Source organism: Nicotiana tabacum, chromosome 17 (genome assembly GCF_000715075.1).
Source record: "Nicotiana tabacum cultivar K326 chromosome 17, ASM71507v2, whole genome shotgun sequence".
Lineage (NCBI taxonomy): Eukaryota > Viridiplantae > Streptophyta > Magnoliopsida > Solanales > Solanaceae > Nicotiana > Nicotiana tabacum.
In genome coordinates this window covers 133,626,230-133,698,318 of record NC_134096.1, presented here as the reverse complement: position 1 = coordinate 133,698,318, position 72,089 = coordinate 133,626,230, and the positions used below count along the sequence as shown (strand labels likewise).

Below are 72,089 nucleotides of genomic sequence, written 5' to 3'. Positions count from 1 at the left end.
CCTTTAATGCCAATTATAAGGGTCATTGATGAAGATGTAACGGTGAACATAAATGCCAAATTTACGGTAACGGACCGCCGCTCTTAATGCTGCAGAATATTTCCTATTAAATGCTACCGGGCACAAAGCATTTAATACACATTTATGAACGTTATCCCTTCAGGTGACAAGTGGAATGGTTGCGTTCGGCCTTCGGCCATCCCCGTCTTGGGCTCCACGTGTCTTTTCTTTAGACAACTACGTGTCATATCATATTTCACCCTATACAGATAGCCCCCCTGCTTTCCGGTGACATAACTTTGTGTTATCGGAAAGTTGGTAGAAATACTTTTTTGGCGGGAATTATTATAATTCCCTCTAAAGGCTTCTGATAGTTGATTAGACGCACGTCTCCGTATTTAATGCCCCGAACACGCGTCATCCTATGATTCAGCACAACTTTTGACGATTATCGAGGTAATCATGGCCATGAATTTCGCCGCCAAAATTTTACTTATATGCATCATTCTTTTCCTTTGCGCTTCATAATTTCTCGAGCTTCCGATTTGCATCTTTGTTTTCCATCCTTTCTCTAATTCTCTTCAAACACGAAACATTTTCTTCTTCTTATTCGATGGCTTCTTCCTCCAAGCGTGCTGGTTCTTCAAAGAACAAGAACAAAGTCGAGGACTCTGCTCCTCCAACGGTGGGTTCCATCATTCCAAAAAAACTCAGTACCACTATCACGATCCAAAATCCTAACCTGTCGTGATAACGCCTATCTCAATACTAGGCAAGCCGACAACCTCAACAAACCGCATTTTCTTTGAAGTTTGAAAACATAAGATTTGAATTTCATAGAAAATCTCACAAATTACTGACATAAAAATACATTCCCAAAACTCGGTGTCACTGAGTACATGAGCATCTAAATGATAACAAAGTTTGGCTGATATAAACACTGTCTAAAAATATAGAACAGTACAATAAATGAAAGGAAGAGAGTCAAGGTCAGCGGACGCCAAGCAGCTACCTTGATAGTATCCAACTGATAACACTCTGAGATCTAACAGTCACCGTATCCGGAAGTACCTGGATCTTCACACGAGGTGCAGGGTGTAGTATGAGTACAACCAACTTAGCAAGTAACAATACTAAATAAAGAGCTGAAAGTAGTGACGAGCTTCACAACTAAGTCCAGTTACAGTAATTTCCAACATAAGAAGATAGACATGCTTTCAAGTTCAACATTTAAGGCCAAAATAGTAATTTCATGTCAAGTTCAACTGAAACATAGATAATATCTCTTAGAATTTCCAAAACAATGATATATGACAACTATAGTACAATAATAATGAAATCAATGCATCCTCTCAGAGCAACAGTCACTCAGTCTTTCCACTCGCTCAGCAATCGGCACTCGCACTCAGTAGGTACCTGCGCTCACTGGGGTGTGTACAGACTCTAGAGGGACTCCTTCAGCCCAAGCGTTATAATCCGCAGGGACAACTCACGTGTTGTACGGACAACTCACGTACTATAGTATCAATATCTGGATCTGCACGGACAACTCACGTGTTGCACGTACAACTCACGTGCTATAGTATAATATCTCACAATCAGGCCTTCGACCTCACTCTGTCATAAATCTCTCCAGTCTCTCGAGCTCTCAGTAATCATGAAAAATCAGCCCCAACAAAAATTATATAATGTATCAACAAGGAACAATAGAGACTGAGATAAAATAAACAAGTAAACTGTGACTGAGTACAAAATAACAATTTAGTAGATAATTCAACATGTACACGACCTCTGTGGGTACCTACAGTGCCAACACATAATCTAAACATGATTCGTGGTTCAATTTCTCTACTACATGGAGAATATACAGATAACAACAGATTATTCAACTACACAGTTCCATAGAATTTGACCAAGTCATAATTCCTACGGTGCACGCCCACGCGCCCGTCATCTAGCATGTGCGTCACCTCAAAACCGATCATGTAACACAAAATTCAGGGTTTCATACCCTCACAGCCAAATCTAATACTGTTACTTACCTCAAACCACATAATTCTTTATTATGCTATGACTTTGCCTCGCGAATCGGTCTCCAAACGCCTCGAATTTAGTCATAAATAATCCGATTCAGTCAATACAAATTATAGGAATTGATTCCATATAAAAATATTAATTTTCCAACAAAATCCGAAATTGCACCCAAAAATTGCCCGCGGGGCCCACGTCTCGAAACCGACAAAAGTTACAAAATATGAACGCCCATTTAACCACGAGTCCAACCATACCAATTTTACCAAATTCCGACATCAATTCGACCTCCAAATCTTAAATTCTTATTTTGAAATCCCTAAGCCCAAATCCTCTAATTTCACCTCACAAATACGTAATCTAGTCGAAATACTCAATGATAATCCAATATTATTGACTAACAATGATCACAAGTGACTTACCTCAAGTTTCCTCGTGCATTCTATTGAAAAATCGCCCAAAACCGTGTTGGAAATGTCCAAAATGACAAAAATGTCGGAACCCCTCTGTTTTTGTAATCTGTCCAGGGGTTCCGCTTCTGGGGAAAACTAACCGCATCTGCGGTCCTGCTTTTGCGGACATGCTGTCGCTTCTGCGCCTGCTTCGCTTCTGCGAAGGAGTTGTCCGCTTCTGCGGTCTTGTCCAGCTCCCCTTGCCTCCGCTTTTGCGACCTTGGAGTCGCTTATGCGGACCGCACGCATCTGCGATGCCCATCCCGCTTCTGCGAGCTCGCACCTGCGAGCCAAATTCCACAAGTGCGATTGCACCAGAAGGCAGAAATTTCCAGATTTCTTCTAAGTCCGAATTTGATCCGTTAACCATCCGAAACTTACCCGAGATCCTCAGGACCTCAACCAAACATACCAACAAGTCCTAAAACATCATACGAACTTAGTCGACACCTCAAATCATATCAAACAACGCTAAAACACTAATCATACCCCAATTCAAGCTTAATGAAACTAAGAAATTCCAACTTATACATTCAATGCCGAAACATATCAATTCAAGTCCGATTGACCTCAAATTTTGCACACAAGTCATAAATGAGATAACAGACCTATTTCAATTTCCAGAATCAGATTCCGACCCCGATATCAAAAAGTCAACTCCCCGGTCAAACTTCCAAGCTTAAATTTCTATTTTAGCCATTTCAAGCCTAATTTAACTACGGACTTCCAAATAATTTTTCGGACAGGCTTCTAAGTCCAAAATTACCAAACTGAGCTATTAGAATTATCATAACTCCATTCCCGGGTTGTTTACATAAAAGTCGACATCTGGTCAACTATTTCAACTTAAGCTTTCATCTTGGAGACTAAGTGTCTCAATTTATTTCAAAACCTCATCGGACCCAAATCAATTACCTCGGCCAGTCATATAACAACTGTAAAGCATAAATTGAGCAGTTAATGGGGGGAATGGGGCTGTAATACTCAAAATGACCGGCCGAGTCATTACATTCTCCCCCTCTTAAACAAACGTTCGTCCTCGAACGGGTTTAGAATCATACATGGAGCCTCAAATATGTGTGGATATTTGCTCTGCATCTCCCGCTCAATCTCCCAGGTAGCTTCTGCCACTGGCTGGCCTCTCCACTATACTTTCACTGAAGTTATGTTCTTCGATCTCAACTTTCGAATATGTCGGTCTAATATAGCCACCGGCTCCACATCATAAGTCAAATTACCATCCAGCTGCACTGTGCTAAAATCCAAAACATGAGACGGATCCCCGGCATACTTTCGGAGCATTGATACATGAAACACTGGATGAACACCCGATAAACTAGGTGGCAAAGCAAGTTCATAAGCCACATTTCCAATCTTCTTAAGTATTTCAAAAGGCCCAGTATACCGAGGGCTCAACTTGCCTTTCTTCTCGAACCTCAGCACACCCTTCATGGGTGAAATCTTGAGCAGAACCTTCTCTCCAACCATGTAAGAAACATCGCGGACCTTCCTGTCGGCATAACTCTTCTGTCTAGACTGCGCCGTGCAAAATCGCTCCTAAATCAATTTAACCTTCTCCAAAGCATCCTGAACCAAATCAGTACCCAATAGCCTAGCCTCACCCGACTCAAACTAATCCACCGGAGATCGACACCGTCTCCCATATAAAGCATCATAAGGAGTTATCTGAATGCTCGACTGGTAACTGTTGTTGTAGGCAAACTCCTTGAGTGGCAGAAACTAATCCCAAGAACCTCCAAAATCAATGACACAAGCGTGTAGCATATCCTCTAATGTCTGAATAGTGTGCTCAGACTGTCCGTCCGTGTGAGGGTGAAATATTGTACTCAACTGAACTTGTGTACCTAATTCTCGCTGCACTGCTCTCCAAAACTGTAATGTAAACTGCGTGCCCCAATCCGAAATGATGGACACTGGCATACCGTGCAGGCAAATAATCTCGCGGATATAAATCTCAGCCAACCGATCTGAAGAATAAGTAGTACCAACTGGAATAAAATGCGTGGACTTGGTCAACCGATCTACAATTACCCAAACAACATCAAACTTCCTCAAAGTCCGTGGGAGTCCAACTACGAAGTCCATGGTAATACGCTCCCACTTCTACTCCGGAATTTCAAGTCTCTAAAGTCATTCTCCAGGTCTTTGATTCTCATACTTCACGTGTTGACAATTTAAACACCAAGCTACAAACCCAACTATATCTTTCTTCATTTTTCTCCACCAATAGTGCTGCCTCAAGTCCTGGTACATCTTAGCGGCACTCGGATGAATGGAATACCGTGAACTATGGGCTTCTTCAAGAATCAATTCACACAGCCCATCTACATTTGGCACACAAATACGACCATGCATCCTCAATACCTTTTCATCTCCAATAGTAACATCTCTGGCATCATCGTGCTGAATTGTGTCCTTGAGGACAAACAAATGGGGATCATCATACTGGCGCTCTCTGGTGCGATCATATAAAGAAGGCCGAGAAACCACACAAGCTAGAACGTGACTGGGCTCCGAAACATCTAATCTCACGAACTGATTGGCCAGGGTCTGAACATCAACTCCAAAAGGCCTTTCACCAACATGAATGAATGTGAGGCTACCCATACTCACCGACTTTCTACTCAAGGCATCGACCACCATATTGGCCTTCCCGGGATGATACAGAATAGTGATATCACAGTCTTTTAGCAGCTCCAACCATCTCTGTTGCCTCAAATTTAGATCATTCTGTTTGAACAAGTGCTAGAGACTCCGGTGATATGTAAACACCTCACAAGATACACCGTAGAGATAATGCCTCTAAATCTTCAATGCATGAACAATAGTTGCCACTTCTAAATCATGAACATGGTAGTTCTTTTCATGGGAATTCAACTGACGCAAAGTATAAGCAATCACTCTACCCTATTGCATCAAGACACACCCAATACCAATACGAAAAGCATCACAATACACTGTATAAGACCCTGAACCTGTAGGCAACACCAATACTGGGGTTGTAGTCAGAGATGTCTTGAGCTTCTGAAAGTTCTCTTCATACTCATTCGACCACCTGAATGGAGCACCTTTCTAGGTCAATTTAGTCAAAGGCGATGTAATAGATGAGAAACCCTCCACAAAGTGACGATAATAACCGGCCAAGCCGAGAAAACTCTGAATCTCAATTTGAAGATGGCCTAGGCCAACTCTGAACTGCCTCTATTTTCTTTGGATCCACCTTAATCCCTTCACTAGAAACTATGTGTCCCAAGAATGCCACCGAACTAAGCCAGAACTCACACTTAGAGAATTTGGCATAAAGTCTCTCCTCTCTCAGCCTCTGTAATACAATACCCAAATGTTGTGCATGCCCCTCCTGGCTATGTGAGTACACCCGGATATCATCAATAAATACTACGACAAATGAATCAAGATATGGCTGGAATATACTATTCATCAAGTGCATAAATGTTGCTGGGGCGTTGGTTAGCCAAAAAGACATCACGAGAAATTCATAGTGACCATAACGAGTCCTGAATGTCGTCTTTAGAATATCCGAATCCTGAATTTTCAACTGGTGATACCCAGATCTCAAATCAATTTTGGAAAATACCCTCGCTCCCTGAAACTGGTCAAATAAATCATCAATACGCAGAAAAGGATACTTATTCTTGATTGTAACTTTGTTAAATTGCCTGTAGTCGATGAACATCCGCATAGTACCATCTTTCTTTTTCACAAACAGAACCGGTGCACCCCAAGGCAACACACTAGGCCTAATAAACCCCTTATCAAGAAGTTCCTAGAGTTGCTCCTTTAATTCTTTCAATTCAGCTGGTGTCATACGATACGAAGGAAAATAAATGGGCTGAGTGCCTGGCACCAAGTCAACACCGAAATCAATATCCCTGTCGGGTGGCATACCCGACAGGTCTACAAGAAATACATCCAGAAAATCTCGCACTACCGGTACCGAATCAATAGTAGGAGTGTCTGCATCAACATCTCTCACAAAGGCAAAATATGACAAACACCCCTTCCCAACCATACGTTGGGCCTTCAAATAAGAAATTACCCTGATGGGAACATAATCTAGAGAACATCTCCATTCGACCTTCAGCAACCCCGGTATCGCCAACGTCACGATTTTTGTGTGACAGTCCAGAATAGCATGACATGGAGACAACCAATCCATACCCAAGATTACATCGAAATCAACCATACTGAGCAAGAAAATATCAACTCTAGTCTTCAGACCCCCAATAGTTACCACACACGACCAATACACACGGTCCACAGTAACATTATCGCCCACCGACATAAATACATGAACCATTGAAACTAAGGACTCACGGGGCATATCCAGATAATGAGTAAAGTACGATGATACATACGAATAAGTGGAACCAGGGTCAAATAATATAGAAGCCTCCCTGTGGCACACTGAGACAATACCTTTGATCACTGCATCCAAAGCAACAACATCTAGCTTGGCAGGAAAAGTATAGAATCGGGCCTGACCGCCACTTGATCGGCCTCCCCCTCTTGGGCAACCCCTAGCTGACTGAGCCCCACCGCGAGCTGGCTGGGCGGGTGGTGTAATTGCTGGTGCTGGTGCCGTCAACCGAGAACTCTGCTGTGGAGCCCCACTCAACAACCTAGGACAATCTCTCTTGATATGACCAAATTCTCCACACTCGAAACAACCCCTCCTCTGACGGAACTGCTGCTCCTGATAACCTGAGGAATTACCTGTAGAAGCTTGAGCGGACGAGGCATGGTGAGAACTCTGCGCTCGTAGTGCACTGAATGAAGACTGGCCTCAGTGAGCACTGTAAGAACTATGGCTAGCTGATGCACCACGATGAGCTGGACGATTCATCTGAGCGGGCATATAAGGGCAACCCCTGCTGTGGTAGGACTGCCCCTACAGGGTACCCCACCAAAACCGCCCGAACCTCGAGGCCTCTTGGCCTCCCTCTCACCACGCTCCTGGCTATGGACTACCTTTATCTGCCGAGCAATGTCAACCACCTCGTCAAAAGTGGCACCAGTTACCCCTCCCTAGTCATAAGTAACCGCAACTGATATGTGAGGCCATCAATTAATCTCTTAATCCTCTCCCTATCAGTAGGAACCAACCAAACTGTGTGAAGAGCTAACTCAAAAACTCTCATCTCGTACTAGGTCACAGACATGCCATCCTACCAAACCTGCTCGAACTGTGTGCGCAGCTCCTCCCTACGAGACTGCGGCACGAACTTCTCCAAAAAGAGAACGGAGAAATCCTGCCATGTAAGTGGTACTGCACTGACCTACTTGCGCCTCTCATAAGCCTCCCACCATCTGAAGGCAGCCCCAGAAAACTGAAAAATATTGAACGAGACCCCACTGGTCTCCAGAATATCTGTTGTCCGAAGCATCCGCTGGCACTTATCTAGAAAACCCCGATCATCTTCTGACTCATCACCGCTAAGTGATGGAGATCGAAGCCTCCCAAATCTCTCAAGTCTCCTCTACTTATCATGTGCCATAACGGGGACTACCGGGGACTGAGCAGCTGCAACCGGCTGGGCTGGTAGTGCTCCCGATATCTGAAGTCCCTGCACTACCTGCTATGGAGTACGGGCAATAGGGTATGAGTACCTCCCCCAGCCTGAGAAGTGGTTGGTGCGGCCTGAGCTGAAACCACCTGAGCAAGGCCAGTGCAAGTTGTCAATATCTGGGCCAAAGCCTCCTGAAGGCCTAGAATCACAATGGGCACAGCTGGTGCCTCAGATGGTCCCGCCGGCTCAACTATATCTGGAATCTGCTCCTAAGCTGGAGCAACTGGTGGTGCTACAGGTGTTGCTCTAACTGTTATATGAGCTACACCTTGACCACGGCCCCAGCCTCGCGCGGCCCTAACAGGTGGCACTAGTGACAGACCATCTGATCTGGTAGTACGTGTCCTCACCATCTGTGAGAGAATAGAATAACAGATATTTAGTTTCCAGAATCAACAAATTCGCATGACAGAGTACAAGAAAGTGAAATTTTCCTAAGGGTTCGACAGCCTCTCGAAAATAAGTACAGACGTCTTTATACCAATCCGCAAGACTCTACTAAACCTGCCCATGACTCGTGAGACCTATGTAACCTAGGCTATGATACCAACTTGTCATGACCCAAAATCCTAACCTGTCATGATGGCGCCTATCTCAATACTAGGCAAGCCGACAACCTCAACAAACCGCAATTTCTTTTAAGTGTGAAAACATAATATTTGAGTTTCATAGAAAATCTCACAAATTACTAACATAAAAATACATTCCCAAAATCCGGTGTCACCGAGTACATGAGCATGTAAATGATAACAAAGTCCAGCTAATATAAACACTGTCTAAAAAAATAGAACAATACAATAAATGAAAGGAAGAGAGTCAAGGTCAGCGGACGCCAAGCAGCTACCTTGATAGTATCCAACTGATAACACTCTGAGATCTAACAGTCGCCGTATCCGGAAGTACCTAGATCTTCACACGAGGTGCATGGTGTAGTAATAGTACAACCAACTTAGCAAGTAACAATACTATATAAAGAGCTAAAAGTAGTGACGAGCTTCACAGCTAAGTCCAATTACAGTAATTTCCAACATAAGAAGGTAGGCATGCTTTCAAGTTCAATATTTAAGGCCAAAACAGTAATTTCATGTCAAGTTCAACTGAAAGATAGATAATATCTCTCAGAATTTCCAAAACAATGATATATGACAACTATAGTACAACAAAAATGAAATCAATGCATCCTCTTAGAGCAACAGTCACTCAGTCTTTCCACTCGCTCAACAATCGGCACTCGCACTCAGTAGGTACTTGCGCTTACTAGGGTGTGTACAGACTCCAGAGGGACTCCTTCAGCCCAAGCGTTATAATTCACAGGGAGAACTCACGTGTTGCACGGATAACTTATGTACTATAGTATCAATATCTGGATCTGCATGGACAACTCATGTGTTACACGTACAACTCACGTGCTATAGTATAATATCTCACAATCAGGCCTTCGACCTCACTCTGTCATAAATCTCTCCAGTCTCTCGAGCTCTCAGTAATCATGAAAAATCAGCCCCAACAAAAATTATATAATGTATCAACAAGGAACAATAGAGACTGAGATAAAATAAATAAGTAAACTGTGACTGAGTACAAAATAACAATTTAGTAGATAATTCAACATGTACACGACCTTTATGGGTCCCTACAGTGCCAACACATAATCTAAACATGATTCGTGGTTCAATTTCTCTACTACATGGAGAATGTACAGATAACAACAGATTATTCAACTACACAGTTCCATAGAATTTGACCAAGTCATAATTCCTACGGTGCACGCTCACGCGCCCGTCATCTAGCATGTGCGTCACCTCAAAACCGATCACGTAACACAAAATCCAGGGTTTCATACCCTCACAGCCAAATCTAATATTGTTACTTACCTCAAACCACATAATTCTTTATTCTACTATGACTTTGCCTCGCGAATCGGTCTCCAAACGCCTCGAATCTAGTCACAAATAATCCGATTCAGTCAATACAAATTATAGGAATTGATTTCATATGAAAATATTAATTTTTCAACAAAATCCGAAATTGCACCCAAAAATCGCCTGTGGGGTCCACATCTCGGAACTCGACAAAATTTACAAAATATGAACTCTCATTTAATCATGAGTCCAACTATACCAATTTTACCAAATTATGACATCAACTCGACCTCCAAATCTTAAATTCTTATTTTGAAATTCCTAAGCCCAAATCTTCTAATTTCACCTAAAAATATAATCTAGTCGAAATACTTAATGATAATCCAATATTATTGACTAATAATGATCACAAGTGACTTACCTCAAGTTTCCCCATGAATTCTCTCGAAAAATCACCCAAAAACGTGTTGGAAATGTCCAAATTGATAAAAATGTCGGAACCCCTCTGTTTTGTAATCTATCGAGTGGTTCCGCTTTTGCGGAAAACTAACCGCATCTGCGGTCCCACTTTTGCGGACATGCTATCGCTTATGCGCCTGCTTCGCTTCTGTGGACTTGCTTCTGCGAAGGAGCTGTCCGCTTCTGCTGTCTTGCCCAGCTCCCCTTGCATCCGCTTCTGCGACCTTGGAGTCGCTTATGCGGACTCGCTTCTGCGGACCTCACGCATCTGCGATTCCCATCTCGCTTCTGCAAACACGCACCTGCGAGTCAAATTCCAAAGGTGCAATTACACTATAAGGCGAAAATTTTAAGATTTCTTCTAAGTCCAAATTTGATCTGTTAACTATCCGAAACTCACCCGAGACCTTCGGGACCTCAACCAAACATACCAACAAGTTCTGAAACATCATACGAACTTAGTCGACACCTCAAATCACAACAAACAACGCTAAAAACATAAATCATACCCCAATTCAAGTTTAATGAAACTAAGAAATTCCAACTTCTACATTCAATGCCGAAACCTATCAATTCAAGTCCGATTGACCTCAAATTTTGCACACAAGACATAAATGACATAATAGATCTATTTCAATTTCTAGAATCGGATTCCGACCCCTATATAAAAAAGTCAACTCCCTGGTCAAATTTTCAAGCTTAGATTTTTGTTTTAGGCATTTCAAGTCTAATTTAATTACGGACTTCCAAATAATTTGTCGGACACGCTCCCAAGTCTAAAATCACCATACGGAGCTGTTGGAATCATCAAAACTTCATTCCGGGGTCGTTTACACTTATGTTGACATTCGATCAACTATTTCAACTTAAGTTTTCATCTTGGAGACTAAGTATCTCAATTCATTTCAAAACCTCATAGGACCCAAATCAATTACCTCGGCCAGTCATATAACAACTGTAAAGCATAAATTGAATAGTAAATTGGGGAAGGGGCTGTAATACTCAAAATGACCAGTCGGGTCGTTACATTCTCCCCCTCTTAAACAAACATTCGTCATCAAACAGGTTTAGAATCATACATGGAGCCTCAAATAGGTGTGGAAATTTGCTCCGCATCTCCCGCTCAATCTCCCAGGTAGCTTCTGCGACTGGCTGGCCTCTCCATTATACTTTCACTAAAGCTATGTTTTTCGATCTCAACTTTCGAACTTGTCGGTCTAATATAGCCACCAGCTCCACATCATAAGTCAAATTACCATCCAACTGAGTGTTGAAATCCAAAACATGAGACGGATCCCCGACATACATCTGGAGCATAGATACATGAAATACTGGATGAACACTGATAGACTATGTGGAAAAGCAAGTTCATAAGCCTCATTTCCAATCTTCTTAAGTATTTCAAAAGGCCCAATATACCGAAGGCTCAACTTGCCCTTCTTCCCGAACCTCAACACACCCTTCATGGGTGAAATCTTGAGCAGAACCTTCTCCCCAACTATGTAAGCAACATCGCGAACCTTCCTGTCGGCACAACTCTTCTGTCTAGACTGCGCCGTGCGAAACCGCTCCTGAATCAATTTAACCTTCTCCAAAGCATCCTAAACAAAATCAGTACCCAATAGCCTAGCCTCACTCGGCTCAAACCAACCCACCGGAGACCGATACCATATCCCATATAAAGCCTCATACGGAGCCATCTGAATGCTCGACTGGTAACTGTTGTTGTAGGCAAACTCCGCGAGTGGCAGAAACTGATCCCAAAACCTCCAAAATCAATGACACAAGCGCGTAGCATATCCTCTAATATCTGAATAGTGCGCTCTGACTGTCCGTCCGTGTGAGGGTAAAATGTTGTACTCAACGGAACCTGTATACCTAATTCTCGCTGCACTGCTCTCCTAAACTGTGATGTAAACTGCGTGCCCCGATTCGAAATGATGTACACTGGCACACCGTGCAGGCGAACAATCTCGCGGATGTAAATCTCAGCCAACCACTCCGAAGTATAAGTAGTACCAATTGGAATAAAATGTGCGGACTTGGTCAATCGATCTACAATCACCCAAACAACATCAAACTTCCTCAAAGTTCGTGGGATTCCAACTACGAAGTCCATGGTAATACGCTCCCACTTCCACTCCGAAATTTCAAGTCTTTGAAGTAATTCGCCCGGTCTTTGATGCGAGTTTTTGTCCGCTTCTGCGGAGCTCATGCATCTGCGATGCCCATCCCGCTTCTGCGAGCTCGCACCTGCGAGCCAATTTTCGTAGGTGCGATTGCACGAGAAAGCAGAAATTTCCAGATTTCTTCTAAGTCCAAATTTGATCCGTTAACCATCCAAAACTCATCTGAGACTCTCGGGACCTCAACCAAATATACCAACAAGTCCTAAAACATCATATGAACTTAGTAGACTCCTCAAATCACATCAAAAAATGCTAAAACATGAATCATACCCCAAATCAAGCTTAATGAAACTAAGAAATTTCAATTTCTACATTCAATGCCGAAACCTATCAATTTAAGTGTGATTGACCTCAAATTTTGCACACACGTCATAAATGACATAACGGACCTATTCCAATTTCTAGAATTGGATTACGACCCCGATATCAAAAAGTCAACTCTCCGGTAAAACTTCCAAGCTTTAATTTCTGTTTTAGCCATTTCATGCCTAATTTAACTACAGACTTTCAAATAATTTTTCGGACACGCTCCTAAGTACAAAATCACCATACAAAACTATTGGAATCATCAAAACTCCATTCCGGGGTCATTTACACAAAAGTCAACATCCGATCAACTATTTCAACTTAAGCTTTCATCTCGGAGACTAAGTGTCTCAATTCATTTCAAAACCTCATCGGACCCGAATCAATTACTCCGACCAGTTATATAACAACTGTAAAGCATAAATTGAGCTGTAAATGGGGGAACGAGGTTGTAATACTCAAAATGACCGGCCGAGTCGTTACAACCACAGAAGACCTTGAAGAGAAATTCCCTACTGCTAACCCTCGTACTTGGGATGTTAGTAGGTACCCTTCTTCTATTCGTCCTTCCAGTATTCCTGTTGTGAAGGAAGACTACCGCTGCCATGAGTTAGATGTCATTGCTCCTGATCTATCGGAGCGAGTGACCCTTCCCAAGGAAGGTTTTGCATACTTTTACACATCTCCCTTTACTTTGGGTGCATTTTCTTTGAGTGGAGAGCTTGATTCCATGATTGTGGAGTTTTGCCTTCGCTACCAAGTGTGTTTGGCACAGGTAAGTCCTTCAGTGTGGAGGATGGTCACCTGTCTTCAACGTTTGTGCCAGGAGACTGCAGAAGAGCTAACCTTAGCTCATATAATGAATCTCTATTTTCCCTAAATCTTCCGCGGGGGAATGATAAACCTCTGCAAGCATGGCCACTATGCTTTGCTGTCTAGCATGGATGATGACAACGACCGTGGGTGGATGGAACGGTTCATTGCAGTCACCACCAACGGCATCATTCCGACAACTGCTTCATCCTTTTCGGCCGTTTGGAACCGCACTCGCAAGCTCTTTGTTTAGTATTTCTTTTTACTAGATATTCCTTTATGGCCATATCAACTCTTCACCCTTTGCATGTTTCAGCAAGTCGATGGATCCCACAGGTGGTGGAAGGTTTGGACCAGTGGGTTCAGAAGATCTTGGATGTCACGACACCTGAAACTCGTTTGTGGAAAGAACTGGCCCTTAAATATGGGTGGAAGGCCAAAAACCATGGTAATTTTAATTTACCCCGCTTCCATTTGTTTTTTGTATATAGAGAACTTGGTTGAACCTTTCTGACTTGTTCACAAAATTAGGCTACCTGTGGGCTCTGTTGCTATCCCCGAGGAGGACGTTTTGGCTTATCCTGCTGATGTAGCGAGGCTGCTTCAGAAAGCACTTACTCGAACAGGTATATCCGAGCCTGTTTCAGGCGCAAACAATTCTTTATGGAGTCCCTGGCCGTAGGATAAGCAACTAAATAGAAGACGTTCCTCCGCGGCTGATAAGTAGGGATTTTGACTATATATTAGAGCCATTTAGCTTTCGTTTTAGTCCAAAAGCGTTTAATTATGTTCCCGAAAACTGATGAAATGTGCTTCATTGTAGAAATATTGGAAGATGATCTCCTAAGATGAAATCTAACTCAAGAAGGAGTAATCTAAACTCAAGGACAAAAAAGGCACAAAATCTCAGAAGTGCGGATCGCAGAATATCATCTGCGGCCGCATGTTGTGAAGAAAAAACCCATCATAAATTGGTGCATAGTGCGGTCCTTACATTAATTGTGCGTCCGCAAAAGCTGGGTCAGAGCAAAGTTTAGAGAACCTGTATTTCAAGTCTACTAAAAGTACGGACCGCACAATTATAGTGCGGCCGCAAAAGAAGAGTTGTGCGGCCGCAGTTACAATTGTGCGGACCACAGAAGAGCAAGGTGTGGCCGCAGTTACTATTCTGCGGACCGCAGAAAGAATACAGTGCTGCCGCAATTCAGAATTATGCGGCCGCAGACTTCCTATCCTGTCAAGCTGAAGAAAAGTGCGGACCGCACATGGAATTGTGCGGCCGCAGAACCTCCGAAAGGGCATTTTTGTTCGAAATTTCCAGCCTTGTATAAATAGAAGAGTTTTACTTTTTTAGGTTAACTTTTGACATCAGCTGCTACAGTAGACGATTCTTTTTACTCTTTTTAGTAGTTTTTGCTATTTTGAGCTTTTGAACATAGACTTTATCAATTTAATTAGCAATATGGGTTTAATTATCATTTCTTCTCCTATTTCTTCCATTTTAAGTATGAGTAGCTAGATTTTCACTAGGGTTGTGACCCAACCCTAGTGTGTAAACTTAATGGGTATTTGATTTATTGCTTGTTTATGGTTGGGTGTTTATTATTTAGCCTTGTTCTTGCTTTGATTTGAAGAATTAATGGTTGCAAACATTAGTTAATGCCTGACTTGGTCTCTACTTGAGAAAGAGAAACTTAGTCTAGGAAAACTTGGCAAGCAAGAAATTGGGTCAATCGAGAGATTGATAAACCCAATTAAAGGTTGAACCTAGAGATAATAAAACCCGACTTGAGCTTTTTATCAATCGTTTTGTTCAATACCTATTTGGACTTGAGAAAGTTAAATTGGGAAAAATCACTCTGTGACCGAGAGGTATTAAGTAGGTAACCGAGTGTTGATGGCTATAATACACCCCGACCAATAAAATAAGTTTTAAAGTTTATAACCCGTTAGGCAAACACCTAGGCGAAGGTCATAGTCCTAAGCCTTTTATAACATTTGAAAAACAACAAAAACAATTTTTTAGTTGTATTTCTTATATTGCAATTGTAGTTTAGATTAAACTTTAAAACAATCAATTTTTGCGGAAGTGCAAATTTAGATATACAAACTCACACGCTAAGATATATACTACTAACTCCCATACATATAGCTTCGTACGGAATTCGACCCCGACTCTTGTTGGGTATTACTATTGCATCGACCATTTTCATAACCTCGAATAGAGGAGTGAAATTGGACTAGATCAATTTTTGGGGTCGTTGTTAGGGAGCTAAAAACGGCGTTAGCTATATATTTAGGTGTGTTTTTGGGATATCTTTTTTTTCTTCCTTGTTACTAACATGTGAGTATTGTAGGTGCAATCATGGCTAACAACGAGCTCGGAAATGTAGATTTGGGGGATGTGCACGTGGAGGGTGATCAAATGGATGAGGTCCCTCTTGAACCTCAAGCCAACAGACGAGGCCGAGCGCCTCAAGACAATGTTTCCATTCCACCCCACCTCCACCACGAGCGTCTTCACACTGGGTGTTGCCGAATGAAGGGTATGCAAGTGCTATAGTCCCTCCCCTAATTAGGGCGGGCAACTTCCAAATAACCAATGTGATACTCACTTTGCTCGAGCAACGAGGGTTCTTTTCTGGTACACCAGGTCAAAATGCATATAAACACTTGAAGGGGTTCGTCGATACGTGTTGGGGGAGCAAACAAACAAATGTCTCCGAGGATGCTTTGAGGCTAAGGCTTTTTCCCTTCTATATACGGGGGAAATCTTTAGATTGGTTGGAATGTTTGCTAAATCATTCCATTCATACTTGGGATGAACTAGCGGAGAAATTTATCCCTAAGTACTTCTCTCTCAGGCACATGGCTATTCTTCGGGATGAAATTCTAACATTCAAGCAAGAGCCTAATGAGCCACTACACGAGATATGGGAAAGGTATATAACAATGGTGAAAGAGTGCCCTAACAACGATATGACGGAGAACATGATTCAACAAACTTTCTATCGGGGGATCAATACCACCAACCAATGTAGAGTGAACCAACTTGCCAGTGGGAACTTCATGACTACGCTTTATGCGGAGGCATGCGATATATTGGATGAGATGGCGGATACTTCTTCGGCGTGGAAATCTCGAGCTAATGTTCCACAAGGTGACCCTAATGTGATTCACCTTCACAAAGAGTTGCATGATCATGGACAAGCCATAGCCGAGTTGACTACCACCATGAACCAATTGGCAAGGGCTCAACTTCAACAAGTGCAAAACCTGAGGCAAGTCAATGCAATGGAGGGAGTAAATATGATGGTGAACAAGCGAAGAAAAAAAAGTGAACAAGTGCAACAAAGAGTGAATAATTTTGTGCAAGATGATAGTGGATTTGATTAAGATAATCTTACAATGACCAAGAATAGGAGGTCCAATATGTGAATAACTTTCAAGGGCAAAGAAACAACTACCAAGGCCCTAGCCAACAATAATGGAGACCTCAAAATAATCAAGGCAATTGAAATTCTCACAACCAAGGTAATTGGAGTGGTGGAAATAATCAAAGCAATTGGAATAACAACAACAATCAAGGCAATTGGAGTGGAAGTAATAATCAAGGGAATTGGCATAACAACAATAACTAAGGCAATGTGGAAGGCAATAATCAAGGCGGGTGGAATAAGAATCAAGGAAATCGGGGGTCGGGTTTTCAAAGGCCCCTGATGTATCAACAACCGAGAAAACCACCCCCTTATCCTTCCCATGGTCCTAGTTCTTCCAACAATGAAATAGGCCGTATTGAGAACATGTTCAAACAAATGATGGAGAAGAATGCCGATTCTGATGCCCAACTTGCTTCACACAACACATCTAGAGGTGAAAATGGGTCAAATCTCTCAAGCTTTAAATTCCTGTCCTAAGGGGGCACTACCAAGTGACACGGTAGTGAACCCGAAGGGTGGGAACAATACGGGGCATGCTATGGCCGTTACTACAAGAAGTGAAAGAGGTGGGAATGTACCCACCTCAAGTCAAAGGCAACTTGTGGATGAAGAGCAAGTGGTAGAAGAAGAGGAGATCCCAACCAATGTAGTGCAAGCTAATGATGAAGTGCGGATTGATATTGATGACACGACGGACGAGACTCAAGAGTAAGTGAACCCGTCTAGGGAGCATGTGATTGACATACCGAAACCGGTAATGCAAAAGGCTAAGGCACCATTGCCTAAGCCACCTCCTCCATATCCTCAAAGGCTCGCCAAGAAAAATGGCGAGAATCAATTTAAAAAGTTCATTGATATGATGAAGATTCTCTCAATAAATGTGCCATTAATTGAATCCTTGGAGCAAATGCCCGGATATGTAAAGTTTATGAAGGACTTGGTGACAAAGAAGCGGTCGATGAATTTTGAAACTATCAAAGTCACTTACCAAGTGAGTGAAATTGTGCATTCGATGGCTCCTAAGTTGGAAGATCCCGGTGCTTTCACAATCCCTTGCACCATTGGAAGTGCCGAGTTTGCCAAAGCTCTTTGTGATCTTGGGGCGAGTATCAATTTGATGCCCTATTTGATTTTCAAGAACTTGGGAATTTAGCAACCAAGACCCACATCTATGAGATTACAAATGGCTGATCGTATAATGAAGAGACCGTTGGGGGTGATTGAAGATGTATTGGTTCGTGTTAATAAGTTCATTCTCCCGGAAGACTTTGTTATTCTTGATTGTGAAGTGAACTATGAGGTGCCAATTATTCTTGGAAGAGCTTTCCTTGCTACATGGAAGGTTCTTATTGATGTGGAAGTCGGAGAACTCACTTTCCGTGTAGGTGATGAAAAGGCGGTGTTCCATATGTGTAAATCTATGAGGCAACCGAATAGCAATGAAATGTGTTCATTCGTGGACTTGGTGACCGATGTGATTACTGATGATACAATTCCACGATTAATGTGGGTGATATGTTGGAGCCCGTCTTGCTCAATTTTGATGATGACGAGATGGTTGGCTTCATGAAATGTGTTAATTCATTACAAGGAATGGGGTCGTACAACTATGCACCCCGGAAACTTTCCTCGGATCTTGAGAATAGGAAAACTCCTCCTACAAAGCCTTCAATTGAAGAGCCTCCGATCTTGGAGTTGAAGCCATTGCCTCCACATCTCAGGTATGAATTCCTTGGCCCTTGTTCTACTTTACCAGTTATTTTTTCCTCTTGTTTGACTAACGTGCAAGTTGACTCTACATTGGCGGTGCTCCATAAGAGGAAGAAAGCTATTGGGTGGACTTTGGCGGATATTCGGGGAATAAGCCCTGCATTTTGCATGCACAAGATTAACTTGGAAGAAGATGCCAAACTCTCCATTGAACATCAAAGGAGACTCAATGAAGCCATGCAAGACGTGGTCAAAAAGGATATCATCAAGTGGTTAGATGGCGGGGTTGTCTACCCCATTTCTGACAGTTCGTGGACTTCTCCAGTGCAATGTGTTCCGAAGAAGGGGGGAATAACTGTGGTCACCAATGATAAGAACGAGTTGATTCCAACAAGAATGGTGACTGGATGGAGAGTGTGTATGGACTATCGGAAGCTAAACAAAGTCTGTTGGTCGGCCGTGCTTTCTATTGCATTCTAGATAGATATTCGGGCTACAACCAAATCCTTATTGCCCCGGAAGATCAAGAGAAAATAACTTTCACTTGTCCCTATGGCACTTTCGCTTTCAAGCGGATGCCATTTAGCTTATGCAATGCACCGACAACTTTTCAACGGTGTATCATGGCAATCTTTACGGATATGGTAGAGGACTACCTTGAAGTCTTCATGGATGACTTTTCGGTAGTCGGGGATTCCTTTGATGATTGCTTGGCAAATTTGGATAAGTATTGGCAAGGTGTGAAGAAACGAACTTGGTGTTGAATTGGGAGAAATGTCATTTCATGGTCGAGGAGGGCATTGTCCTAGGCCACAAAATTTCAAAGAAGGTCATTGAGGTCGACAAGGCAAAGATAGAGGTGATTTCTAAACTTCCACCTCTAACATCAGTGAAAGGCACGAGAAGTTTCTTGGGTCACGCGGGGTTCTACCGGCGCTTCATAAAGGATTTTTCCAAAGTGGTGAGCCCCTTGTCCAATCTTGTAGAGAAAGATGCTAAATTTCACTTTAATGATGATTGCATGAGAGCCTTTGAATTACTAAAGTTCAAGTTGACTACTACTCCCATTATCACCGCTTCTAATTGGAGTATTCCTTTTGAGCTCATGTGCGATGCTAGTATGTAGCGGTTGGAGCAGTTTTGGGGCAATGTATCAACAAGATTTTTCATCAGGTCTACTATTCTAGTAAGACCATGAATGATGCCCAAGTCAATTACACCGTTACAGAGAAAGATCTCATTGTCATTGTATTTGCTATTGAGAAATTTTGCCCGTACTTGATGAGTGCAAAGGTTATTGTTCATAGGATCATGCATCACTTCGTTATCTTATGAGAAAGAAAGATTCAAAAGCTAGGTTGATGAGATGTGTGCTATTGTTGCAAGAGTTTGATATTGACATTCAAGATCGGAAAGGGAGTGAAAATCAAATGGCGGACCACTTATCTCGTTTGAAGGAGGAGGGAGGCCACATGATGGCCTTGAAATCAATGATTCCTTCCCCGATGAGAAACTCTTGGCCATTTCAATGAAGGAGGTGCCATGGTTCGCCGATATAGCAAACATCCTTGTGTGTGGAATCATCCTGGATGAGTTCTCTTCAAATCAAAGGAAGAAACTCAAACGGAATTGTCAATATTATTATTGGGACGAGCCTTACCTCTTCCATATTTGCACGGATGGGGTAATTAGAAGATGTGTACCGGATGAAGAGCAAAATGTTATTCTTGAGGCTTTCCATTCTTCGCCTTATGGTGGTCACCATGGTGGAGCAAGAACGACAACTAAAGTGTTAAGTTGTGATTTCTATTGGCCCACTCTCTACAAAGATGCAAGTGATATATTGAAAAGATGTGATGAATGCCAACGGGCCGATGGAATCTCGAAGAAGAATGAAATGCTTCTCACTATCATTTTGGAGATCGATATCTTTGATGTGTACGGTATTGACTTCATGGGTCCTTTTGTGAGTTCTTGTGGAAACACCTACATCTTGGTCACGGTTGATTATGTGACTAAATGAGTTGAGGTTGTTGCTCTACCCAACATTGAAGCGAGGAGTGTGGTGGCGTTCTTGAAGAATAATATTTTCACAAGATTTGGTACTCCGCGGGCTATCATAAGCGATGGGGGTTCGCATTTTTGCAACAAGGCTTTTGACACTTTGCTTAGCAAGTATGGTGTCACTCATAAAGTTATGACTCCCTATCATCCTCAAGCTAGCGGTCAAGTGGAAGTCTCTAACTGGGAGATAAAGAGTATTTTGTCCTAAACAGTGAATACTCTCCGGAAGGATTGGTCAAAGAAGCTTGATGATGCACTATGGGCTTATCGGACTGCTTTCAAAACTCCTATCGGGGTGTCTCCATACCGGTTGGTGTTTGGAAAAGCTTGTCATATTCCGGTGGAACTTGAGCACAAAGCCATGCGGGCTTTAAAGAAGTTGAATCTTGATTGAGATGCAACCGCTAACTTGCAGGTTGCATATTTGAATGAATTGGATGAGTTCCGGTACCATGCATATGCAAGTTCGTCCTTGTACAAAGAGAGAATGAAGTACCTTTATGACAAATACATCCAAAACAAGGAGTTCAAGGTGGGCGATCTTTTTTTGTTGTTCAACTCACGATTGAAGATATTTCTAGGAAAGCTGAAATCCAAATGGAGTGGTCCCTTAGAAATTGTGTGAGTGGCACCTTTTGGTGAATTGGACTTGAAGAACAAAAATGATGAGGTATTCCAAGTCAATGGTCACTGGGTGAAGCATTATTTGGGACAAGCTGATGATGGCCACGCGGTGGCAGTTATTCATTTGAAGTGATGGTAATCTGCGTCGTGCCGCGACGTTAAATCACGCACTTCTTGGGAGGCAACCCATGTTTTCTTTTTCTTTTTCTTTCCTTCTTTTGTAGATAGGTTTTATTTTGTGCTAATTGAATTTGAAGTGTGTTGCAGGAATGAGTGTGCTTTTACAGGAACTATGCTCAGAAAATTAGCTAAGTATGGAAAAAGTGCGGACCGCACATGTATTGTGCGGACCGCACAATTATGAATGCTACAGCAGAAGGAACTGCGGCCGCACAACTTGAAAAGGTAAAATGCAGACTCTCTTAAGTTTGGTCTGTCAGAGAAATGGCCAATCTGTAGCCGCACATCAAATTCTGCGGTCCGCAGCCAAAATCTGCGGTCACACCACAAATTGTGCGGATCGTAGATCAACATAGGTTATTGAGCCTCCAGGTAACAGAGTGCGGAACGAAGAAGGAATTCTGCTGTCGCACTCCTCCTTTGTTCCCCAAGTCTGCCCGCAACTATAAATAGTAACCTAAGGCTACTATATTAAGTTTTTCCCTCTCTGAGCACTCTAAATTCTAAAACTTGGAAATCATCTGTTCAATTATCTGCCACACTCCATCCACATCTGTGATCATTTAGATGTACTCCTTCATATCTGGTATGCTTCAATTACACCTAGAATTTTTCCATTTTTTTAGTTTAATTTGCAATTTTTTCAGGTAGTTTAGGCCATTTGTCAATAGATTTCAATTTTACTACCATGTGGGTTTAATCTATAATGGGTCAATTGCTAATTGCTTTATGGGGACTGGATAAATTGATTGGCATGATTAATTGTTAATACCAGATTTAATCTGTGCAAAACTTTAAAACCCTAGAGCTCTAATCGATTTGGTTTTGAAATCTCTGGCCGCACAAGAAATTGTGCGGTCCGCAGAAGTAGAGAATATGGTTCTTTGTTAAAGCATGATTCTGCGGCCACACTTGAAAATGTGCAGACCGCAGAAATTCCACCGCGGCTGCAGAAAACTGTGTGCGGCCGCAGAACAGACCAATCTATGTCATCAGAGAGTTGGCACTTTTGGGAAATCTAATATGCGGCCGCACACATAATTGTGCGGACCGCACTTCAATCCCGCGGTCGCACTAAAAATTATGCGGACTACAGTTCCATTTCTACGACCGCAAGTTCAAATTGTGCGGTCTGCACAACCCAGTCTGCGGCTGCACTTGTAACTATGCGGACCACACTTCCCCACCCGCACTCATGTTCTAAACTGTGTTATATTGTCTGTTTGAAATTGAACCACAACTAACTGCTGCTATTGCTTGTTACAGAAAATGGTTAGATCTCGTGGTCGCGGTGACACTTCAAAGGAGAGGGGTGAACCTTCCAGAGGTCGAGGCAAAAGCACTTTACCCCTCGCCCTCCAGAAGATAATCACCAAGAAAGCTACAACAGGCCGAGGAAGACAGCCCGAGCCCTCCGAATATAGTTCATAAGTCCCATATCGGGAAGCATCGGAGGGCGACTCAGTGCAAGAGCAGTCTACTGTCCAATCACAGCCACAATAGCCATAGGGAAGATATCAACTCCGGGACGAGCCTTCCTCCTCACATAGCACTTACGAGGGCTCGGAGAGTGCCAGTCACGCTTCAGAGCCCTCTTCTACATCTGTCCCTGAGGCACCAGCAGTTACAGTTGATGATATTCCGGATGATGGCCGAGCGAGTGATACTACAATTGCCGGCATTGAGAGGTCAGAAAAGAAAGAGGTCTTGGAGGATTGTTTTGTGAGTCTAAATGCCTTAACCAACTTTCGTGGGTGGTGGCCGGTGAGATCACTCACTCTTGAGTGACAGTTCCAGCTTAAAGATCTTGACAAGTATAATCCAGCCGTGTTGAGACAGTTCCGAGAGAGGAAGGGGTGGATGTGGTTCACCCAGTTAGTTGTGGACGCCAAGGAGTATTTGGTCCGGGAGTTCTATGCCAATGTAGCACGCATAAAGAAAGGGACCAAAGTTACAAAAGTGAGAAATCTGAAGGTGCGGTTCGACCAGCAAACACTAAACTCCTACTTGGGGTTTGAGGACGTTGAGCTGGCACAATATTTAGAGAAGTTGGCGATGGGTGATGCAGCTCGCCCATGGCTAGATGAGCTTCTTGCAGCCCCAGGGCCACCACCACCATGGATCACTGCAGGGGTTCCTATTCAGCGGAACACCCTAAATTTCGAGGCGAAGGGATGGCAGACCTTCGTATGCAGCAGACTAGACCCGTGCCTGAACGAGACAAACTTACCTATTCCACGGGCAGTTCTACTCGCCTCTATTATGGCCGGGTACCCGATCAATGTGAGTGCAGTGATGTCGGCCAACATGTCAGTGGTCGCCAGGCAAGCTGATACTTCCTACCCGTATCCCAACACCATCACTGAATACCTTACGGATGCACGGGTGGAGCCTAGAGATTATGACACGAAGGTTCAGGTGAAGAAGCCCTTCTCTTGGTATTCTCTGATGGATGCACACAACCCAAAGAGAAAGGGTCAGCCGACTACCACCATAGGCCAGTCTGATGAGCCATCAATGGTGGGTACAGAGACAACTGATATGCCATCCACTTTAGCAAAGCTTTCTACCAGTGCAGCTACCATGCCTCTGCCTTCATCCTCAGTGACTCCCACCTCGGCTTTGAAGCCAGTACCTATGCCATTTTCTCCACTCTCTGCGCTGCGAGTCTCCTAGACACTAGCGAGCCTCAACAACTGGACAACCTCTCCGTCATCCCAGATTTCCCCCACAGTTGAAGAATCCTTGAAGAGGATCTTGGACAACCAGAATACAATTATGGCCACTCTAATACAACATGGGTCAGTCATAGAGGAGTTGGGAAAAGAAGTGAAGAAGATGCAGAAGTCACAGGCCTCCAAGAAGTCAATGGACAAGCTCCGGCGACAGGTTACCAAGATTGCAGCAGCCGGAGACATTCCATTTTATATGTTGATAGACCCGCACCACCCAGGCCCAGATCCTATAGCACCTACAACACCAGCTGGCCAGTCTGAGGAGCCATACACTACTACTGACACTGTCGAGGTAGTACGTCATATATTCACCAACTCAGCCACTCCCGGACTTGAGGATGATGAGATCCAATTGGATGAGGCTGAGGTCGGTGCCACTGCTGGGGACACAGAGAAGGCCACAGAGCCATACAGAGTTTTCTTCACTCTCACCCTTTTTTACTCTCATGTTGTTAAGCATTGGGGACAATGCTTAGTTTTATTCGGGAGGGGGGTGGAGTTTCTTTGACACATCTTGATGAGTATGTATTTTAATAACTATCAGACATTTGGACTGTAATTAACTTATTACTATTTACTCCTTCTTTCTCATTATGTATATATTCCCTCTTATCTCCCATTATGTATATTCGTTTAGCTTTCAGTAGTTCTTTTGTTTTATAGCTTCTTTATCTTTATGTTTGTCTTCTTTTTGAATTAGTAGCTTCTTGTTGATTTAATAGCTTCTTTTTATGTCTTAGTGGATAATAAGCCTTTGGTTTTCTTAATGCCACGGTTCTTTCCAAAGGTGATTTTTGTGTGAACCGGGTGGCTCTTCCCAACGATAGATGGCGTGACAACCTTCTTAAGGGATTGAGTCCGTTTTTGGTGTTTAGGTAATAATAGTAGTAGTAATGAATAAAAAAGACTTAATTGAGGCATACTTGAAGAGTCAAACATGTATCACTTGGTACCAACACACTTAACTACGTACTTATGGTTTAAAAAAAGGTTTTTGGAAAGAAATAACTCTAGTTAGTGACCCTGTGACTCTCGTGTTGACTTAGATAATCATCAAGTGGTTCAATCGAACCATAGTGATTTTCAATCTTGAATATGGTCGGTGTGGGCCCTCGACTCTATCCTCTTTAACAATCCAGCTGAGTGAGAGGCAAGATGTTGTTGTTGCAAGTCCAAGTACCCGTGCTAATGGTCTAGAACTTGCCCCGAATGTGTTTCTAGGCAAAATTTTAAGTTTTGCTTGGCTTGAGAAGTGATTGTAGGCTCTCCTTGACCCGCCTGAAGTTTTCCATTGCCCACCAATGTTGTTATCCCTAGTCAACCCATTTGAGCCTAAAACCTTTCTTATTTGATAATCCTGTTACAAGCCTTTACCCGTTTTGTCGTGACCCTCTATTGGCACCGAGCTTTTTTAACACTCTTGTGAAATAATTGGCTAAAAAGGTAAGTTTGGGGGGGAGATACGGGGAGTTTTAAAAAGGTATCAAGGCACAAAAGAGAAAAAAAAATTAAGAGAAGGAAAGGCAAGAAAAAGAAAGAACAAAAAGAAAAATGCAAAAGGAAAGTGAATAAGTTGAAGAGTTGAAAGGGATTCAAAGAAAAGTAATGATGCAAAGCATGGAGAAATCAAAGAAGGAGAAAAATGAATATCAGAACCAAGAAAGAGTGATGTTAAGTCTATCTATTTCCCCTAAAGAAACGAAAATATCTCAAAGAATTGGCAAAGCATGAGCCGAGAAAAGTAAATGGAGTGCTTAAAGAAAGATGAACACGTTCTATCATAGCATATCCAACCTTAGTCCAAAAGCCTTCATTACATTCCGAAAAAACCCTACGTGATTTCAAGCCGAGTGAGCTTACGTTAGTGGTGATTTACTTGAGGGGCAAGCCTATGGTACTTAAAGGCGTGCTTGCGACATTATTTTGAGAGAGATGAGCAAACCTTTCACAAATCTTTGGAGGTGAGAATTTCTTTATTTGCTCGAGGACAAGAAAAAGCTTTAGTTTGGGGGAGTTGATAAGTAGTGATTTTGACTACTTATTAGCGCCCTTTAGCTTTTGTTTTAGTCCAAAAGCGTTTAATTATGTTCCCGAAAACTGATGAAATATGCTTCATTGTAGAAATATTGGAAGATGATCCCCCAAGATGAAATCCAACTCAAGAAGGAGTAATCTGAACTCAAGGACAAAAAAGGCACAAAAGCTCAGAAGTGCGGACCGCAAAATATCATCTATGGCCACGGGTTGTGAAGAAAAACCCATCAGAGATTGGTGCAAAGTGCGGTCCGCACATGAATTGTGCGGCCGCAGAAGCTGGGTCAGAGCAAAGTTCAGAGAACCCACTTTTCAAGTCTACCAAAAGTGCGGACCGCACAATTATTGTGCGACCGCAGTTACAATTGTGCGGACCGCAGAATAGCAAGGTGCAGCCGCAGTTACTATTCTACGGACCGCAGAAAGAATGCAGTGCGGCCGCAATTCAGAATTATACAACTGCAGACTTCCTATCCTATCAAGCTGAAGAAAAGTGCGGACCGCACATGGAATTGTGCGGCCGCAGAACCTCCGAAAAGGCATTTTTGTTCGAAATTTCCAGCCTTGTATAAATAGAAGAGTTTCACTTTTTTAGGTTAACTTTTGACATCAACTGCTTTTACTCTTTTTAGTAGTTTTTGCTATTTTGAGCTTTTTGAATATAGAGTTTATCAATTTAATTAGCAATATGGGTTTAATCATCATTTCTTCTCCTATTTCTTCCATTTTAAGTATGAGTAGCTAGATTTTCACTAGTTGTGACCCAACCCTAGTGTGTAAACTTAATGGGTGTTTGATTTATTACTTGTTTATGGTTGGGCGTTTATTATTTAGCCTTGTTCTTGCTTTGATTTGAAGAATTAATGGTTGCAAACATTAGTTCATGCCTATTTCACTTGGTCTCTACTTGAGAAAGAGAGATTTAGCCTAGGAAAACTTGGCTAGCAATAAATTGGGTCAATTGAGAGATTGATAAGCGCAATTAAAGGGTTGAACCTAGAGATAGTAAAACCCGACTTGAGCTTTTTATCAACCGTTTTGTTCAATACCTATTTGGACTTGAGAAAGCCAAATTGGGCAAAATCACTCTCTGTCCGAGAGGTATTGAGTGGGTAACCGAGTGTTGATAGCTATAATACACCTCGACCAATAAAACAAGCTTTAAAATTTACAACCTATTAGGCAAATACCTAGGCAAAGGTCATAGCCCTAGGCCTTTTACAACATTTGAAAAATAATAAAAACAATCTTCTAGTTTTATTTCTTAAATTGCAATTGTAGTTTAGATTAAACTTTAAAACAACCAATTTTTGCGGAAGTGCAAATTAAGATACACAAACTCGCACGCTAAGATATATACTACTAACTCCCATACATATAGCTCCCTGCGGAATTCAACCCCAACTCTTGTTGGGCATTATTATTGCATCGATCGTTTTCATAACCTATAATAGAGGAGTGAAATTGGACTAGATTAGCGGCCGAGGAAAATAATAAGAGGGCAAAGACTAGTATCATCAACTTTGGTGCCGAAATTGCTAGGGGCCGAGAGCTTGAGTTAGCTGCTAAGAATGGACTCCCGGTGCAGTCTGATGCTCCTGGTTCTTCTGGCTCCGGTTCCGAGTTTTTGAGAACTGAAGAGGGATCGGAAGGTGACGATGCTGAAGACCAAACTGGGGAAAATATCGAGCCATCGGTGCACACACCTACTTCTCTCGGGAATGCAGTTCTCTTTCTCCTGGTTCCGAAGGCGCTACAGTTTAGCTTTTCTTTTCTTTTTCCCATTTTGAACTTTTGCCGTTTTAGCACGTTCTTGTAAATAATGACATATTTTTCTCAAGTATCGTTTGAGTCTTACTTTCGTTTGAATATCCATGCAAGTCTTTAATCTTTGCATTTGCTCAAGAGTTCTGCGCACGTCTTCCTGTTCGTGCTTTACTATGTGTAGTCTCAAATGTGTTTTCCTCGAAGCACTTTAGTTCCGAGCATTATACCTATTTCGTGAGAGTTTCTATAAGTATTTGCGCAAGTTTACGTTTTGCGTCCTTTTCATATGTGGCTTCGGGTGTATTTTTCCCCAAAGGTATTTTTGATTCTGGGCATAGATTCTTCCGGAACCAACCCTTTAACGTGAGGGTTTTTATAAGTATTTGCGCAAGTTTACTTTTTGCGTATTTTACATATGTGGCTTCGGGTGTATTTTTTCCCGAAGGAATTTTTGATTCCGAGCATAGATTCTTCCAGAACCAACCCTTTAACGTGAGGGTTTTTATAAGTATTTGCGCAAGTTTACTTTTTGTGTCCTTTTCAAATATAGCTTCAGGTGTATTTTTTTTCCCGAAGGCATTTTTGATTCCGGGTATAGATTCTTCCGGAACCAACCCTTGAACGTGAGGGTTTTTATAAGATAGGACCCTCTTACGTTTACGGTGCTCTTGAAGAGGACGTCTCATGTTCATTACGACACTAGCATTTGAAGTACTTGTTTAACTTTCAAATGACAAAGTTAAGTCATCGTTCAGACAAGAAACAAGATAGAAACAAAAGGATTTCATTTCATTTCATTCCTTCTATTTTCAAAAATTACATAAGCATTTGCTATGCTGAAAAGAAATTTCCTTTATCGGTGGCTAACTCGTACAACTTGTTTCTATGGAGCTGGCCGCACAGTCCATGGTCCCGATGATGCAATTATTCCCCCCCCCCCAGTGTTCGAATGCGAAGAGTGCGAATTGGAAAACTGGAAGTTTTGTATCTTTGAAGATTCCACTAATGAATTGCTAGATAATCCTCAACTTGGTAACACAACTTTAGTTCCCCTCAGGAATTTATGCTATCGAGCGAAGGAATATCTAACAACCCTCTAGTGGTTTGTGCTCGTGAACGGTTGGGTAACCTTTGTTCGGTAGCAAACTTAACTTCCCAATGGGAATTTGCTATTGAACCAAAGATTATCTAACAGTCCCCTGAGTGTAAACCTGCTTGTTTGCCTTGCTATCAAAGGTCTTATTGCTGTTGTCTTCGTAGTATGCTTTCTGTTGCTGCCTCATTAAACACCTTGCCATAAAAATCCAATTGGTACAAAAACTGAACGAAGGGAAAAAGAGTGCAGCACATACTTTTCGCTTGAATAATGTTCATCAACAATAATATCTTTTGAGGTGTGCCACATTCTAGTTGCTAGGAAACTGTCTCCATTCTAGTTCTCCAACTCGTATGAACCTTTCCCAGTGATAGCTGAAATTCGGTAGGGACCTTCCCACGTTGGACCTAGGTTTCCCGCGTTGAGCTATTGGGTATTTTGGGTTACTTTCCTCATAACCAAGTCTCCTACTTTGAAATAACGGAAGTTATCTCTTCAATTAACATATCGCTCCATTCTCTGCTTTTGAGCTACCATTCTTACATGCGCCAAGTACCTGTGTTCCTCGAGCAGTTCCAAGTTGATTAACATCGCTTCGTTGTTCGATTCTTCATCTGCCCAAAAATGTCTCAAAGTGGGTTCACCTACTTCCACCGAGATTAGGGCTACAACACCGTACACAAGGGAAAGGGAGTTTCTCCTGTACTCGATTTGGCCGTTGTTCGGTAGGCCCATAGAACTCCGAGCAATTCTTCGGGCCATTTGCCTTTTGCTGCTTCCAACCTTTTCTTGAGGTTTTTGAATAATCACTTTGTTTGTTGACTCTGCTTGACTGTTTGTACTTGTATGATAAGGAGAAGATGTGATCCTCTTTATCTTCAAATCTTCGAGGAATTTTGTAACTTTTGCATCGATAAACCGTGTCCCATTGTCGCATGCTATATCTTTTGGTATTCCGAACCTGCAAATTATATTTTCCCATAGGAAATCGACCACTTCACATTCTCCGATCTTCTTGATAAGGACCTGCCTCTACCCATTTAGAAAAATAGTCAGTCAAAATTAAAAGAAACCTTACCTTTCCAGGAGCCGGTGGCAGCGGTCCGACGATGTCCACCCCCATTTCATGAACGACCATGGGGACAAAACCGAATGTAAGGGTTCTGACGGTTGATGTACTAGTGGTGCGTAGTGTTGGCACTTATCACATTTCATACGAATTCTTTAGCGTCTTGTTCCATGCGAGGTAGTAATATCCTGCTCGTACCAACTTAGCACCAAAGAATTTGCGCCCGAGTGATTGCCTCATATCCCTTCATGGACTTCTCTCATGACATAATTAGCTTCTAACGCTCCTAAGCATCGGGCCAACAGGCCTTGAAAGGATTTTCTATACAATTGGCCTCTCTTGAAGCTATAACGTGCAGCTTTGGTGCGTAACGCCCGTGATGCTTTAGGGTCTTCGGGCAACTTCTCATGCTCGAGATAGTTGATTATTTCATTTCTACAGTCCCAAGCCAGACTAGTCGAATTTACCTTATAATAACCATCCGTATCCAGGACTGAGCTCATCAGTTGTACTATCGTCCTGGATTCTGATTCCTTTATTTCCGTCGATGATCCAAAGTTTTCTAATGCATCCGCTTTTGCATTATCCTCCCTCGGGATGTGAGTAATTGACCACTCTCAGAATCACTCCAAAAGAGCTTGGACCTTTACCATGTATTGTTGCATACGTTCTTCTTTGGTATCAAAGATCCTGTAGACCTGATTTACCACCAGCTGCGAGTCATATTTAATTTCGATAACCTCAGAATCAAGTCCCTGGGCCAATTCGAGCCCCGCAATCAAAGCTTCATACTCTACTTCATTGTTAGTTAAAGAGATCGTTCTGATGGCTTGCCTTAGGGTTTCCCCCGAAGGCGTGATTAAGACTATTCCGAGTCCATACCCCTTTACGTTGGAAGCTCAGTCCGTAAATAAGGTAGAGACCCTGATGTCGATTCCGACACCATTACTGCCTCCTTGGTTGCCAGAGGCAGTAGTCCCGGACTAAAATCGGACACGAAGTCAGCCAAGACTTGCAACTTAATTGCAGTACTTGGTTTATATTCTATGTCAAACTCACTCATTTCGATGGCCCATTTGGCCACTCTGCCCAAGACTTCGGGTTTCTGGAGGATGTTCCGTAAAGGGAAAGTAGTCACCACAACTATTGGGTGACATTGGAAGTAGGGCCTCAGCTTCTGAGAGGTGACTATGAGAGCTAAGACCAATTTTTCCAAATGCGGGTAGCGAGTTTCTGCTCCCGTTAAAAATTTTTGCTAACGTAATAAATGGGAAATTGCATACCTTCGTCCTCCCGGACTAAAATCGCACTTACCGCAACTTCTGAAACCGCGAGGTAGACTAGAAATATTTCACCTTCTTTTGGTTTTGATAGAAATGAAGGGTTCGATAAGTACTTCTTCAGAACCCTTAGAGCCTGCTAGCACTCCGGTGTCCATTCGAAATTTTTCTTCTTTTTGAGCAGTGTGAAGAAGCGATGGCATTTTTCCGATGACCGAAAAATGAACCTACTCAAAGCTGCTAATCTTCATGTGAGCTTTTGTACTTCCTTTACGTTCGATAATTGATCCGGGATATCTTCTATGGCCTTGATTTTGTCGGGTTTTATCTCAATTCCCCTTTGCGAGACCAGAAATTCCAAAAACTTACCAAAACTGACCCCGAACGCGCACTTTTCGGGATTAAGTTTCATGTTATGCTTCCTCAGGATATCGAATGTTTCTTGCAAATGCTTAAGATGGTCACCTACATTCAAAGACTTAACGAGCCGTTGATAGCCTTTCCTATTTGCTTTTCGAACATCTTATTTACGAGCCGTTGATAAGTGACTTCAGCGTTTTTCAACCCGAAGGACATTACATTGTAACAATATGTACCAAAATTTGTTATAAACGAAGTTTTTTCCCGATCTTCCGTGTTCATCTTGATTTGGTTGTACCTGGAATAAGCATCAAGGAAACTCATCAACTCATGCCCGGCCGTGGCATCAATCATTTGATCGATATTTGACAGTGGGAATGAGTCTTTCAGGCACACCTTATTAAGGTCTTTATAGTCTACACACATGGAAAATTTATTGTTATTCTTAGGAATTACTACTACATTGGCTAGCCAGTCCGAATATCTTACCTCTCGTACCGAACCGATTTTAAGCAAACGGGTTACCTCTTCTTTGAAAAATTTATTCCTGACCTCGACAACATGGCGTTTCTTCTGCCTTACCGGATGTACGTTAGGATCCAAATTCAGCTTGTGCACGGCTATTTCTGTCGGGATACCTGTCATATCCTCGTGCGACTATGCAAAACAATCAACATTAAATTTAAGGAATTCTATAAAACCATACCTGAGCTCCGGGTGCAGTCCTGCCCCCAAATAGAATTTTCTTTCTAGGAATTCCTTGAACAATGCAACTTTCTCCAGTTCCTCCGCCGTGGACATCGTTGCGTCCGTCTCTTCTGGAACTTAGAAATATCGCGGCACCTGATATTGTTCTGACGACTCTGCTTCCTGGCTAACTCCTTCTAGCTCGAGAGCAGGTGCCGGTTCCTGTAATTGCTACGCCGTGCGTTCCTTCCCTTTGCTACTGGAAACTAAGATTGCATTCATCTCCCTTGCTACCGGTTGATCACCTCTTATCTGTTTGATTCCTTTAGGCATTGGAAACTTCAGCAACTGGTGATATGTTGAGGGTACATCTTTCATCTCGTGTAAACATGACCTTCCCAGGATGATGTTGTATCCCATATCATAATCAACTACTTCGAAGATAGTTGTTTTCATTACTCATTCAGTGTCCGTGAGCAGCAAAATATCTTCCCGGGTCGTCACGCTTGCAAAATTGAATCCAACGAGGAGCTTTGTTGTCAGAATAATGCTTCCGGCAAGTTTAGCTTGCTCCAATACTCTCCATTGTATGATAGTACCCGAACTTCCTGGATCCACTAGAACACGTTTAATCTTAAAATCTAACACATTTAAGGAAATTACCAGTGCGTCGTTGTGTAGTAACAACAATCTATTTGCGTCCTCCTCCGTGAAAGTGATATCATCTTCCCGGAGTCTTTTATTATGAGTTATTGATACTTTCGTCTTCTTCGCTGCCGAAAAGGTGACCCCATTAATCTCATTCCCCCCGAAGATCATATAGATCATTTGGCGTGAAGGTTCTTCTCCTGCTTTCGAAAGTTCAGTATTCTCTCTGCTATGACCATAATTGTTCTTAGCTCGGTCACTCAAGAATTCTCTGAGGTGACCATTCTTTAATAGTGTTGCCACCTTCTCCCGGAGGTGTCGGCAGTCCCCTGTTCAGTGGCCATTCGTCCCATGTTATTCACACCATAAGTTGGGATCCCTCTAGTTAGAATCGGATCTCATAGGTCCCAGGAATCGTGCCTCTTTAATGTTTCTCATGTATGACACCAACTCCATTATACTGACATTGAAGTTATATTCCGATAACTTAGGGTAAGAGAGACCCCGACATCTCCTTATCCTGGAGTGATCTATTGTTTCGACCACGATCAGTCCCTCTATCAGCGATGAACTTGTTTGCTACCCAGAAGTTTCTGCCAAGGCCTTCGATCCGCTCGTAGGGCAAAAACTGACCCCTCGAAGTCCGTCTGTCCGCGTCGTAGTCATCCTTTGATTTTTCTCTGCTCTTTTCCCGTCCTTTGGTCGATGATGTGGAACCGACCAGGTCATCTTCGATCCTTATCTTTGACTCGTACCAGTTGTGGACATCTGCCCAAGTTGTTGCTTGAAACTCAAGCAAGCTCTCCTTCAGCTTCCAGGAAGCGTTTGAACTTCTCGGATTCAATCCTTTGGTGAATGTTTCAGCTGCCCATTCATCCGAGACAGCCAGGAGCAACATACTCTCTTTCTGGAATCGGGTAATGAACTCTCATAGTAATTCAGATTCTCCGTGTGCGATCATGAATATGTCGACCTTCCGGGCTTGTACTTATTTGGCCCCGACATGAGCCTTGATGAAAGAATTCGCGAGCATCTCAAAGGAATCTATGAAATGTTCGGGTAATAATGAATACCACGTTAGAGCTCCCGTCGTGAGAGTTTCTCCAAATTTCTTTAGCAACACATATTCAATTTCGTGAGGAGCTAAATCATTTCCTTTTACCCCCGTTGTGTAGGTGGTAATATGCTCATGTTGGTCTGAAGTCCCATCATACTTTCGCACTTCAGGCATTTTGAACCACTTTGGGATTGGTTCTGGTGCCGCACTCGGCTTATATGGCAATTGAGTATACTTCTTCGAGTCCGGGCCTTTCAATATTGGTGGCGCGCCTGGAATTTAGTCCATGCTAGCATTTACTTCCCTCATAAACCGTAAAAGTTCATTCTTGAATGAGTCATTCTCGTTGTTGAGACTGGATCTGCTCCCTCCAGCCCCGTCGGAGCCAACTTGGCCCCTAGGAGTGTTGTTGTTGACTCTCTGCGTCGTTTGGTTTGCGGGAATACCGGGAGGAATTGGATCTCGTCTGTTTGTATTATTTGAAGTCCCCAATAGTCCCTGCTTCAGTTCTGTCATAACCTGATCCTGCCGCGTGAGATGGCCTAGAATGATTACCTGTTGCTCCCGCAGGATCCTTACTGCATCCACGACATGCTCCTCATCAGCATCATCGGGAGTTGTCTCTCGAACCTGTCGAGGGTTCTGCCTGTCATGCACCGGCGTGACGTCATTTCCTTCATTGTGGGCATCACTGATTGAATCCTCAAAATGAGGTTGATCCCCTCGAATTTCTAGGTTGTACGTGTTGTTAACAGTGTTATTTGCCATTTTTTGTGATTTTTTCTAAGACAAAAATAATCAAATCGAATTAGTAAAAAAAGATAAGGATCAATTTAATTGCACGGCTGTCTAGGCCCCACGATGGGCGCCAAACTGTTTACCCGTAAAACGGTACAGTTGAATTTATACATGGTTTATAGACAAGTGAACTAATTTGATCCTGAAATAATGCAATAATTAAAGAAATATACAATACTTAGCCTTGAAATGTAGATAAAATAACAGAGATGACAATTCCGAGAACAAGATTTTCGGGCACAGCAATGATGAGATAAAAAAGCAAGAAAGTAAGATTGTATTAAGTTTTGTATAGAATGTAGTATAAGTTTAGCCAGAAAGTTCGTGTATTTTACAATGATAACTGAGCTCACTATTTATAGTTATGTCTAGGGAAGGAGGACCTAGGATCGTGCCCTCCTTTAATGCCAATTACGAGGGTCATTGATGAAGATGTAACGGTAAACATAAATGCCAAATTCTCTGTAACAGACCGTCGCTCTTAATGCTGCAGAATATTTCTTATTAAATGCTACCGGGCGCAGAGCATTTAATACACCTTTATGAACGTTATCCCTTTCGGTGACAAGTGGAATGTCTGCGTTCGGTCTTCGGCCATCCCCGTCTTGGACTCCACGTGTCTTTTCTTTAGACGACCACGTGTCATATCATATTTCACCTTATACAACTATGACATTCACATTGATAAGGAGTACTGTAACGGTCCAAACTTGAGGGTTGTCAATGCAATAACTAAGAACATTAATGGTTAAAAATTTCCATTATATATAATGTAGGGTATCCCGGTGCACTAAGCTCTCGCTATGTGCGGGATATAGGGAAGGGTTGGACCACATAATTTATAAGAATAAAATATAGTTTCGTGTAGATCTTGATTTGATTAAAAGAAGACAAATCAATTAAGACCACTTGGTTTTTTAGGGCCAAAATTTGTCAAGCTATTGGTTTCGTTGTGTTTGTCTGCTACTAGAAAGATCCTTTTTCTGTTCCTATAATGAGCTTCTTTAAACAAAATTAGTTTGTCCTAGAACATTAAAAGACGTGTCACTATTTTACTATTTATCCTAAATTTGAGTTAACGATAAAGTAATTAGTAAAAATGGGTTATTATTACTAAAGTCTGAACTAAGTAAGATTGCGACAAGATTAACCACATTGTTTAACAGAAAAATCTTCATTGAAATCCTGAGCTGCCACAAAATGGGGGAACACACACATGCCTATTTGGATTTGTGCAATAATATAAAAGATTATCTCTTTTAGTATAGCTCATGTTTTATCTATTGGACCACTCGATTAATTAGATGCTTTTATCGGGAATGTAAACTGCTTGAAATCAATGAAACTAAGGCAATCTTTAACTCACAAACTGAGAAAATGTAACGTAGTTTCCTTTATTTATGTTGCTCCTTAGTTATATTTTGTTGGCTTTTAGTTATGTTATGCAGGCTATATATTATAACGATTGTCATAAGATATGTTATAATTCATGGATTATTAATTACCCGATGAATAATAAGACATAAAAATGTTATACAAAAATGCAAATTAACTTTATTTTTCTATCATTCATACGTATACTTTTATTGCAAATTCTATCCCACAATGTTATACAGAAATGCAAATTAACTTTATTTTTCTATCATTCATACGGATACTTTTATTGCAAATTCTATCCCATAAAAGCGACCATTGTAGTAGGATTGCAGAGTTGTAATAGTAGTGTAAAGTTCATTTCTAGAATATAAACATCCTATTGCTAATATAAGTTTTTTATATTATTAGGATTCTTATACGGCAAACAAAACGAGCTTTAAGTGCGGGAAAGTATTTTCTTGATTAGAACATTGTGATGTTTGTGTCTTATGCTTGTATCTTGTTTAATTACTGGTTAAAAAGATCACTTAAGCTAATTAGATGAAGTCATGATCGAGATATTATATTTGAAAGGAGAGGTAATGAGTGATTTTACAGATTACATAATATAATTGAGCTTCATAGCTCTCATTTATTTGCATGACAAGCTTGCCACGCACTCAAAGTAGACAAATTGAACTTGTAAGATGGGAAAAGTGACGAACGGAAATGAGAGAAAATGCAATCCATAAGTCTAAAATGTAGAAATTCTATTTCAGTACTATTCATTATTCTGGCCACAAATTGTGAAAGAGAAACGTCTTTGAAATATAGAAAATCAGAAATCTATATATCCCAAGACAAGTATAAACATAATTAAGCCATAACATTGACAAATGAAGAAATGACATACAATTTTCAGTGGTTAAGATTTCTATCAGTGGACAACAAGATTCTAATTTCCTATCAGGTTTCAAAAATCAAACTTAGTAGATAAGACTATCAAGAACAAAATGCAACCACTACGGACTTTTTATTTTGACACTTTTTTCTCCAAGTAAATTGTTTTAGAAATAATTGATGATTAGTCCCAAGAGTCAAAATAAATGAACTGCCTATGTAGGACAAATATATTTATAAAGGTTAGTACAGGATCAGTTGCATTGTTTCCTTGATCCTAGAGATGACTTATATATATTCCCAAATAATCCAAGTTAATTGCATGAGCCACAAGAAAAGATATCAATGCTTGAAGCTTTGTCTTCGATATGACCTTACTTTTCTTTCTACCCTGTTAGGTTGTTGTCTTTAAAAAAAAGGCAAAGATCACTTATAGCCTAGGCAGTCGAGATTATATATTCACGGTAATTAACCATTTTACCTTATCATTTTAGTCCAAATAAGTGTCTATTTACATAATCAAGAAGGAATTAATTTTATTTTTCTAAAATTTATCATTGTTTACATATTCAAATGTGTCAAGGTAACAACTAATTGAAAATAATTTAGTTAATACTATCTTTTTTTCTCTAGGAGTTCGTATTTTCTTAATGGGTGTGCCAACAGTAAAATAGTCACTTATTGTGGACCAGAGGGAATATATTTTATAGTCGCGAAGTGTTATAAAATTTATAAATTTTTTGTATATAACATACAAAAATGTGTATATATACAATATATATATATATATATATATATATATATATATATATATTGACTATTATTTTGATATCGATTATACAATGTCATTTTCCTTTTAAAAAAATAAAAAATAGCCAATGATAAATGGACGAATTCCACTTAAAGGGGACCACAGGAAATCGACAAATAGTTTTTTGTTTCCAACAGTTTTGTCAAGGGTGGTATCATGCAATAGAATATAACAGTAATAACATTTAATTTGTCCAAATAACGAAAAATCACATCTCTACAATATCCTCCCACCCCAGAACCACTTATGTTGAAACTTGAAAGGACAGGACCAAACTTCCCATTGATGATTTGTTTATAGCCTTTCACAGTTCACTAACTTAATCATTTGAGCTCAGCAAGTTATGGATCCCAAATGATAATTTGTTTTCTTGATCAATCTCAAAACTAATATCTACAGGACACTTTTGCATATATTTGATGCTAATGTATTAGATAAACTCTTTAGTTTCTTTTACTTTTCTGTCTATGTAATGTAAGAAAGAATACGATTTAAGTTATATACATCCGAAATATAACGATTATTTATGCTAGTAGTATAATTTAACCTATTATACACCAGGTTAGGTATGTTATTATTATATTCACCTAGTTACCAATAATGCTCATTGTAAAGAGTTACCTATAATTATCTTATAAGTAATCTGTTGTGTAAATATTTTTTACGCTGTAAGCGCATAAAATTGGCAGAATACATAGATAGACACTTTAACTATCACAGAAATTCCACTTGAACACCTCATCTAAGCCATTTTCCACCGGAACACTTTTACTATACCTTTACCGCACCATTTTAACACGTCCGACCTGAGCTTATAAAAAAAATTCACGCGTGTTATTACGCACTGCCAACATGGATAATGTAGCCAATGAAAAAATTTCATATTTTTTTACAATACCACATAGACTTCTTTGCCGGGTAAAATAAAATATAACTACCCTCTTCCTAATAACCCTCTCATTTTTACACATTAAAATATAACTACCCTCTTCCTAATAACCCTCTCATTTTTACACATTCCTAAAGACAAACGGCCAAAAAAACCCTAAGTCCCAAATTCGATTCCAGTAAAATCCGTCCAAAGCGATGCTTCCATTGATTCTGCTTCGTTTTTATTCGATATTCAGTGGTAATCGGTGTTATAGGTTGATATTTGTTTGATTTACCTTTTGTGCTTGAAGAACCATCATCAATCGAAGTGCTAAAATATTGAAGTGCCACTTGATACTCATCATTGAAGTGCTGAAAGGGTATGTTTTTTTAGTGTTTTGTATTGTAATCATTTTAGTGGTGGGCTTCTGTGCGAGTTGAGACCGATTTGGGACCACAATTAGTTTTTTTATAAAGGAATGTGGGAATATTAAAAACAATGATGTCAGACTTTATTGCTGTTAATTTTTACCATGGTGGTAACTTTACCCTTGACCATAACTCGAAATATGTGGGGGAACAGGAGGTGTTAATAGCTAATATTGACAAAGACCACTTTTCAATTCCAGATATATTATATTACACTAAAAAAATGGGATATGCTACAGTGGGTGGCTTCTATTACCAAGACCCGAAAAATAAGAATTTTGTCTATGTGCATAGTGATACACAATTATTTAATATTGTGTGTAACCTAGAAAATGGAGATGGGATACATTTGTATATTCAGCATATTGTTCTAGACCCTGAGTTAGTATATCCCATTGCATGGGCTGTGATAGACAATGAGTCAAAAGCATCTTGGAGTTGGTTTATAAATAACTTAATATATGATTTGGAGTTAGGAGATGGAGCTCGATTAACAGTTATGTATGATATGCAAAAGGTAATTTACTTCATCTCTACATTATGTTTTAATTTACTACTTCATATCAACTTTCTGTTTTAACTTTCTTAGTCATCTCTACTTTCTGTTTTAAATTTCTACTTCATCTCAACTTTTTGGGGGTTCTGTTTGATTCATTATTATTTTGTAGGGATTGGTACCAAGCATTCAAGAGTTACTACCAAATTGTGAGTATCAAATGTGTGTTAGGCACATATGGTCTAACTGGTCAAAAACTTGGAAAGGTGAGAAGATGAGAAAGCAATTTTGGAGGTGTTCTAAGGCTAGTTTTGAGGTGAAGTTGAAAGAAGAACTGGCTGCTTTGGAAAAGCTTGGAAAAGGTATATGTGAAAGCTTATTGAAGTATAACAAAGAGTATTGGTGCAGAGCTTTTTTCCTAGAAGACTCCAAATATGATATTGTAGAAAATAATATGTGTGAGACATTTAATTCTTGGATATTGTCACCTAGGCACAAGTCTATTGTTAGCATGATAGAGGACATTAGACATAAAGTAGTTAGGAGACATGTTGATATGATAAAGTTTGCAGAGACTTGGATTATAGACATTTCTCCTATGGCAAGGGTGATTCTAGAAGAAAATAAGGAGTTTTCTAGGAAATGCAAAGTTTTGTGGTTTGGAACTCATGGGTTTAAGGTTGATGAGTATGAATACAGATATATAGTGAACTTGAGGAGAAGAACATGCACTTGTATATCCTGGCAGTTAAGAGGGATCTACCAAGAAGAAGAACCATACAATTATGTGGATCACCGATATAGAAAGGAGATATTTCTCAAGGCATATCAATACTTTTTTGAAACAATCCCCAACATGAAGATGTGGTCTGACACTAATAACATGGTAATTGAACCTCCTCCACCAAAGCCAATACCAGGCAGCCCCAAAAGAAAATAAGAAAGTCCAAGAATGAGCCTAAGAAAAAGAAGTATGGCAAGCTCTCTAATCAAGGAGTTAAGATAAAATATTCAAAATGTCATCAAGCAGGCCATAACAAGTCTACATGCCAATCAAGGGTAAGTTGTAATATTTTTCACCTTTTTGTTCACTTCTAATGCTAACTTATATATGTGTTATAATTGAAATTTTTTTAGGGTAGAATGGTAGAGTCTACAAGTGGACAATCAACTCAAGCAACTCAACAAAGCCAAGGAAGTCCAGCAACTCAAGAATCTGTAGCAATTAATACAAGCAGCGGCATAGGAAGGAGAAATAACACTAGATTTGGCAGGGGTGCATTTCCAAATGCACCTCCAACAACTGCTCCTTGAAAACTTACTGTTGGAGTTAAAAGAACAAGGGGGTGAGGTGTTGAATCTATACCACCATCTGATGGACAGAAGAGGCCAAGAAATATTGGTTTTGGATGTTACACCAACCCTACAACTGGAATGACTGTCATTAATGTAAGGACTTTCTATTCATAACTTCAATTTGTTATTACTACCATTTTTGATGACTAATCTATATACTTTTATGTCAATTTCAACCTGGTAGTTCAGGTGAAAGAGTTGTATCATATGGGACTAAGGTTGTGAAGGATACCAATGCAGTCAATATTGATCTTGGTTTTAAACCTCCTGGGCTTAAGTTTAAAGGCAGAAATACAATAATTACTTCCCAGCTACAACAACAAAGTGCAAACAGGAGAAACCATATTGGATCTTCATCAACTACATCTTCAGTTGCAAGTCCAGCCCCTCCAGCACCATAGTTGTGTTAGGAATGTGCTATTTTGAGTTTGAGTTCGTGACTTTTCCTAAGTATCCAGACTTGGATTGATTATTGTGTCTTTTTTGGGTCATTAGTTGGCACTACTTTAAGATGTAAACACTTTAGTTGTTTGGAACTGTGACTGGTGTTGTAAATACTTTAGTTGTGAATGCAATTTAAATGCTATTGATAGCTTCAGTTTAAAGCATTCGTGTATGTGCTTTTATGAAGCATTCAATCCAAAGCATTCATAGTAGCATCAACAGCCTTTTGCATCATTTATGAATGCAATTGCAGTGCTTTTTCTGCATAAGTTGGATTGTATGTGCTTGGTAAATATGGAGGATGGTAGACTGCGATAGTTGTTTGTTATGACTTATCAGTTGAATTCATTTTACAACTTCAATATTTTAGTACTTTGAATTCCATATTTGAAACAGAGAACCAATACATAAAAAGCAATTGCAGAAAAATTGTTTCATTGAAATAAGGCCACTGGCCAAAATTACATTCAAACAAACTAGATACACCCAAAATATATCAACCACCATTACAAACACAAAATACAGCACCTAAGACACAAAATACAACAACTACTCCAACCACCAGACCACAACAACTACAACGATCGACGACACAGTAGCAAACCCAAATAATTAGCATTATTACTATAATATAAGCCAATTTCTTCCTCCATGTTATTACTCGAGCCCTTTCTTCTTCAAAAGTTTTGACCCTGTTTAGTAAACCCCAAATAACCCTATTCGCTTGGCTAGGAAACTCGTCGTCAACCCACCTAAAATAATTACATCCACCTTTGTCCTTCAAAAAAACAAATTCATTCAAACTAAAATCGGGAACAACATAGCAAAAATAATTAATTGTAGTTAATTATCACTTACCTTTTCAATTCTGCATCCATAGAACCTCCTTCCAGGATTAGATGGAGACCATGAAGTTTTTAATTGACATTCATGACCACAACGGCATGAATCGACTTTTGGTGTGAGAGACATAATTGAGAGCTTAAGCCAAGATTCGAACACAAACGGCGAGACAACTTTCAATTTGGTGAGAATAATAGAATTTTTAAACCAAAAAATCAAGAAAAGGGTGAAGAAATAGGGCTGGACTTTTTAGGAAAGGGTGAAGAACTAGGGCAGGTAAAAGGGGATGAGGGTTTAATTATATAATGGGAAAATGGTGTATTTTACTGTTTGCATTGTACCATTGAAATAGTTTTTGTCAACATATTTTTACTGTTCACGCGCTCAAGTAAAATTTCTGTGATAGTTAAAGTGTCTGTCTATGTATTCTGACTATAAAGTTTAAATTCTGAAATGTCAAAATGGTACAGGATTGCTTGACATTCATACATGCATACATACCAATTGGTGCATAAATTAAGCTCCAATAGGCAGATGAATAAAACACTTCAGCAAACACAAGAATGTCAAATTTACGAGGTCATATTCTTCAAATAGTTGTTGTAATTGGATGAGATATATTTATAAACAATAGAAGGGCACCAAGTAATGAAAATCCGACAATCTTTTACCTACCAAAATGAACTTGTAATAATTAAATGGTGCACCACTAGTTAAACATATAATGTTAGGTTATTAAGTATTATTTCCACTAACAAAAGTACAGTACGTGTCATCGTGATTAGTTAATTTGATACCATAAGATAAAATGCAAGCTTGTAAATTTATTAACAAGCATGTCGATCTTTCTCGTGTCCTGGGAATTTGTTTTACTTGCTCAATCTTGATATTATCTGCATAGAAAACTAGACATGACAAACAAACAAGCACACACATACACGCACACAAGAACTACATTTGTCTATGAAAAGTAAAACCTTGTCGAAAATCTGTCCTTAAAATCAGAAATACTGAGGTCTAGTCTCATTTACTCCGTCAGCTCAAGTTCATTATTTTTGGGGTTTTCCTAAAAACAAATTAAGAAGAATTTTTTTTTTTTGGGGGGATTCTTGAGTTTGATTTCCTGAAAAAAATCCTAAGGGGAATTTCCACAAAAACTTATGAACATAACATAAAAGAATAAATTGAAGAAAAGGAAAAAGAAGTTTAATAAGGAACAATATATAGTAGTAGTTCACAGAAATTTGGCTTCCATTAATGGGATAGAATTTTGTTGCCTTATTTGCAATTTGACACGCCTAAAGTTCAATTATCATATGTCATTAGAACCATCATTGTGTTTTAGTACTAGACTAGGAGTTAAAAAAGGAATTAAGAAGATAATCTAAAGTAAAAATAAAGATACAGAATTACCTGAGATAAATCAATGTCTTGACTAATATATCCTTGAGAAGTCAAGCTCAAATGAAGCCTTTTAATTTAATTTGTTTCTGTATTGTTGGTGAGTGATTGAAGCTGCTAGATGACCTGATGGAACCAAACCTATGAAAGACGATACCTATATTTTCTTTCAAGAAAACTTCGAAAAATTCCATTTTCTTTTCGAAAATATCACTTCAATTTCAAACCCAAAACAGGAAATTAAAAGACCTCAAAATTTTAAGAAAAAATGGACTTTCTTTTCTTTTCTTCTTTGCAAGAAAATATTTATATATAGAAAGAAATGGACTTTGTTCGTACCAGATCATGCTGGCAGCTTCAACCTCTCAAAAACCAACATACAAATATATACTTATAGTACTATATAACAAGAATGGATTCAAGAAAGAGCAAATAATGAAGAAAGGGTAATAGTCTATTTGAGGAAGCATTTTAAGGTATAAGAAGGAAGTGGGACTTTTGGTGTGTGTGTGTGTTATTGATGCCCTATGGCTGATGCAACACAAAATTAACACACACACACACACAAGAAGCATGCATGCTTTGGGTTTTGCAGAAAATGGATGGATGTCCCTCGTGAATCTCCCTTCCATCTACTACTCCTATATATATATATATACCCCTCTCTTTACTTTTTCCTTTTCCTCCCCTTCTGCATTCTTGTCACTAGAGGCTTTTAATGATTAATTTCAGTGGCGGATTTAACTTCTAAACGTTGTGAGTTTTGAGTTTGAAAGTATGATTTGCTCTCATAATACTAAATTCTACTCCCTCGGGTCACAATTTTATATTTGACACGCCCGTTAAAGAAAATATGAAACTGCTAGAGGAAAAAAGATATATTCACTAGTTAGTCTTAATTAATTATTACCTTGACACATTTGAGTATGTAAATAAGTATAAATATTGAAAAAATAAAATTAATTTCTTTTTGATTATATAAATGAATACTTATTTTAGATTAAAATAAAAAAATAAAATGGTTCGTTACTGTGGGTCGGAGTGAATGTAGTACCGAACTCATTGTTGGATCCATCTATTAATTGGTTTTTGCTAATTTCTTACAGCTGTTGATATTGACTTATTGCCTCCTTGCCTGAATGTTTATTTTTCTATTATTTTCTCTCCTTTTTTCTTGTCCTCTTCTTCCTTCTCTAGCTTCTAATTGAGTAATTCTTTTTTCAAGACTAATTACGTAATTTAATTTAAAGGAAATGGGAGAGGGGACCACAAATTAATCTTGTATGTGTTGTAGAAAACTACCCGTCCTATGTACCAACGAGCTTCCTTATATAGACAAATTAGGTTTAGTGGTCCATGTTTGATTATTATTTGGGTTAATTCTTCTATTATTAAAATTGAAAGGTAACTGTGCTATAGTAGATCTGAGTGAATTGCAAATTTGGACCACTAAGTTTATGGGGTTTTCTGGTTTAGTCCCTTAACAATTAGGGGTATTTGGTTATTATTAGAGAAATAATTTCTCTATCAAATTCTTCATTATTACATTGTTTAGTTGCTATTTCGGTATTTTGTTCCATCCGTTAATAGGTAGGATTCATGTATAATTTGTTGCGTGAATCAAACAACGTGTGCACAAACGACTCTCATTTTTGCGTTTATTGCAAATGTATATACTTTCATCGGAAAAGTAAAAGAATCTAATGCACTAATTCCTGTTCACAAAGAAATTTCACACAATATAGGAAACTCTAGCTAGATTTTAATGATTGATCAAAGATATTCTCCAAATTATATAGTAATGAGTTAATATACAAGTAGGGTCAAATGCAAGACAAGCCAACATAATGCATGTGCTGAAGTCAAAACATTTAATAGCAATCGTGAAATATCTAAAAATCAGACGATTAAAATATAATATTGTCTTAACAAGTACGATTAATAATTAACTCTAGGTGATTTTGGCTATAGCATGTATTAATTATTCTACGCCGATTATATTGTTTCCCATAAGTTAATATAAGATCTTTATTCTAGATGGTACATGTACTGAAAAACATTGTTCGTCCTTTCATCTAGTTGTATTGGTGACATGATTATCAAACCTAAAAAGAGGACAACCAGATTCATTAAAGAATTATCCCTTAAAATGAATTCACTGAAGAAAGAAACAATTACGGCTCAGTCCGTTGGAAATCTGAAATAGTTGATGGATTTGTCAACCAACAACAACCCGTGAATATCATGTTAGTGTTAAAGTTGTTATTTTTCAATGGTGAAGAAAAACGGCCAAACATTATTCGAGTGGAAAGATTATAAAAAATTGTCAAAAAATTCATCGAAAATAATGTTGGTGGGAGTGTGATAGAAATTTTTTTTAACCTAGACGTTTTTTCAACGGTTTAAGAGCTAGTATTGTGTGTTTACTTTATGCTTTGCATTATTTGCTTTGTTGTTCTATCACAAAGATGGCTGCATCATCAAGGTTATAGTTCCCAACGGCCTAATGAGCACGAATAAGTTGTCTAATTTGACAAATGGTGGAGCCAGAAATTTTAACAAAAAAATTCAAAAAACACTACGGTCTACTTTAATTTTTTTATATAATAGGGGATTCAACAAGCTAAGTTATTTATATACATAAAATTTTTAACCTATATATGCAATGTAATTTCATACTCAATCAAAGCCTCTTCACCCTACATAGCTTCGCTACCGTTTTTGATGGCTTGGTCACGAAAAATCATGAAATACTAATATCGCAAAAATTTTATATTTTGTTTACGGCTTTTGGTCTATATAAATGTCAACCGTCTAAAATTCCATGGAGAATACTCGTTTATCTTTTAGGGGGTGGCGGTTAGGTAGTATGTTCATTGTCCAATCGTAATTTGACGTTGATACTAGCTATATGAAACATTACTATTAGACACTAGTCATTTACCAATGAATTATTTCGTTGGACCTAACTAGAAACAGTTATATTTTTGTTGGGCGACTATAGCAAATAATAGGGACCGCTACTACAAATAGTAAACGAGAAAGTGGACCAAAGGTAGTTTTATACTACTATATTAATTGATGATCAAAGGGGGAGGTTGGGAAAGAGAGAATATAAACGGGCGCATGCGTTGCTGGTGGGCACATGGGGGCAATGTCTTTTACCTAGACAAACTCAAACCTTCAATATAATGCCCCTTCTTCACTTGTTGTTTTCAACAATGTGGCAACTTTTAAGAAAGACAAAATTTTAAAATGATTTCCTCTCTGATAGGTTTCTCTTTTGTGGCCCCCTTTTATAATTCAGAAAATTTCGAGATGAGGTGGTAATATTGTTTGTTAATTACAAAGTGTTGCAAGTCTTCCCACATTTTCACGTTACCTATACAAGGAGACTGTCTTGTTTAATTTTGATCTAGCTGCAAGTTAGTTAACTTTTAAAAAACGGATTAAATATAGATAAAAATTATATTATCCACTTAGAAAATAGATAATCAATGGATAACTAATGAGTTTAACTTTACATTTGTAAAACCTCAAATTGGAGGTTCCTTAAGTTTCAGATATTAGAAATTCTCCCAAAAGTGATCGTATTGAAAAAGTCATGGATAATATGGATTATGAATATCCATATTAATTATCCGTCAGTTAACTTATTTTTTATCTGTAATAAATATGGATCGGATCGAATATTTTATCCATTTTTACACACCCTTATCAGATCCGACCGTTTGCCACCCAACATAGTGATAATAGTAAAGGATGTAGTGGGTGATTGAGATACCTCCCTCCATAATAAAATAATTATCTTGAAAGTAGAGGATTTCTTGCTACTAAGCATTTTACCCCTGAGCACGAATATAAATTAGTTGGGCTATGAATTCCAAACGTACATCAGACGGTAGACATAGTGATAGTAGTATCACATAATTTAAAATTCAAAAATTGCATTTGCTTTATGTAAATTACATACTATTACATGTATGTATGTATGTATGTATGTATTGGTCAGGTTGGTGGAATCAAGTGAGGGCGTCCTTTTGTCTTTAGCTTTGGAGGTTCCTTCTGTCTTTGATTGATAAACATTGACATGCATGTAGACAGGCCCTAATGGAAGGGAAGGACCACAAAAACCTTTAATGCCTAATCTTATATTTTTTTTAGGGGTATTATTATTTTTAGCCCGCGTCAGAAATTATTTATATCTGATAGTCGAAAAAGTGTATAAAACTTGTATAATTTTTGTATATAACATACAGAATATATATATACAAATTTTATACATTTTTTCTGCTATTATTTTTACAGCGGCTATATAATGTCATTTTTTTTCTTTGCTTTATTGTTCTCCCAATTATTTGATTAATATATGGAGAGTCACATGGTTTTGCCTTGTAATTTAGCTGAATTGAGTTAAATCTTCATTTGATTAAGGTTGGGGAGTTAGGTGGTTGTGAATAAAGCTGTCCGTGTTTATTATAAGGCTTCTCCTTTTCTTCTCTTTTTTGCCTTCACAAAGAAACAAAACATAATAAATTAGGGTTTCTTTCTTTCTATATTCCCTATGTTTATGGGTCACACTAGTCTTGAAAATTATTTATAGATAGGAGTTTTTAGGTTTCTTCTGTTAATTTGTCCAACAGTACGTTTTAATTTGTTTTTGGTTAGCAGAGGGTGGTTCAAATTCATTCGTTAGATTTTCATTATCTCTAATTTGTGTAGCCACTAATTACAAGCTTATCTAATTTGAATACTAAAAAATTTCAAATGCTTTTCATCTAAGCAATAGTGGGGTCTCTTTTGTGTGATAATGTCTAATTATGTTTCTATGATATGTGTATTATATTATGCACTTAATAATATTCACACAAAGTAATTTGCCTTTTAATGTGCTATGGTCATGGCAAACATGTTTCTCTGATTTCCATTAATGAAGTTATAATTATGGACAAGAATGACTAATGACATGATTACTACTTCCAATTAGACAAATGCTTCTTTAATCACAAAGAGGGATATGTGTCACAACCCGCATTTTGGGTTGTGACTTCATTCGGAACCGGTGAGAAAAGGTCCTTTTGATTCTCTGACGTAGACCTGTCTACTCAGAAAACTTGAGTTTTTTAATTTTAAGCATATATAAGGGGGTATAGGTGTTGAAAGCTCAACCTGCCTTCCCCATGCGTGTTGCCACCAAGCCGTATCAAATGAGCGATCTTGAGGGGGAACCTCAAGGGCCTGCCTGGACGACTCAAAGGAGTGTCATAGGTATCCATATGAGTTAGGGAACTCTATGGGACGGCGCGACGCCTCCGGGTTAGCGTTGGGCACCAAACGGGCGCTGAAGGCTAGATATGTGCAACAGGTATGCCCCGTGGGCTGCCGAATGATGGATTGATACCTCCGTGCCGATTGGATACTTGATGCACCTATCTTAGGGGCCTCATGTGTCGACTTATAAGCATAGCTTGGGTTCAACTATGCGAGCAAGGGTCCGTTGGTCTAAACGTGCAGTTGTGGGGCAACACTGCACTATTCGGGATGGAAGTGTGTCGCGAGAGCTATGTATGGGCATGCCACGAAAGACGCACATAACAATGGCCAAGGACTAAAGGTTACCTTACTCGGGCGAGGCGCAAGCTGGGTGCGGATGCACGAGGCGAGTGTCAAGCTTGAGGATTAGGTTGTGCACGCGAGAGCGATGCTCAATTCTAGGCGAAGGTCAAGACATGTCCTTAGCCTACCCCAGGGCGCGCATGGATTACGATCCTAAGATGAGAAGCGTCACAGTTAGTCGAGGCCAAGAGCCTAGACATCATGCGGGCGGCACAATTGGAGCAGGCCTTCTAGGCAAGCTTCACCACGGGCACAAGATCGTGCTTGAAAAACCTGAGAAAAGGAAAGGCTGACCTGCAGCGAGGGGAACTGCTGGCGCCGCACGGGCTATTCAGTGCCGCTGACGAGCGTAAGAAAGTCGGCCCGTGACAATATGTCTCTAGTTAATGGAAGAGAGGTAGTAATTAGGGATTCAAGTTATATGCACCGACAATTTTAAAGACTCATTCCTTGCGACGCAACAATTATTGTGCCTCAATTCCAAGCTAGTTAGGATCAACAATATAATTCCTGGCGCAACAACTACTATGCCTCAATTCCAAGATAGTTAACAATATAATTCCTCTCTATCCATGGCAGCTTTGTGTAACCAATCTCAATATTTAAAATTTTAGGTTTTCTAGCTCCTAAAGTTATAAAATCTATAACAAAACTAATACATTAAAGTAGACTTACCAACATGACTCAAAACGTAACTCCAATTAATTAGAATTACCTTATGGATTTTTTTTCTTCAACTGTGCCATATTTCTTCGCGAAAAGGTTGATCATTTGTATGAAATCTCAGGAAAAAAAGAGAGGAGATCTTGCTCATATTTACATAGTATATCAAGGAGGTTATGTACCACAAATCCAAAAGTAAGATAGACCATTTGTACTCAATCCCCTACTAAATCCAAAGGAGACCAGCATCCTCATCATTCAACCATTCTAAAAGCCATTTCATTATCTTGAAATTAGTATATACATTAAAACATGTGTTATCAATTAAGGATAATACCAAATAACAGATGAAAAAGCTTAAACAAGTCTAAGCACCCATGTAACATGCTTTCCTAACAACCACATAACCTTTTTCCAGCCTTTTTGTTGGGGAAGAGGGACCAAAAGTAGTACAAGAAAATAAATTATTAATAGACCCCTCTGGACGCTTCAAATCATCTAATTACCAAGAATTTTTGAATTCAAAATCCAGCACAAGGCCTGGATATTTTAAATGCAAAGTGTAGAGTTTCTGTTAACACTTTTTGCCCGGGGAGTAGGAATATAGTCAAACTCAAGTTTTTATATCCAGTTCAGAATAACACATGCATATGGGCATGTGCTCTAGCAGGTCCAGCATGTGGCAACTAAAACTATACAGCTAGGGATTGAAAGAAACATAGTCAACTTTACACAGGCAAATGAGGCTACCCTTCATGCCATCAACAGGTACCTCAAAAAAGGAAAATAAACGTGCATGGTTTAGACTCCAACATAAACTTTGGGATTGGTCTGCTTGAGATGACTGACTACTTCTATCTGCATCCCCTTTAGTGGTAGGGATGTGTGAGCAGGAACGCCGAATGGGACGGAGAGATGAAAAGACAGAGAATTGAGAAACATGAAATGCACATTTTGTACAACAACATTACCCAGTGTGATCCCACTAGTGGGATCTGGAGAGAGGATGAGGTGTACGTAGACCGTACTCCTACCTCGTGTGATACCACTAGTGGGGTCTGGGGAGGGTGAAGTCTACACAGACCTATACAATTGTGCTAATTTCTTCTATTTCTTGAATTAAACTTAATGAAGCATGAATTATTTTCAATCTCCACTATTTTCTATTTTAGGCCAACCTTGATCGGCTTGAGACTTCACAAACTCAGCTAAAAGTTTAATTTCATCATCTTGCAAACGAGGGCCAAACGTGCATTGACCCCTCGGTGTACAATTCTGACCAAATCCCTGCAAAGCCAGATGGCACATTATGGTCCACCACATAGCAGCATAAAGATAACATGGTTCTGAACAGTGAACTTACTGGCATTCTCCCTTTGCCATAGTAAGTGAGGCGATAGATCTCCTCTTCCGTGTCAACTCCATTTCTAAACAGAAAAATAGCTAGTTCAAGGATGGCCATGTTGTTTTTCCAAAATGATATGACAAATTGCACCTAAACTATGCATAAAAACAACTGACAATGAACCGAATAATATACACAGTGCGACAATGAGATCTCAAAAGTTAAGATGAAATAACCTATTATCTATACAAATTTGGTTTTGGATAAACTATGTGAATGCAGATTCAAAAATTTAACACAACAAAATAACATTAGTAGTTTCAATCTTAGCTAACATATGTAACAGGATAATTAGTTTGCACATAAGTTCTGCTTATACGAATATCTTAATATTCAGTTTACCTTTTATCATATGTTTCCTCACAAGAATTGACATGTTCAATGAAATCTTATGCTCACAAACGTTTGACCTGCTAAGCTTTAGAATGGGAAGGGAAAGGGGAAGGGAGAGAAATTATCTTCAGCCAACAAAGAGCCTTTCATTTAGAGCCATTTTAAATTAAAAGGTTAATGGTGTACATGCGCACATTTCGTGAAAATAGAGGAAGTAGCATATGAACTCTTCACATTCTGAACTTCCAGTTGCTGTGAATATCTTATAAGCTTACTTGCCATCTCTTGTTCTGGCACCGGGTACAGAAAATTAGACCAAACAGCTGACAGGTAAATTCATAAGTATGGTAATACTTTTTTTTCCGTTGAAATGGGTAACAGTAAAGTGTGGTAATACTTTTACTACAGTTTAAAATTAAAGCATCTTTTCCTTGAACTTCTGGTTTCAATTTAGATATGTAAAATTCTAAGGAGCCGCGACATGCTAGAAGAAGTTACAACCAAAACTAAAATCTTATGGATGGACTTTTGTCTTTTACCTTTCTAGATCCTTTAAGAAGAGTGTCGCACCCTAACAATGAAAAAGGAAAAATAACTAAGGTGAGCTGCAAAATTTTTGACGCCTATTGGAATCACGAGGCAGGTAATACTCACAGGCTGGATTATATTTCCACCTGCATAATGACACCCAATGCAAGCTTTATTAAACAAAGCAGCTCCCTTTTGTACATCTATTGTTTGTCCAACTGAGACTGCAAATAAAAATACAATAAAATAAAATAAAGGGGAGAAGAGAGCCGAAGAAACAGGTAAAAGATGGATTATGTTTTAAGATTAAAAGGCCCAGTACTGAATATCGACTGCAAACATATTGATATCAAGGAATTACTTCTTGCGACCGATATCAGATGTGGAATCAGCCCTGGATCTATGTTTCCAGCATACTAATATCAAATAAGGAAATATAATCAAGTCACTTTCAAAAGGGACCTCCAGAAAGTAGAGACTATAGTCGCCATAAATAATATTGTATTTACTGTCCAGTGCCTGTAATTTATGTAAAACATAATCAGACCATCTTAGGCGACCTTCTCATTTTGTCCTCTACGTGAGAGCTTCCTGCATCGTCCATTGGATGTGATCATTTCTAATATTGAATAAATATTTCATTTATTCTTGACATGGCTAACATGGTCAAACTTTTGTGAGAATTTTCATGTGGATTTTTTTCTTGGTTCAAGTTTTAGGCAAGGGGTGGGGATGATCAACACTTGCAATCTGTGTCTTGTATAGGTTATATAATAGGCAAGTGTTTACTTCAATATTTTTACCACAAATAGCATAAGTTAGAACATTTCAAGTGTTGTAAGAACATTCATCAACTGAAAATTACGAGCATGCTAGCTACGTGGATTCCCCTGTTTGGAACTATTTATTTTCCTCTCTTTGCTATCTCATCCACTAACTAGCCCGCGCTTTACTTGCGCTTTGTGCTAAACCATCAACAGATCTAAATGCTTTTTGTAAGATTTTGCCTTTGATAACACTGGCGTATAAGTTATAGTATCCGTTATATGATCTTGACCAAGCCTCACCACTTGAGTTACCTTATGGAATTAAGTTAGACCTAAAGCTCATTTTTCTCATCAGCACTGCTGGCACAGATATGACATTGAAGTATGCGAGCAGTTGAGGAAGGAGATCAAAAACCTAATTCATTAGGGCTTTTTAGCATATGTTATGACCAGAGATAAGAAGCAATCAGTAGCTTCACCAAGTAGACAAGATGAGGTTCAGCCAAATGAGAAATAACTAAATAACCGAAAAGATCACATAAAAGAACGATTATATCAGATATGAGTTTTTCGCAATGGAGTAAAGGGTAAACCAGGCTACTCTTCAGACAAACCGTAGCCAACGTTCCAGTTCATTCTCCTTCAAAACCTATGCTTTAAGACCACAAGTTGATGTTGTCGCAATAAAAATATGTTAAGAGTTATAAGGCAAGTTACAATCTCATTAAGATCTCGCTAATCCATAGACTATGTTTGGAAATAATATTTTCATCAAACACAACTCAAGAGAGATAAGGCCGTGGACTCTCATTGGCAAAATCCATGCAATATGTGAGGCGCACCAAGTACATCAAGTCGAGACATCATCTTTTATGCGCACAACACACGTCAACTTAAGCTATCATATCATCCATATACCACAGGCGTTGAATCAAGATTTCATCTCCTCCATGCATCATGCCTGTCATATCAAATTTCATCTCCTCCATGCACTTGATGTGAGAGTTGAGGTTCTTTGCAAAGGCTTTCCCATCATGCCAATCATCTTCTTATTGCAGCATAGCGTGTGAAGTAATAAAATCACGCGAATCCCTTAATTGGTTGGGTTGCGTCACCTTGCCAAGTCCCTTAGTCAGACAGGTTGCACGAATCTCACACAAATCACATATTAGAATGGATTGCATCAATTAACATAATTTCCAAACTGGATAAGTCTAATGTGTAAGTTTCATTGTTGTAAGCCGCTTTATCAGCAGAGTTAAGAGTTGCGAGTGCATCAACCGAAACAGATTTCGGTTGTGTGACAACAGAAATGAAGGACAAAATAAACATGCTTTGACATTTCTTTGCCGAAAGGTCCACCATGCAGGGAAATAGGTAGATTCTCAACTTTATGCTATCTTAGTTCGGTCAAGCAGTAAAACAATCCCCATGACGTTATCATGCTAGATCTAACGGTAACTTCCCAAGTGACTGTGTACCGCTACTTAAAGTTGATAGTAAAAAAAGGCTTTCGGATAAACATGCAAAATGAATGGTTTAATCACATCGACTGTGTAAATACTTTTGCAGAGACAGGATGTCAAAAGGTTAGACGAGGATTGTACAGAAGTCAAGAAGAATCAGGAGAGGTGCCATTGTTAAGGCTCAAATCCTTCTAAAAGAAAGCTCTCGAAATCAAGGCAGTGCAGCTGTTATTATACCCTAATAATGATTGTTCTAATTCCATCAATGTTCAGTAAGTAGGGATGATTTTATTTGTGATAAGCTCTTGGCTAGACTAATAGCCTGCTTGGCCAAGCTTCTAAAACCAACTTATTTTGAGAAGTGCTTTTCAGAAAAGTACTTCTGGTGAGAAGCAACTTGTGTTTGGCTATTTAATGTGAAAAACACTTTTGAGCAGAAATTAGCGTTTAGCCAAACTTTTAACAAGTGCTTCTAGGTGTATTTTTCTCAAAAGTACTTTTGAGAAGAAGCTATTTTCTTCTGCTTCTCTTCAAAAGCACTCTTTTTTCCTTCTAAAAGCTTGGCCAAACACCTTAACTTTGGAAAAAAGTACTTTTGGCCCAAAAAAATTGACTTGTGGCCAAAACGAAGCTTAGCCAAACAGCCTATAAGATTGCACCTAGAGTGCCTTATATCTGGTTTAATAAAAGGTTCTCACATATACTTCTATTCATTAGGTAGTCCGTCACCACTGATTATCCACACCTAAATGACCTCTGTCTCTTATCATAACCTAGTAGCGCACAAACTATCTGTAAAACCTTGCTTAATCGGAAAACGTGAATCGATTGGTGCCGTAAGAGTGGTAAATATGAAGGGTTTTCTGCAACTCAAATAGGCTCGTTCTGCAGTACTAAACAATAAATAAGATTGGCAAAAAGATATGTTAATTATTAAGGAAATCATTATGTATGAAGTAGTTAACTTTTTCTCTTATTACATATGTATTTTTATTATTTTCTTCATTGCGCTTTGCGCTTAAAGCCCAATAGACCTGGAGCAGTAGAGCATTTTTTATCGCTTTTCGCCTTCGACAATACTGTTGGTGTCATCCCTTGAAGTAAATAATACTCCACGTAGACGTGTTGTCTTTGGCCCCTAATGGTAACCCCTACTTCAAGATTGACTGGTAAAACAATAGGACAGTGTTAGAAGAAATGATTCTGTTTCCAGCTATATGGCTAGTTGTCTCAAAATAGTAATACATGCAAGATGGATAGCAAAATAACGAGAAAACTAGGTTCTCAAGAAAGACAGATGAATACTTCTATCAACAAGAGTATATATATATGACAAAGACAAGTTTCCTTTTTGCTAGGAAGAGACAAGTACCAATTGAAAATACTCTACCGAACACTATTCTATATGAGAACACTATAAGCCAAATGAGCATCCTACAGAAGGAGAAGTGAGATACTGCACAAAAATATAATACTAGTCGTGGATCCAGGATGAAAGCTAAGCATACATTTTTATCACTAATGGATATCCATAGATTAATTGCAGTAACATGCATTTTCATGCTAGCATTTAATAGAATAATGAAGACTCTCAATTTCAGAAGATTTAGCATTATATCGCATACAATCAGGAGAAGAAAAGATTTCCTTTCAAGGTAATGAAAAGTAATTGGTAGAATGATCAATTCGTCTCTTTGATCCAATAAGTGAATTTCGCAAAAGAAGTTAAGGTTATTCAACTCCTCGGCTGAAATGGAAAACAACAGAACTAATTGTACATCTGACCCTAAAATTTGTTTTCTTCTGACAAGTTCTAATTAGATCCTCCATTAACTCTCCTAATTACAGCATAAAAAACTTAGATACTGTCTAATCATGAAGCAAATAAAGTATTTCCAATTCCATCTTTCTTATTACTTCTCCTCCAAAATTAAATTCCAGGTCCTATAGCTTTATCCCTTTTCCCTTAGTTATTAATTGTTTGTTTTCTTAAAGCTTTCCTTTTACCTTTTAGCTGTGCTGGTAGACAGGAACTAAAAAGAAAGGTCACTCAAAAAAGAAAAAAATAAAGCAGAGTTTGTGAATAAACTAAAATATAAACAATTGATAAACAGCACACAATTGTGCAATATCTTGAAACAGAATCAAGAATCATAATAATGAGAATATCAAATATTTGAGTAGCAATATTTTTGTATCTTACTAGATCAACTTTTAAGATAGAAATACAAAGTGCTAAGCGGAAAAAAACAGTAAGCACAATTACCTGGGGGATTGACAATGGGAGAGAATGCTATAAGGGCAGTCATTAGAGGTGGAGCTAAGCTCTTCAGCAACTTCACCTCATATGAGTATTTGTTCTTCTTTTCGCCAATTTGGTTGTCTCCTTCATACACATTTCTCTTCTGTAAATAATTAGTAATAAAACGCTGCTTATATACCCAAAGAAACAAAGAAGAAGAATTGAAGAAATATAAAGAAACACACTGCATTTTTCTTTTTTGCAGTTCTATTAGGGATTCCGGAGTTGTACCTTAGTTGGTGTTGCCAAGAATTTTATGGAACAGCTCTTGCCAACGCAAGTGGGCGTCATAGAGAAGACTGACATTTTTTCTTGGGCTTTGTGAGGGAGGAGGCTTCTTCTTCTGTTGACACTTGGATTTTTAGCAGTGTCATTTTGGATTGAGTAAACTGCATTTTTGGTACATAATGTTTTGGGAAAGTTTAATTTGCTCCTTAAATGTTTTATTTATTTTAATTCCGTCCTTAGTGTTCTGAATTGAAGAAAAAAGAATTACAAGTAGGGGTGTCAATGGATATTAAAAAATCGACTAAACCAATCGAACCGTACCGAACTGATTTTTAGATTTTTTTAATAAAACCGTACCGATAACTAGGGTATATTTTTTATTTTATAAAAATAAACCGAAAAAATACCTTGTGCCTTGGAATTGTGAAAACGGTTACAAACAAACAAGTAATTAAACTCAAAATCTTAATTCTCAAACCTATAATGCTACTCCTATTGAAACTAAATTATTTCCAACATATTCACTAGCAAGACACAAGTTATTCTAGCGATTAGTAGCAAACTACAATATATTGAATATATTTCCGTTCATATGATTTATATTTAACTTTTTGAATATTTAATCTTTTATAGACTTTACTCTTGAGTTCCAACTTGGTTAATATATTTTCATTCGGTTAATATCTTTGTTTAGTTTCTTTTACGCTGTTGTAGAATAGTTGATGGATCTATACTCTGACCATCTTTAATATTTTCTTAATTCATCACCCTTTAAAGAGTAAAAATATCTAGAGAGTTTGCTAAGTCCTATAAAAGTACGTATGCTATTGCATTCTACTTTTATTAGTGATTTTTACATGCTATTTTAAAAAAAATACCGAAAATTAACCGAACCGTACCGATACCGAAGAGAAACTGACATGATTGAGATGGGTTCGAAAAGTCTAATTTTGGTTATGCATAATAGAATAACCGAAAATTGATATGGTACAAATTTTAGAAAATAACCATTCGAACCGAACCATTGACACCCCTAAGTACAACTAGTAAGTGCTTTGTTAACTAGTCCCATTTTTAGCTACGTTGCCTATCATGTTTCTTTTCTTTTACTTTTTTTTTAGTTATGTTTAATTTTTAGATCTTCTATTTCTTTATACTTTTTCTTATTGAACATAAAAAGCATTGTCTTAACTACGTGTATATCTAGAGAAATTATCACAAAAAGATTCAACTTCTCAACACGATATACGTACAAAACACAATATACAAACAGTTGAATGCACAATATATTTTGCTATGTTAATATTTACTTCTCGAGAAAAATCACCACACAAGACTCAATTCTCAATAGATTATTGTTTACCCGTAAAAACGGATAACAATTAAATTTGTAAGTAGTTTTAAGGATACGTGATCTAACTTGATACAAAATGGTAAATCTGATTGTAATTGAAATAAGCAATGGAAAAGTAAATGCAAACCACACAAGTTGAACAGTCTTAGCCTTGGAATGTTAGCTACTCTCGAGCCAGAAGTGCTTTAATCGATATTAGAACAACAAGAGAATAATAAAAACTTAAAGAGAATAATAATATATTGCTTTGGGATGCGTGTTAATCTATCCAATGAATAATCAAACCCCCCTTTATATAGTAGAGGAATTCTACTTTAGGTACAATTATATAAAAGGTGAAAGATCTCTTGATTCACTGATTGCCGGTTCCGTATTGATTCGTATCGAGATTCCCGCTGTAATATCCGACTAGTCACGGATATTTCGGGATTCTGTTAGTTACCTTAACAATGTTTCTCCGAGATCGTTCGAGGTTAAGGTCGACACAGGACTTAATGTTCCTCGAAGGCAGTCTTTTCGACTTCGGGTTCTAGCTCGGTGGGACTCAAGGTCAATCTTCAGTCCTTGGTCGCCATGTTCCAAGCCCAATCTACCAAGTTATAGTCCAGCTCAACTTCGATCGTATACATATAGTCCCCTCATTTTTCGAAGAGTAGACGGCGAGAAATGACATGAACTTCCGAACCTGACTTCAATATTTTATGACAGAAATGACAAAACAGTAACGTCTCGTCAGTCAAGTCTTAATGGCATTAAATATATGTCAGTTGTCGGTCGGCCACTCCCAGATGTGAACAATCATTGAGAAACTATAAATACCCCTTATTAGTTCATTCAAACTTTACTTTCAAACCTTCTGCCCTCGTATCTTAGAAATTTCAATACTTCCAAGCGTTAATTTTCTGATTACTCTGAAATCCTTTTATAAGAACTTCTACTCTTTATCCCAAACCATCAAGCTTACTCTTACAACTTCCTCTTTTTCCTTCATTTTCCAAAGAAATGGCGAAGACTTCAAAATCCGTTCCTCAAAAAGAGAATCCTTCCACCTCGCGACCAGCTACCGAAGAGACCACTTCACGTACAACTGTCGATGAACCAGCACCGGAACCTCCTCTAAATGTTCATCCCGGGGGATGCCCGGTCAATGCTGATTTTAAAATCGAAAAGTGTGATTACCCAAAATATCATCTTTAAATTTAATAAGAAATTCTATGTTCTAAGACCTCAAAAAGTACAATTTATCATTCCTCGACTTGCGTGCGCAGTTCGTAAAATTTTTCGGAAAGTTTTCATATGAAAGATGAATTAAAATGTGAAATAGAGCTTTAAAACTCAATTGAGTTGACTTTAGTCAACATTTTTAGCAAACGGACATGGATCAGTATTTTGGTAATTCTGGTAGGTCCATATCGTGATTTGGGACTTGGGCGTATGCCCGGAATCGAATTCCGAGGTCCCTAGCCCAAGATATGGAATTTTGATGAAAAATTAAAAGCTTGAAAGCTTAATAATTTTTAAGAAACTGCTGATGTTGGATTTATTAACCTCGGGTCCGTATGTTAGTTTCGGAGCTCGGTATAGGTCCACTATAATATTTATGACTTGTGTGCCGATTTTGGTGAGAATCGGAGTTAATTTGACGAGTTTCGGACGCCCAGTTGTAAAGATATAAGTTTTAAAATTTTCTTAAAAATTTTCTTTGATTTGGTGTCTGATTCGTAGTTCTTGGTATTATTTTGGCGATTCGATCGCGAGAGCAAGTTCGTATGATATTTTAGGACTTGGGTGCATGTTTGGTTTGGAGCCCCGAGGGCTCGGGTTGGTTTAGGGTGGTTAACAGATCATTTTTGGACATGAGGAAAATGCAGAAACCTGCTTCTGGTTTCCTTCTTCGCATTCGCGAGGGGAGTCTCGCGTTCGCGAAGAGCAAATTGGGGCTGTCACATTTTGTGCTTCGTGTTCGCGACAGAGAAAACGCGTTCGCGAAGTCTTGGGATGCAAAGCTTCGCGTTCGCGATCGAAGCCTCGCGTTCGCGAAGGGAAAGAGACTGGCCAGGTCAATTGCCTTCGCGTTCGCGAAGGGCATCTCGCGTTCGCGAAGGCCAAGCCAGGCAAGCTTCGCGTTCATGAAGTAGCCCTCACGTTCGCGAAGAGTAAAAGTTGGACATCACAAAGTTGTACTTCGCGTTCGTGAGAGTACCTTCGCGAACGCGAAGGGTAAAAATCCCAGAAACAGAACTTAAGTTCTGAAAATGGGGTTTCGATTCATTTTCAACTCCTTCCCATTTTTGAGCTCGGTTAAGGCGATTTTTGGGCGATTTTCATGGGAAAACATTGGGGTAAGTGTTCCTTATCCTATATTGATTATATTTCATGATTCCATACTCGTTTATATCATGAATCCGTGGATTTATGGAAGAAAAATAAGATTTTTCTAAAATCTTCCAAAAACGAAAATTTAAGATTTGAAGGTCCATTTGACATCGGAATTGGATAATTTCTGTATGGTTGGACTCGTCTCGGAATGGGTGTTCGAATTTCGTAAGTTTTTCCGAGATTTGAGATGTGGGTCCCTCTGCCGAATATTTTAATGAATTTCGGATTTTTATCCGAAAAATTAGTAAATTCATATGGAATTAATTCCTAATATTCGTATTGAATATATCGAATTGTTTGTGAATAGATTTGAAGCTTTTGGAGATAAATTTAAAAGGAAAAGCTGTGGTTGAATAATTGATTGAAATTTGCAAAACGAGGTAAGTGTCGTGGTTAACTTTGACTTGAGGGAATAGAACCCTTAAATTATTTGTTATGTGAATTGCATGTGAACGACGTATAGGTGAGGTGACGAGTGTCTATACATCGTCAAATTAATTGTTTGCCTGCTTACTTGAAAAATCATAAATTATTTTAAATCATAAATTAATTATCATAATAATTGTTTCTCTCCTATTCTTTGTCAAATATTAATTCTTGAATTCCTGCATTAATCGTCACATGTTATTTGAATTACATGTTTAATTGTTATTTGACATTTAGCATATTAAATATTAAACTGCCTATTTTCTCCCTGATTCCCATAATAATTTGCTATTTGTCATTGTTTGTTTCATGATTAAATCATAATTATTGAATGCTTGTTGTCTTATAATTTTATATTAATTGTTACATTTATTAGAAAAATTTCTTCTATAAGAGCTGATAAATGAATATGTTGGAGGAGCGGGTTGCACGCCGCAATATGATTGAATATATTAGAGGATCGGGTTGCACGCCAGAACAGACTTATTAAAAGTCCATATTAGAGGATCGGGTTGCACGCGCAACAGACTTATTAAAAGTCCATACTGGAGGATCGGGCTGCACGCCGCAACAGACTTGATTAATGTGAATATATTATGAGAGAGGGTTGCACGCTGCAAAAGAATTGAGTGTGAATATATGGTAAGAGCGGGTTGCACGCTGCAACAGAATTGATGGAAATGATAATTGGTTATGACTGCTGAGTTGGCTTCAATTATAATAAATGAGTTACCTGAATTATTTCTATTATTGTTGTTGTTACTAATATTACGTACAAGTTAATGTAAGTGACCCACCTTAGCCTCGTCACTACTTCGTCGATGTTAGGCTTAGCACTTACCAGTACATGGGGTCGGTTGTACTGATACTACACTTTGCACTTTTTGTGCAGATTTTGGAGTTGGTCCCAGCGGCGTACCGTAGACTTGCTCGGATTTCAGCTACCAGAGGAGACTTGAGGTATAACTGCATGGCGTTCGCAGTTCTGAAGTCCCCGTCTATTTTTACTTTTGCTGTGTATTTATTTCCAGACAGCTTTATTTTATTCAGACCTTTATTTGTATTTATTCTAGAAGTTCGTATACTTGTGACACCAATTCTGGGATGGTATTTAGACACCGTTGCATTTTTGGATTATTTTACTATATTTCAAACTTTACTTCCGCTTTTGTTTCCTTGATAATTAATAATGTAAAGATTGTTTAAAAATTGGTTAATATTATTCTAACGGTGGCTTGCCTAGCAAGTAAAATGTTAGGCGCCATCATGGTCCGAAGGTGGGAAATTCGGGTCGTGACAGTTGGTATCAGAGCACTAGGTTACATAGGTTTCACGAGTCACGAGCAAGCTTAGTAGAGTCTGAAGGATTGGTACAGAGACGTCTGTACTTATCTCTCAGAGGCTATGAAATTTAGGAACAATATCACCTCTTTCATTCCTTCTCGTGCGACATTGATTTTGCTTGAAACCTATATCTCACATTCCTTTGTATCTACTCGTGTATGATATTGTGCACTCAGTATCAGTTGTGCGTCGACGGTTCGTGATGTCACATATGAACTATGAGGGAGCCAGAGATGCTCAAACATTGCCTCAACGTGTGATTCCGACTGAAGATGCGGACGTATAAAAAGATCACCCAGTGAATAATGTGGGGGGTGTAGCGTACCTTGGCATCTGGTTGATTTATACAAGTTGTGAAGGTTAATATTGTGGACCATCGGACGTGGTGAACTATGACTTCACGCCGAGTGGGGGAGTCCACTATCAATGAATAGATTGCGAGTCATGTGTTATATCAGTTTTGGCCTGAAATGTATATATGTGGTACTGAAAGGTTCTTCCAAAATTTACATGTATTTAAGGCATGAGATCTTGTAGAGAATAAGGTTGGGACTTACGGTATGTCCGCCTCCGTAATAATCTTATACTTCAGTACCAAAGGAGTTAGAGAAACAATATTAAATTTACAGAAGGTCTACTCAGCGTGGACATCACGGTTGCAGATTTTGGGGTGCTTCGGAGGAAGTACAGTGGTTGATGAGATTCTGGACTATGTGGTTTGTGCCAAGATTTGTCTGTATGGAGCTCTACTTTTGTGATCGTTGTGTATAAATAAGGGTAAGGGTTACCTCTAAGAAGAATCGAAGAGTATGTTAAGAAATGGGTCAGCTCAACAGTGTTGAGTTAGCATAACAAAAGAAGAAATTGGTCTTGGGAGAGATAATTCTCCACAGGTGTCCGTGGCAAGCATATGAAGAGGGCAGATCAGTCAATACAACACCGCCCACTTGGCTCGGTTCTTAGAAATGCTTTTGAAAGAGTTTGTTTCCCGGACTCTCCGTAATGCATGGCGCATAGGGTTTGAATGATTGCGTCAGGTCACCATGACAGTGTCATACTATGCCATCGGGTTCAATAAGTTAGCCCGTCATATTCCTACTTTACTTCCTACAGCCAGAGAGTGAGTCCACAGACTCATTAAAGGACTTAATTATGATCGTAAAATTTTGTATGACTCAGGAGCTACAGACTAATACTTCATTCCTGCTAGTGGTAGAAATTGACAAGATAAGGAGACCAAGACGCTTCGAAGTTCTGGGGGATTCAGTGGATTCTACTGAAAAAAAAATCATTATGGCAGGGGCTCAGGCAGTCGGCCAGCCCAGTCCGCACATCGGATTGCCCGAGGTGCTCCAGTAAGTTCTTTTAATGCACCACCGGCATGAGTTTCCTACGATGGTAGTTCCAGTCATCTGGCACAGACTCAATATGAGCAGCCAAACCCGCAAAGGGGTTGTTATGAATACGGCGATACTAGGCACATCATGAGAAAATTGTCCCAAACTTGGGGGAGGCATATTTCATCAAAGCACTCAGGCTACGTGCCCCATTGCAGTTACTACACCACACATAAAACCAGTTAAGGATGGAGGACAGGCAGGTAGAAGGCGTCCTAGAGGTGGAGGCCCAGCCGTTGTTATATTTGTTTTATGGTATGGCGGAGGTTGTTACTTCAGATGGTGTCGTTATAGGTACGACCTCGATTTAAAATAAATGAATAATTTTCTTAACTTGATTCGGTTATGAGAATCAAGACAAGTCCTCCTATTGTGCCCCACTTATGAGTGAGCTTCGTAATTCTATAATCTATTTATGTGTCTACTTCTGTTGGGAGGTTTTATGGAGATAACTACACCTATCATTCCATAATAGACTCTAATAATTTCTGTGAGGATAAAGATGCCTTTCTGGTACTTATTTCGGTATGTTTTGATGTATTTCCGGATAGTTGATTACAAATTATGAATTATATGCCTACCGGTGTGGGGTTCATTATGTGTTGTGATTTTGTTTAACGAAAGTTATTTAAAAGGAGAAAATGGAAAGTTTCGATTGGCAAGATGTGCATATTACTTGTGATTCAGAACTGAGGCCGAGGTCCTCGTATTTTAAAATAAATTGATATATTTAAACCGGGCTATGAGCTGCGGTGGAAGTTATATAAGGACGAGATCCTTGTGATAAAAATTCTTGTGTTTAAATTCTCCCTTGTGAAAATTAAATTTGTACTATAGTACTAATAGGGAGTCATGCCTGCTAGGCTTATTTGAAAAATATTCGTATAAAATTCTCTGTGCATACTTGCCAAATTCGTGTTGTAATATTGAGTTGTAACCTACGAGGTAGGTGCCCGTCTAGGTGGCATTAAATGTGACTCGTTAATTCGGGTAAATAATTATGAGGTCTTCATGCCTCGCATCTCGTTATTAGTATTGTGAAGGTTTGAAACAAGATTTTTTTTCTTTTTTTTTTGTTAACATGAAGTTAATTGACGATTCTGTAATTGATTATGAACAACTATTAAGGCCAGATTGACCGAGAAAGGTGTCCCATTCAGATGGCCAGACGAGTGTGAGTTGAGCTTTTAGAAGCTCAAGACCGCTTTGACTACGATGTCGGTGTCGGTATTACCCACAGATTCAGGATCGTATACGGTATATTATGATGTATCTCACATTGGGCTTGGTGTAGTATTAATGCAAGATGGCAAGGTAATTGCATATGCGTCGCGGCAGTTGAAAGTTTATGAGAAGAATTATCCTGTCCATGACTTAGAATTGGCAGCCATTGTTCATGCGCTGAAGATTTGGAGGCATTACATCTACGGTGTCTCGTATGAGGTATTTACTGATCATCGCAACCGTCAGTATCTGTTCAAAAAAAAAAAGATCTTAATTTGAGGTAGAGGAGATGGTTGGAGTTGTTAAAAGACTATGATATCATCATTTTGTATCACCCCGGAAATGCCAATGTAGTGGCCGATGCTTTGAGTAGAAAGGCTGTGAGTATGGGCAGTCTTGCGTATATTTCGGTTGGTGAGAGGCCATTAGCTACAAATGTTCAGGCTTTGGCTAATCAGTTCGTGAGGTTAGATGTTTCAGAACCCAGTCGGGTTCTAGCTTGCACAGTCGCTCAGTCTTCTTTATATGAGTGCATCAGAGAGAAGCAGTATGATGATCCTCATTTACTTGTCCTTAAGGACATGGTACGGCACGGTGATGCCAAACAGGTTGCTGTGGGGGAAGATGGAGTTCTGCGAATGCAGGGTCGTATTTGTGTGCCTAATGTGGATAGGCTTCGTGAATAATTCTTGAAGAGGCACACAGTTCCAGGTATTCTATTCATCTAGGTATCGCCAAAATATATCAAGATTTGCGGCAACATTATTGGTGGAGAAGGATGAAAAAGGATATAGTTGCATATGTACCTCGGTGTCTGAATTGTCAGCAAGTTAAGTACGAGCATTATAGACTTGGTGGTTTGCTTCAGAAGTTAGAAGTTCCTGAGTGGAAGTGGGAGCGTATCACTATGGATTTTGTTGTTGGGCTCCCACGGACTCAGAGAAAATTTGATGTAGTTTGGGTCATTATGGACAGGTTGACCAAGTCAGCACGTTTCATTCCAATGGCAGTTACCTATTCCTCAGAGAGGTTAGCTGAAATATACATTTGTGAGATTGTCCGCCTTCACGGGGTACCCGTGTCTATTATTTCAGATCGAGGTACGCAGTTTACCTCATATTTCTGGAGGGCTGTACAGCGTGAGTTAGGCACGCGGGTGGAATTGAGTATAATATTTCATCCACAGACAGACGGACAGTCAGAGCGCACTATTCAGATATTGGAAGATATGCTCCGCGCTTGTGTTATGGACTTGGGAGGTTCTTGGGATCATTTCTTGCCACTTGCGAAGTTTGCTTATAATAATAGCTACCAGTCGAGCATTCAGATGGCTCTATATGAGGCATTATATGGAAGACGATGCCAATCGCCAGTTGGTTGGTTTGAACCGGGAGAGGCTCGGTTGTTGGTTATAGGATGCCTTAGATAAGGTCAAGATTATTCAGGATCGACTTCGCACAGCTCAGTCTAGCAAAAGAGTTATGTCGACCGTAAATTTTGTGATATTGCATTCATGGTTGGAGAAAGAATATTGCTCCGGGTTTCACCTATGAAAGGTGTAATAAGGTTCGGAAAGAAGGGCAAGTTGAGCCCTAGATATATCGGACCCTTTGAAATTCTTGAAAGGGTGGGTAAAGTAGCCTACAGGCTTGCATTACCACCTAGTTTATCAGCAGTTCATCCGGTGTTCCGTGTGTCTATGCTCCGGAAATATCATGGTGATCCGTCCCATGTGTTAGATTTCAGCTCAGTCCAATTGGACAAAGATTTGACTTACGAGAAAGAGCCGGTGGCTTTTCTAGCCCGGCAGGTCCAACAGTTGAGGTCTAAGAGTTATCCTTCAGTTCGGGTGCAATGGAGAGGTCAACCGATAGAGGCATCTACCTGGGAGTCCGAGTCGGACATGCGGAGTATGTATCCACACCTTTTCTCCAGCTCAGGCACTTTTTCTAACTCCGTTCGAGGACGAACGTTTGTTTTAGAGGTGGAGAATGTGATGACCTAAAATGTCATCTTTAAATTTAATAAGAAATTCTGTGTTTTAAGACCTCAAAAAGCACTATTTATCATTCCTCGACTTGCGTTCACAGTCCGTAAAATTTTCCAGAAAGTTTTCATGTGAAAGATGAATTAAAATCTGAAATAGAGCTTTAAAACTCAACCGAGTTAACTTTAGTCAATATTTTTAGCAAATGGATCTGGATCAATATTTTGGCAATTCTGGTAGGTCCGTATCGTGATTTGGGACTTGGACGTATGCCCGGAATCGAATTCCGAGGTCCCTAGCCTGAGATATGGAATTTTGATGAAACATTAAAAGCTTGAAAGCTTAATGATTTTTAAGAAATTACTGATGTTGGATTTATTGACCTTGGGTCCGTATGTTAGTTTCAGAGCCTGGTATAGGTCCACTATAATATTTATGATTTATCTGCCAAATTTGGTGAGAATCGGAGTTGATTTGGCGAGATTCGGACGCCCGGTTGTAAAGATATAAGTTTTAAAATTTTCTTGAAAATTTCCTTTGATTTGGTGTCCGATTCGTAGTTCTTGGTGTTATATAGTCTAACCAAAACTCACATTTTGAAAACTTAAGTTCTGGAAATGGGGTTTCGACCCATTTTCAACCCCTTCCCATTTTTGAGCTCGGTTAAGGTGATTTTTGGGCGATTTTTATGGAAAAACATTGGGATAAGTGTTCCTTATCCTATATTGATTATATTTCATGATTCCATACTTATTTATATCATGAATCCGTGGATTTATGGAAGAAAAATAAGATTTTTCTAAAATCTTCCAAAAATGAAAATTTAAGATTTGAAAGTCCATTTGACATCGAAATTGGATAATTTCTGTATGGTTGGACTCGTCTCGGAATGGGTGTTCGAATTTCGTAAGTTTTTCCGATATTTGAGACGTGGGTCCCACTGCCAAATATTTTAATGAATTTCAGATTTTTATCCGGAAAATTAGTAAATTCATATGGAATTAATTCCTAATATTCGTATTGAATATATCGAATTGTTTGTGAATAGATTTAAAGCTTTTGGAGACAAATTTAAAAGGAAAAGCTGTGGTTGAATAATTGATTGGAATTTGCAAAGCGAGGTAAGTGTCGTGGTTAACTTTGACTTGAGGGAATAGAACCCTTAAATTATTTGTTATGTGAATTGCATGTGAACGACGTATAGGTGAGGTGACGAGTGTCTATACGTCGTCAAATTAATTGTTTGCCTGCTTACTTGAAAAATCATAAATTATTTTAAATCATAAATTAATTATCATAATAATTGTTTCTCTCCTATTCTTTGTCAAATACTAATTCTTGAATTCCGGCATTAATTGTTACATACTATTTGAATTATGTGCCTTAATTGTTATTTGACATTTAGCATATTAAATATTAAATTGCTTATTTTCTCCCTTATTTCCATAATAATTTGCTATTTGTCATTGTTTATTTCATGATTAAATCATAATTATTGAATGCTTGTTGTCTTATAATTTTATATTAATTGTTACATTTATTGAGAAAATTTCTTCTATAAGAGTTGATAAATGAATATGTTGGAGGAGCGGGTTGCACGCCGCAACATGATTGTTTATAATGAATATATTGGAGGATCGGGTTGGACGCCACAATAGACTTATTAAAAGTCCATATTGGAGGATCGGGTTGTACACCGCAACAGACTTATTAAAAGTCCATATTGGAGGATCGGGTTGCACGCCGCAACAGACTTGATTAATGTGAATATATTGTGAGAGCAGGTTGCATGCTGTGACAGAATTGAGTGTGAATATATGGTAAGAGCGGGTTGCACGCTGCAACAGAATTGATGGAAATGATAATTGGTTATGACTGCTGAGTTGGCTTCAATTTTTATAAATGAGTTACTTGAATTATTTCTATTATTGTTGTTGTTACTAATATTGCGTACAGATTAATGTAAGTGACCCGCCTTCGCCTCGTTACTACTTCGTCGATGTTAGGCTCAGAACTTATCAGTACATGTGGTCGGTTGTATTGATACTACACTCTGCACTTCTTGTGTAGATTTTGAAGTTGGTCCCAATGGCGTACCGTAGACTTGCTCGGATTTCAGCTACCAGAGGAGACTTGAGATATAACTGCATGGCGTCCGCAGTTCTGAAGTCCCCGTCTATTTTTACTTTAGCTGTGTGTTTATTTTCAGACAGCTTTATTTTATTCAGACCTTTATTTGTATTTATTCTAGAAGTTCGTGCACTTGTGACACCAATTTTAGGATGGTATTTAGACACCGTTGCATTTTTAGATTATTTCACTATATTTCAAACTTTGCTTCCGCTTTTGTTTCCTTGATTATTAATAATGTAAAAATTATTTAAAAATTGGTTAATATTATTCTAACGTTGGCTTGCCTAGCAAGTGAAATATTAGGCGCCATCACGGTGGGAAGGTGGAAATTCGGGTCATGACAAAAAGCCCTCATCCGTTCCAGGCCGGTGTGAGGAGGTCTCGAGGTACATCTGTTCGATCACTGAGGACATTCTCTCCGAAGTCAAGAGGGATTGTAACTGGGGTGGCAAACATGTAGTGGTTCCCGAACCTGACGAGGCCATCACCACCCATGTCGAGGAATTTGTAAGTGTTTACACTTATCCCTTCACGTTGGGTCCCTTGGACCTGGTCATCATCGACTTCTGCCAGAAATACGAGGTAACCCTCGGCCAGATTCATCTTTCTTTCTGGAGGATCGTAATCCTCCTCCGTTTCTTCGTGAGCAAGATCGAGGGGTACCCTTTCACAATCGACCACCTTATGCGTTTGTACAGTCCCCGACTCTACTGAGGAGGACTGATCAAGCTCGTCTGTCGGGCTAGTAAAGCTGCGTTCTCGAGTATCGATGAAGATAGGGATTGAGGATGGCTAGGCCGTTTCGTCCGAGTGAGGACCTCGGACTTGATCCCGGCCTAGTACATGCCGTTCCCTGAGAAGTGGAACATGAAACGTAAGTATCGCCCCTAATTTGGCCAATCTTTTCAAAAAGTGCTTTTAAGTATCAAATTACGAATAAGGACATGAAGAGATTTACTTAATAGTTAATATTATATGAATAAATAAATAATCTCAAATATTTATTATTAAAGATAATAATTAAGTTTTTTTATTTTATTTAAGTATAACATGAAAATAAAATTAAAAAGTACTTTAATTATTTCAAGATGATTTAACTATATCAAAAAAATTATTTAACAAATATAAAAGCATTCATCCCAAAAGTCACCATATATTAGAAAGTTATCCTAAAAATAAAAAAAAATATTAATATATTAGGAGAGTTCAATAATATAATCTCTAATTGCAAGTATTAGGTTTAAAATAAGCAAGGTTATTTTACTATATACCATATTTTGCTAAGGGCATTCTTGATAAGAAGAAAAGTCAAAACTGCTTCTGAGTAGAAACTACTTTTTTCTGCTTCTCTAAAATTGCTTCTGCTTTTCCCCAAAAGTATTTTTTTTTCCCAAAAAAGCTTGGCCAAACAACTAAAGTTAAGATTTTTTTTTTTTTTTTTTGAGAAAAAAATACTTTTGGGGCGGGAGAAGCTTGGCAAACAGGATATTCTTCTGCTTCTTCTTTGATACCCTCCCTTATATTTGTAGTGCTACTCCTCTAGCTAGCACCAGTGCCTGACGTAGCCCGTAGGACGAATTCAAAACTTTTATTCTTAATAATATTCTTATCTTGATATTTTAACTTTTTGAGCCACTTCAGTTTTCCTATTTATCTTACAACAAAACATGTCGTTCAACCGACCGAAACTCACCTTTATATCGCAAATCAAGTGGAGGGAATTATTAATCAACCTATAAACCAAGCGTGTGTTAAAAAATAAATATCCTCTAGTGAATAATTAGAGTCAGGAGAAAAAAGATCCAAGAAACAGATTTGCTGCTTGATGAAATTAGGAAACAACATAAAATCTAGGCTATTTTGAATTTTCAAAAATTAAAACCACCAGATTTCTGCTATCTAACTTAAAATTTATTAGCATCTGTAGATCTTGTAAAGATCGGTAAAAATTAAAACCATACAAACATCTGTTTAACACTAGGAAAGAAAAAAAAAAGGTAGATAAGATACTAAACCATATAAAGTTTCAAGTAAATTAAAGTTCAATATCTTAAACTAAAAACTTGATTATTTAGCTTTAGTTGCAACATCTTTTCCCTAATTAATTTTTTTTGGGACCTCCTTGGTGTAACACTTGGATTAATTTGTAGGTGATTTTTTTTGTTAATTAGGAAATAAAATTACTAAAAGTAGGGGAATACTTAGGAATATAATATACATTTTACCCCTTCCTTAGTGATTTGAACCCACAATCTTAGGGACATTGAAGGTGGATGGAACTTATCACTTGAATAACCATCTCTTGTCATGTCGACATACATATGCATTCTACAAAATAGGAGTACTCCGATCCCCCTTTTA

At 39.1% G+C, this 72,089-nt stretch overlaps 1 protein-coding gene and 1 long non-coding RNA gene across 5 annotated transcripts; both read right to left on the bottom strand.

Moving 5' to 3' along the window:
* Window positions 1-42,350: 42,350 nt before the first annotated feature.
* LOC107769122 (uncharacterized) lies at window positions 42,351-45,143 on the bottom strand. Its single transcript, XR_001644331.2, has 2 exons — window positions 42,791-45,143; window positions 42,351-42,710 (listed from the first exon to the last, which is right to left on the bottom strand). It is a non-coding gene; the product is annotated as an uncharacterized LOC107769122 (long non-coding RNA).
* A 6,243-nt stretch (window positions 45,144-51,386) lies between these two features.
* On the bottom strand, window positions 51,387-57,640 carry LOC107769124 (cytochrome c6, chloroplastic). Of its 4 annotated transcripts, XM_075235115.1 has the most exons (7): window positions 57,488-57,640; window positions 57,221-57,359; window positions 55,989-56,120; window positions 52,848-52,945; window positions 52,733-52,764; window positions 51,819-51,882; window positions 51,387-51,742 (listed from the first exon to the last, which is right to left on the bottom strand). In XM_075235115.1, exons 1-7 carry the CDS (start codon window positions 57,560-57,562, stop codon window positions 51,602-51,604), a joined length of 681 nt encoding a protein of 226 aa, XP_075091216.1. In that variant the 5' UTR covers window positions 57,563-57,640; the 3' UTR covers window positions 51,387-51,601. The 4 variants fall into 4 exon arrangements, 3 of the variants coding, with proteins under 3 accessions (XP_075091216.1, XP_016443791.1, XP_016443792.1); XM_016588305.2 differs by lacking the exon at window positions 55,989-56,120; XM_016588306.2 differs by lacking the exon at window positions 55,989-56,120 and having other exon boundaries at window positions 52,848-52,867.
* Between the last annotated feature and the right edge of the window lie 14,449 nt (window positions 57,641-72,089).

Excerpts from the sequence above, each read along its gene's own strand:
- LOC107769124 (XM_075235115.1), bottom strand. The coding sequence starts at position 57,562 with ATGTCAGTCTTCTCTATGACGCCCACTTGCGTTGGCAAGAGCTGTTCC. Across the intron at positions 57,360-57,487 it reads TCTTGGCAACACCAACTAAG|AAGAGAAATGTGTATGAAGG; the intron begins GTACAACTCCGG and ends AATTATTTACAG. Across the intron at positions 51,883-52,732 it reads TTCTTAAAGGATCTAGAAAG|AAATGGAGTTGACACGGAAG; the intron begins GTAAAAGACAAA and ends TTTTCTGTTTAG.